Genomic DNA, 72,089 nt, shown 5'->3' with positions numbered 1-72,089 from the left:
ATTATATTCATATAGTTTCTCTCCAGTATGTTTTCTTTTACGTATTTGAAGATGACTTTGACAGGCAAAGGTTTTTTCACACTGATTACATTCATAGGGTTTCTCTCCAGTATGTGTCCTTTTATGCATTTGAAGATTATGGTGCTGTGCAAAGGCTTTACCACATTGAGTGCATTCATAGGGTTTCTCTCCAGTATGTGTTCTTTTATGTATTTGAAGAGTACTATTACATGCAAAGGCTTTTTCACACTGAGTAGATTCATACGGTTTCTCTCCAGTATGTGTTCTTTTATGTACTTGAAGAGTATTATTACATGCAAAGGCTTTTTCACACTGAGCACATTCATAGGGTTTCTCTCCAGCATGTCTTCCTAGTACCCAAATCAGGAGGCTCATAACCACCTGCTACTTCAGGTTCAGGGGATCTGATAGCCTCTTTTCTGAAGTGTCACCTGTACACAAATGAAAGACATTCTCTTGAACATACAAACATATACATAAAAAATGGGAATAATTTTACTTTCAAAAGTTCTTGTGACTTATAATGCAATTAGAGCAAAACAAGTTGCTTTAGGTGTATAATCCAAATCAGACATTATTTCTTTGAAAATCTGTCTTTGGTTTGGAAAAGTTTTACTTTTCTTACTCTGATGCAGACCTGCATCTAATCATCAGTCATGGGAAAGTGATCCTAATTCTGTGAGTAAGAAGGTAGATATTCATAGTTAGTATACCAAAAGTTATATTTTATTATGCTCATTACAATGTTCACACTCTACATTCCCAACTATGGTCCTAAGCCTATCTAGCCAAGACTGCTGCTCACCTGTGTAGTGTATCTTAGCTGAAGTTCAGGTCTAGTCTCTAACAGAAGTCTCTGATTCAAGGGTCAGGATCTTGGGAGAGATGCTCTAGATCCAGGGCTGATCAAAGTGATCTTTCTACATGTACAGAGCATAGCATTGCTCTTGGTCTCTGCTTATATACTGACCAGTGGACATCATGTGGTTCTAGGACTATGTCTGGTTATCTGGAGGGAGTTACATCATTGGCTTCTGGTTATCAGGTACAGACTTGGGTCTAGTGGGGTTCATGACTAAGCTGTTTTTACATGTCTAAAAGGCTTTTCTTATTCAGCATCTAATGAGATGACCATGTGTTTTTTTTTCTTTCAGTTTGTTTATATGGTGGATTACATTGACAGATTTTCTTTTTTTATTTTTATTATTAACAAATTTTCTATTCATTTTACATATCAATCACACATCCTCCTCTCCTCCCTCCTCCTGCCTCCCAGCCTTCCTCCCCAACCCATCCCCAATTCCCATCTCTTCCAAGGTAAGATCTTTCATGGGGAGTCAGTAGAATCTGGTACATTCAGTTGAGATAGCTCCAAGCCCCTCCTTCCTGCACCAAGGCTGCACAAAATGTCCCACCATAGGCACTGGGCTCCAAAAAGCCTGCTCATGTACCAGGGATGGATCCCAATCCCAAAGCTCCCTAAACAGTTCAAGCTAAACAACTTTCTCATGTATCCAAAGGGCCTAGTCCAGTCCTATGGGGGCTCCACAGCTATTGTTCCACAGTTCATGAGTTTCCACTAGTTTGGCTGGCTGTCTCTGTATGTTTTCCCATTATGATCTCAATGCCCCTTACTCATAGAATCCCTCCTCTCTCCCATCGATTGGACTACTGGAGCTTGGCCTGGCATCTGGCCATGGGTCTCTGCATCTGCTTCCATCAGTTACTGGATGAAGGCTCTATGATGACAGTTAGGGTATTCAGCCATCTGATCACCAGAGTAGGCCAGTTCAGGTGCCCTCTCGACTATTGCTAGTAGTCTAAGATGGGGTCATTCTTGTGGATTCCTAGGAACTTCCATAGCACCCTGTTTCTCCCTGTAATCATGATGTTTTCATTAATCATGGTATCTCTTTCCTTGCTCTCCCACTCTGTCCATGTTCCAGCTTGAACCTCCTATTTCCTTATGTTCTCATCCCCCATCCCTTGCCCTCTATTACTCCCCCTCACCCCCAGTTTGCTCAAGTGGATCTCATCTATTTCTCCTTTGCTGGGCTATCTATGCATCCCTCTTAGGGTCTTCCTTGTTAGCTAGCTTCTCTGGAGCTGTGGGTTGTAGTCTGGTTATCCTTTGCTTTATATCTAGTATCCACTTATGAGTGAGTACTTTCCATGTTTATCCTTTTGAGTCTGGGTTACCTCACTCAAGATGATATTTTCTAGTTCCATCCATTTGCCTGCAAATTTCATGATTCCATTGTTTTTCACTGCTGAGTAGTACTCCATTATATATATATATAATATATATATAGATATATATATACATATTATATATATATATATGCCACATTTTCTTTAACCATTCTTCAGTTGAGGGGCATCTAGGTTGTTTCCAGGTTCTGGCTATTATGAGTAATGCTGATATGAACATAGTTGAGCATGTGTCCTTGTGTTATGATTAAGAATTCCTTCGGTATATGCCCAAGAGTGATATAGCTGGGTCTTGAGGTAGATTGACTCCTAATTTTCTGAGAAACCATCATACTGATTTCCAAAGTGGCTGTACCAGTTTGCACTCCCACCAACAGTGGGGGAGTGTTCCCCTTGCTCTGCATCCTCTCCAACATAAGCTGTCATCAGTGTTTTTGATCATAGCCATTCTCATAGGTGTAAGATGGTATCTCAGAGTCATTTTGATTTGCATTTCCCTGATGACTAAGGATGTTGAGCAATTCCTTAAATGTCTTTCAGCCATTTGAGATTCTTCTGTTGAGAATTCTTTGTTTAGCTCTGTAGCCCATTTTTAAATTGGATTGTTCAGTATTTTGATGTCTAGTTTCTTGAATTCTTTATATATTTTGGAGGTCAGCCCTCTGTTAGATGTGGGGTTGGTGAAGATCTTTTCCCATTCTGTAGGCTATCATTTTGTCTTATTGACCATGTCCTTTGCCTTACAAAAGCTTCTCAGTTTCAGGAGGTCCCATTTATTAATTGCTGCTCTCAGTGTCTGTGCTACTGGTGTTATATTTAGGAAGTGGTCTCCTGTGCCAATTCATTCCAGACTACTTCCTACTTTCTCTTCTATCAAGTTCAGTGTAACTGGATTTATTTTGAGGTCTTTGATCCACTTGGACTTGAGTTTTGTGCATGGTGACAGATATGGATCTATTTGCAATCTTCTGCATGTTGACATCCAGTTATGCCAGCACCATTTGAAGATGCTTTCTTTTTTCTATTGTACAGTTTTAGCTTCTTTGTCAAAAATCAGGTGTTCATAGGTATGCGAATTAATGTCAGGATCTTCAGTTCGTTTCCATTGGTCCACATGTCAGTTTTTATGCCAGTATCAAGCTGTTTTTTATTACTATAGCTCTGAGGTTGCTTTATTGTACTTTTAGCTATCCTGGGTTTTTTGTTTTTTCATATGAAGTTGAATATTGTTCTTTCCAGGTCTGTGAAGAATTGTGTTGGGATTTTGATGGGGATTGCATTGAATCTGTAGATTGCTTTTGGTAAGATTGCAATTTTTATTATGTTATCTTACCTATCCATGAGCATGGGAGATCTTTCCATTTTCTGATATCTTCTTTGATTTCTTTCTTCAAAGACTTGAAGTTCTTATCATATAAGTCTTTAACTTGCTTAGTTAGAGTTATCCCAAGGCACTTTATATTATTTGTGGCTATTGTAAATGGCGATGTTTCCCTGATTTCTTTCTCAGCCCATTTATCATTTGTATATAGGAGGGCTACTGATTTTTTTTTAGTTAATCTTATATCCTGACACATTACTGAAGGAGTTTATCAGCCATAGAAGTTCCCTGGTAGAATTTTGGGGGTCACTTATGTATACTGCCATATCATCTGCAAATAATGAAAGTTTGACTTCTTTCTTTCCAATTTGTATCCCCTTGATCTCCTTGTGTTGTCTTATTGCTCTAGCTAGAACTTCAAGTATTATATTGAATAGATATGGGGAGAGTGGACAGCCTTGTCTTGTTCCTGATTTTAGTGGAATCACTTTGAGTTTCTCTCCATTTAATTTGATGTTGACTGTGGGCTTGCTGTAAATTGCCTTTATTATGTTTAGGTGTGTTCCTTGTATTCCTGATCTCTCTAGGACCTTTATTATGAAGGGGTGTTGGGTTTTGTCAAAGGCTTTTCAGCATCTAATGAGATGATCATGTGTTTTTTTTCTTTCAGTTTGTTTATATGGTGTATTACATTGACAGATTTTCATATGTTGATCCATCCCTGGGATGAAGCCTACTTGGTCATGGTGGATAATTTTTTTGATGTGTTCTTGGATTCGGTTTGCCAATATTTTATTGAGTATTTTTGCATCAATGTTCATGAGGGAGATTGGTCTGTAATTCTCTTTCTTTGTTGCATCTTTATGTGGTTTGTGTATCAGGGTAACTGTAGCCTCATAAAAAGAGTTTAGTAACATTCCTTCTGTTTCTATTGTGTGGAACAATTTGAAGAGTATTTGTAGCTAGAGTTTTATAGTCCTGCCTGGCTCACAGTCAAGACAAATCTCTCTCACTCGCCAGTCCCACAGCCACTCAGACTCAACCGAGTAAACATACAGATACTTATATTGCTTATAAACTGTATGGCCATGGCAGGCTTCTTGCTAACTGTTCTTATATCTTAAATTAACCCATTTCTATTAATCCATAAGTTGCCACATGGCTTGTGGCTTACTGGTACCTTTTACATGTTGCTTGTCATGGCGGCGACTGGCAGCATCTCTCTGACTCAGCCTTTCACTTCCCAGAATTCTCCTCTCTGCTTGTCCCGCCTATACTTCCTGCCTGGCTACTGGCCAATCAGTTTTATTTATTAACCAATCAGAGCAACACATTTAACATACAGAACATTCCATAGCAAGTATTGGTATTAGCTCTTCTTTGAAAATCTGTTAGAATTCTGCGCTGAAACCATCTGGTCCTGGACTTTTTTTGGTAGAGAGACTTTTAATGACTGTTTCTATTTCCTTAGGGGTTATTGATCTATTTAAATAGTTTATCTGGTCTTGATTTAACTTTGGCATGTGGTACCTATCCAGAAAATTGTCCATTTCTTTCAGATTTTCCAATTTTGTGGAGTACAGGTTCTTGAAGTATGACCTGATGATTCTCTGGATTTCCTCATTGTCTGTTGTTATGTCTCTGATTTTGTTAATTTGGACTCTCTCTGCCTTTTGGTTAATTTGGAAAAGGGCTTATCTATCTTGTTGATTTTCTCAAAGAACCAACTCTTTGTTTCATTGATTCTTTGTATTGTTCTCTTTGTTTCTATTTTATTGATTTCAGCCCTGAGTTATTTTTTCCTGTCATCTGCTCCTCCTGGGTGAATTTCCTTCTTTTGTTCTAGAGCTTTCAGGTGTGCTGTTATGCCACTAGTATGAGATTTCTCCAAATTCTTTATGGAGGCATTTAGTGTTATGAGCTTTCCTCTTAGCACTGCTTTCATAGTGTCCCATAAGTTTGGTTATGTTGTGCATTCATTTTCAATTAATTCTAGGAGTCTTTAATTTCCTTGACCTAGTGGTAATTCAGTTGAGAGTTGTTCAGTTTCTATGAGTTTGTAGGCTTTCTATAGTTTGTGTTGTTGTTGAACTGTAACTTTAACCCATAGTGATCTAATAAGATACAGGAGGTTATTCCATTTTATTTTTGTAGCTGTTGATATTTTCTTTCTGATGCAGTATGTGGTCAGTTTTAGAGAAGGTTCCATGAGGTGCTGAGAAAAAGGTATATTCTTTTGTGTTTGGGTGAAATGTTCTGTAGATGTCTATTCAGTCCATTTGAGTCATAATATCTGTTAGTTCCCTTGTTTCTCAGTTAAGTTTCTGTCTGACAGAGCTGTCCATTGGTGACAGTGGGATGTTGAAGTCTCCCACTATTAATGTGTGGAATTTGATGTGTGATTTAGGTTTTAGTAATTATTCTTTTACAAATGTGAGTGCCATTGTATTTGGGGCATAGTTATTCATAATTGAGACTTTATCTTGATGGATTTTTCCTTTGATGAATATGAAATGTCCTTCTCCACCTCTTTTGATTAATTTTAGTTTGAAGTCTATTTTGTTAGATATTAGGATAGCTACACTGGCTAGCTTCTTAGGTCCTTTTGATTGGAAAATCTTTTCCCAGCCCTTTACTCTGAGGTAATGTCTGTCTTTGAAGTTGAGGTGTGTTCCTTGTATGCAGCAGAAGGATGGATTCTGTTTTCCTATCCATTCTGTTTGCCTGTGTCTTTTTATTGGCAAATTGAGTCCATTGATATTAAGAGATATTAATGACCAGTGATTGTTAATTTCTGTTATTTTTTGGTTTTGGTGGTGGTAGTAGTAGAGTGTGTGTGTGTGTGTGTGTGTGTGTGTGTGTGTGTGTGTGTGTGTGTTTTCTTTCTTTGGGTTTTGCTGGTGTGAGATTATCTATTATGTTTTCGTGGATGCAGCTAATTTCCTTGGGTTGGAGTTTTCCTTCTAGTACTTTCTCTAGGGCTGAATTTGTGGGTAAGTATTATTTCAATCTGGTTTTATCATGAATTATCTTGTTATCTTCATCTATGGTGATTGAATGTTTTGCTGGGTATAGTAGAAGAAATCTCCTGGGTAAACTAGGAGTGTAGGTATGGGATGTAGAATGGGAACATGAGGGATCTTGTTGGGAGAGTTGGGCAGGTTGGGGGTGAGATGGAAGCGGGGAGTAATCAAAGAGATATGTTGATGGGGGGCATTTTGGGGTTAAGGAGTAACCTGATGCTAGGGAAACTCTGAGGAATCCACAGGGATGACCCCAGTTAAGATTCCTAGTAATAATGGAGAGGGTGCTTGAACTGGCCTTCTCTTCTCCTATAATCAGATTGGTGCCTACACTGATTGTCATCAGAGAGCATTCATCCAATCCAGTAACTGATGGAAGCAGATGTAGAGATCCACAGCCAAGCACTGGACTGGGTTCAGGAATACCATTGAAGAGAGAGAGGAGGAGACAGGGCCATTAACATCATGGCTGGAGAACCCACAGAGACAGCTGACCTGAGCTTATGGGAACTCACAACTCTGAACCAACAGCTAGGAAGCCTGCATGGGACCAACATAGGCCCCCTACATGTATGTGACAGTTTTGCAGCTTCCTGTTTATGGGGCTCCTAGCAGTGAGATCAGGACCTGGCTCTTGAGCTGGATTTTGGGACCTATTCCCCATGCTGGGTTACCTAGCCCAGCCTTGATGCAGGGGGAGGATCTTGATCCTTCCTCAACTTGATGTGCCATGCTTTGTTGACTCCAATGGGAAGCCTGCCCCTTTCTAAATGGATTCAGGAGAAATGGATGGAGGAATAGAGGGAAGGTTGGGGGAGGGAACAGGAGGAGAAGAGGGAAAAGAAACTCTGGTTGGTATGTAAAATAAGTGAAAAAGTTTAATAAAAAGAAAAAAAAACAAAATGCCCTCCGCCTCCCATGCTCATTACAGTCTATCCTTTGGTCCTCAAGGCATATACAGTGCTAATGGGGACCACATATAAGATTTATTAAGAATTTTACTACAATTTGCAAATTTGGGCCACAACAGGTAAACGAGAAAACATAAAATATATATTCTAATTACTAATAGACAAATGAATGTAGGAAAATAAATCTCAAGCACTAAAACATACAATTATTAAACAAAATGGTTGAAATAATATCAATCACAGGATATTGTGATCCCTTTGGCATATAAGTATTTTCCCAAATTTATGTTTTCTCCAGGTTTGGTATGTACCAAGTTGAAATACCTTCAGAAATAAAAGGAAATGCAATCACTTTCAAACAAAAATACTGTAAATGTATTCATAATAGTGTTGGAACTCTGAGCTAAGCCAATCATTGTGGAGCATCATCCTAACCTGATCAGTGTCAAGTAGGAGGATGTAGTTCATGACCATGAGAGAGGTATTTCTTCTTTTATTAATGAAAAGAGCAACTAAGACTCTAGTAAGCTTCATAAATAACTTCCAATGTTGTTTCTTAGCTTTTTTTGTATGTTAATATTATAAAAAAAAATGAGGGTTATAAAACATCAGGAAGTCTGTTGAGTCTCTATAGCCATTCATCTTTGGTATATGACCAATGTACATAGACCATCTCTTTTGGCAGAAATGGCAATGACATTGTGGGCCTGAGCCAAGAATCTGGAATACAATATTCCTGGCCTAAGGTGTCAGTCATGGAGACAAAACATTTCCTGAAGAAGTTTCTTCAATCACAGTTTGCACAGATGTGTCTGCAGGAATCAAGCGTAGTTGGTTTGTTCCTTCTTGTATGATAGAAGTCTCTGGAGCTTATTGTCATAATTTCCCCTAAAATGAAGCTTGTTAAACAAGCCCAAAAAAATCATAAGTAATTATATGACAAAAGAGCCAATGTGATGTATACAAAAAGCCAGGTGTTCCCTTTTATCAAGTGGCATAAGTTTCACATGGGGAGTCAAGTCTAGTCAAATCTAAATATCCTAGCAGTCACATCAAACAAAGAACATTTTTTTAAGCTTGCTAACTTTATGGGTATAGGCATAGTGTCTGCTATTATACAGATGATAAACATTGGATTCTGTCTGTCTGTCCTTCCAGAGTCTCAATATCCTCAGTGGTTAGTTTTTAACCTAACTAATTTGTAATGTCAAATTTAGGACTGTAGGCATTACAGTAAAGTATATATGTATAGCTATAGGCCAAGTTGTTACATGCTACTGTTTTCTATTTAAAGAGATGTTTCAACTTTAAATCATACCAAAACTTTCTCTAGGAAGAAGCCATCCTCCCCTCTTCTTAGGATAAAGCTTCTTTATTACATTTTAACAAAGAGAGTTAAAAATTTGGTACCGAATTTAATATACTAATATTTATATTTTAATAATTTGATTTACTAATAAGTATTTTTTGTCTAGTCAAAACAAATACTTTTCTTTGTTTTTGAAAATCAGTCTTTAAAACAACACAGACAGAATTACATTCATTAAATCTTTTCAGGTGAGTTAAAAAAAACACTGGAACTATTTTGTGATCAACAGAGTGAGATTAAAATATAAGTAGTCTGATTTTTTATTTTTTTGTTTTGGCTTTTGTTGACACAGGGTTTTATTGTGGTAGTCTTACCCAGTCTTGATCCTCCTGCCTCAGTTTCCTAGTTCTTTCCTTTATTAAAAATTGCAGTTGCATATTGGTGTGTAGGGGGCATGTGTGAAGGTCAGAAGTGCTCTCTCTCCTATCATGTGGTGCCTGGGGATCAAACTCAGGCCAGGCTTGGCAGCAAGCCACTCTACCCTCTGAGCTTTCTCACCAGCTGCTCAGTAATGCTTTTATTTTTTGATCTTTTTGAAATAGTGGCCCATGCTAGCCTTGAATTCCTGATCCTGCTGCCTACACTTTTAAAGTGCTGGAGCATATTCACAATCTACATTCTTAATGTCTTAATGTTTCAACTCTAGTACTTTTCCTTAACTTTAGAAAACACCTAGGCACACATATGGTCTAAGCATGTGTGCTTATAATTTTTCATATTTGAACAATTATAACAAGTCAGTCTTATAGCTTTTTGTCATGCCATTGTTTTTACATTTCTGGTTTATTTTGGAGAGAAATTACTACTGATTATTATTTTATTGAGTTTCTATTTTATAATAAAAACATTTGGATCATCCACTTTGAGTGTTTTAAGGCAGTTTTAAATTAATTTCTATTTAGCTAGATTTAAAAAATTAGGGCTTCTGTTTTATAAGTTACAGGAAAATAATGATTATTGTATTTGCTGAAAATATAACTCATGTGTGTGTGCAGTGTGATTTTTGGGTAGAGTATCAGTTGACTGATGTTAGAGTGAGGATGACACTGATTTGGTACCTTTGATACACTGTAACAAGTGGCGTGACACTAATTATCAATCATTCCAATGCCTGGTATTTCAGCTTTATATTTCTAGTCTCTTTTAATGGTTTCTGTTACATCTGATATTTGCAAAGTCCCTTGTCACTCTCATCTGATCACATAGCCACCCTTAAAATAAGTTTATAGCTTGTCCTGGTCTACTGGTGAAGTCATTCAAAATCTTTCATTTCCTATTATTGAAAGTATCAAACTAGAATCTTCCCTGTACATAAAACTTTCTTTCCTTGGATTATACTTCAGGTTGAACCCTTCCTAGTAATTAGAGTAGGATGATTTTTTCATCTATACTGACACCTCCTATAGTGATTCTGCAAGAGCGCCTGGGTGTTTTTTTCCCCCCTTTTGCTACATAGTTATTTCCCATACAGGAAACAGAGTGACCTAATTAAAGTGCTGCTCAGCTCATGCCACTCTGAGGTTTAAGAGTTTTTCAATGACTTGAAATTCTTAGGTCTGTTCTTACCATCCCAAGTGGAATTTTGTTGGTGGTGTTGTGTTATCTAGCCCAGACTGTCCACTGATTCATGGTAGTTTTCCTCCCAGCTTCTGAGTGCTGGGGTTATATGCCATGTACTCCTCTGAAAAGTTAAAAGTTAGTGCCAGATCTGAAGAGCTAGATTTACTGCTTCTTGTAGAGTTAGAAAGGAAAGTAGTTCAGCCAATGAGAGCTATATAACAGAGACTGCAGAGACTGAGGGCATTTGTTCACATCCGTTGTGACATTCACACATTTGGAGGGGCTTGATATGGGGAATCTAAAAAAAAAAAAACCTCAACAAATGTGGAGTAATAGTAACCACATTTGGCTGCTTATCAGGATTGCAAGAAGAGCTTAGTACAGCTTACTTGACAACATATGAATCAAAACAGTTAGGAGATGGAACCTAGAAAATGGAATTTTAAATATATGTGGTAATATTTTATTTATGCACTCCAGTAAAACTTATGTGGGAATCAAAGAATAGAGCCAGTCACCAAATTAGACATAGAGGTCAGGCATGGTGGCACACACCTTTAATCCTAGCATTCAGGAGGCAGAGATCCATCTGGATCTCTTTAGTTCAAGACCACACTGGAAACAGAGCCATACATATTGGCACAGGCCTTTAATCCCAGTGCTAGTTAACCATAGAGGTCTGGAGGTCTGTACAGACAGACAAGAAGTGATAGAGCTGGGTGGAGAAAGGAAGTAAGATGGGAGAGCACAGAACGGTATATAGGTGTAAGTATACAGGAAGTAGCTCTCTCTGGAGGCTGAGGTAAGGTGCGGTTGGCTGTGTCTTGTCCTATTTCTCTGATCTTTCAGTGTTCACCCTATTATCTGGCTCTGGGTTTTTTATTAATAAGGCTGTTTAGCAATTTACCTTACATATATAACTCATTTAATGTAGGTATTTGTAATGCACAGCTCTAGAGAGTTTCACAGAAGAAGCAACTCTCAACTTGACGTCATGTGGAATCTTCACACTAGAGGGATTATTTGCTAGTACATATATTCTGTAGTTTTTGAAGTTTAAGGACTTCCCTGTCACCTGCCTATATCAATGGATGGTATTATAATTTGTATCTATCTTAAATCACCAACTTTGTCCTTTAGCAAATGCATCTAGCTAATGTCTAGAACTAGAGAAGTTTCTAACTGGTGTTAGCAATTGTATAGACCAGTGGATATGCTGAATTTGAGTAATTGTAGCCATTGTTGCTTTAGATAAAATTATTATCTTTTTAAATGATAAGGAGATATACGTTATTTATTGAAATTATTTGTAGACATGTACAATAATGGTGTGGCTGAGGCTTTGGAAATAAGTTCTACTTTTCAATAGAATCCAAATGGGAACGGGGTGAGGTGGGTAGATAGCTTAGGTAGTAAAGCATTTGCCACGTAAGCATGAAGACCTGAGTATAGTGTCTTGCATTCACACACAAAGAGCTGAACATGACAATGTTCACCTCCCCATTTCTGGGAAGGAACAGGCCACACAATCCCTGTAAGTCACTGACCAGTTAGCCTAGCATATTCTATAAGCTCTAGGTCCCAGTGAGAGATCCTGACTCAAAAAATAGTATGGCACAGGGGAATTAGAGGGGGATAGTTGTGGATAGATATAAGCAAAATACTTTGAATACGTGTATGGACATCATCACCAACAATAAAAGCACCAAAAATCATGGATGGCTCCTGAGTAATAACCCTAGAAGTTGACCTCTGACTTTTTGGCTTACACACACACACACACACACACACACACACACACACACACACACACACACACACACACCAACAGGCGACCCATATTTTTTTCTGGAATATTTTCATTTATTTAAGATTTACATTGGATGTTTTTTGGTGTAGTGTCTTCACCCAAATGCAACTTCATCCTGAAAAATCCTCATCTGAGAAGGGAGGAGGGCAAAAGTGGCTCAGGGACTTAGGATAGGGATCCATCACTACTGGAATGCAAGACCCTTCTTTCCATCTCCTTGACACACACACAAACACAAATTCTAACTAGTCAGAGCTACAGAGAATTATTTGACTCTGTAGCCCTGAGAAAGGGCTACAAGCTCCTTTTTATAGTCAAAGGTTATATGCAAGGCAGACAGTACATTTTGAGATTTATAGTATCATAGTGTCTCAGTGTATTGGAAGTGCCATCTTGAGCTGAAGCTAAGAGATTTATGGTATCTCAAGAATATTTACTTGGGCCTGAATCAGAGGATTTATAACATTCGGAGAGTCTCCATGTTTTAAGACTCTCCAGGCACCTCTGAGGTTCAAGGGTCCAAGGGATTTATGACTTCTGATTAAAGGGTTGAAAAGTTTTTTGCACCCCAATAAGCCTTTCCAATCCAAATCTATCAGGGACTATGGAGGTCCAGCCCCTCAATAGTCCCCTCCCAGAGTCCAGGAAGAATCTACAACCAGCTGATAATTAATCTTTGAAGAAAAGAAATGAATCTATGCACACAAAACTCTTTAGTCCATACACTTTATTATTTTGTTAGTTTTCTCTCTCTACAAGCTTATACTCCACTCTCATTTTTAGTTCTTTTCTTGCCCAGTTTCTCTTTACATTTGTCTGTTGTCCCCTCTAAGTTCTATCTTAATTCCTTCTTCTAGTTCTGCCTCTTCTAAGTTCTCATCTGTCTAGTTCTTTACCATATCAGCTCCTCTCCCATCTCCTTCTTTCTCATCTTGTTCTTTCTCATTTTGTTCTTTCCCATCTGGCTCTTCATCTTCCATCTCGTTCCTCTAGTACTCTCTTCTAGCCCTTCAATCTAGTTCTTCCTCATCTCAGTTTGTTCCTCTCAAGTCCTTACCCATCTAGTTCCTCTACTCTCTTTTCTCTTCTCTGTCCTCTTATGCCCTGGAAGTCCCGGTATATATACACTTACAAGCAGTAATCCCTTGGCAGTGCAAAGCCAGGCTTCCAGGATCAAATGGAGGGGTGATAAGAATCATATAGAGGGGCAATAACTGTTAATTATCATTTGAAACCCCAAAGGGAAGTGACCAATGGGGAAATGAATTAACTAAAGGCTAAATTCGAGTAATATCTAAGAAGAGGGATCTTATTTAACTATAGTCTTAAACATGATTGGTAGAAAATGTTAAGAATCTATAAGTTGCTAGGTCAATGGGAGAAAATAAAACTGCCTTCTTTTTTCCTGTGGCTCTTATCTGTCCAAGCTATTTGCCATTTTTCTGCAGGGTTGGGGAAAGTGTGCTCAGTTACTAGGCAACCTGTATACAGCTAGATACCTCTGGTGATAGTTAAAGGGAGATCTGGAACTAGAGGTAAGATTTGGGAAAGGAGGAAGTTAAGCCTAATTGGCACAGCCACCAGGCCTTCTCAAACAGGTAGCCTGGATGCTTAAGTTTGTTCTTAGAGAATACAGAGGTATCTCTGATAAGGTACTTTCTTCCATCTGGGGATGGACCTGGCCAGATGCTGCCAATGATGATAATTACAGGGAGACTTGAACTGGGGTTCAGGCTGAGCATAGCTGTTAGCACAAAAGGTTGTCTAAATATTCCTAGAAGTGGTTAGGTAAGGAGTTAGAGGTTTATAAAGTTAGTAAGGTTGTAAGAAAGGAGGGTCTGAGCTAAATTGTGTAAAGCTATTATTTAACGTCCACCTGACCTAGGCAGTGTCTCTTTGTAGAATTTACCTTAAATCAGGAGATTTGCATGTGGACTATTATTACTGCTAGTCCTTGAAAGTGGCTAAGGGAGATATCTGCTTCTAGAGTAAGTCTTTCCTGAGGCTGTTCTCCAAATACCTTGAATGTGTATGTAGAGAGGGTTTGATCAGTCCACACTGTTAGCCCTTCTTAGGGAAAAATCAATTGGGAAAACTATGAAGGCACACATGATTTTCATAACAGAATACAGCTGATATATAATAAGCCAAATAACACCAAAAGCTCCTTGGAATTAGGCTTCCTCTGGAGGAATTCCTTGATCCCTTCAGGTAGTGACTTTGCCATAACCAGCTGATTTCTTATGATATATTCCTGTGACCTGCAGCACAAATCAGACCAAGTCAGATTGAATTAGAAAAAGCCCTGGTTTAATGAGTAAAGCATTCCCAGGTGATTCTCTAGTCCCCCCAGAGAGGAGACAGGGACAAGAGACTGGAAAACCATGTGTCTGTTTTCTGGGATGCAGCTTAAATACCCTGTGGGGGAAGAGCTGTGTTTGGCAGACTTTGAAGGGGTGGGTTTGGGGGAAGAGATTGGGGAGGGCAGTTGAGGTGTATCTTCCAACAGAACATTTCAGACTCTTTGGGTATAGGGATACCAGGGTTCCAGGGTTGAGGTGGAGCTTCCATCAGAACATTCCAGACTCTTTGAGTATATGGATGTCAGGGTGCCAAGGGTTAAGGTGGGGCTCCCACCCAAACATTCCAGACTCTTTGGGTATAGGGGTGCCAGTTTAAGTAAGGCTACTTTCTGCAGGGATGGGATGATGTGGGGAACGGGGAAGCTGAGAGTTGGTGGGCTCACTTTCAGCAAGAGTTGTGAGTGGAGGAACATCTTGTTAATTGTCATCCTGGATACCTCAGGCATCTGTTTCTTGAGGAAGCAGAGAAGACAACCTTCTAGGAAAAAATAGATTATTAACATCTGCTCTAATTATATTGACAAAGATGAATGCACAGGGCAGAAGAGCCCTGCATTGGAACATCTTGGAAAACCGGAGTGTGGAGGGTCCCAGCTGCTAGACAGACCATGTATCTTGAATAGATGCCCACTTGAGCCTGGAGAGATGGTACCAGCATGGATGTCCCAGGAGCTTGGCAGCTGAGGGGGTGGTGAGGATCACAGTATAAGGTCCTGTCCACTGGGGCTCAAGAGACTTAGAAGCTAGCTGTTTGAGGAGTATTCTGTACCCCAAAGAGAGTGGGGCAGGCTCAGGGGCAGTTGGGTCCATTGGTGCTGGGGCAGGGAGATAGCTTTCAGCATATGAACAGAGAAGGGACCTCAGAAGAGAGAAGTAGGGGAGATAGATACCCAGCCAGTGGGGGTGTTTGGGCAGGGAGGTGGTGATTGAGGAGGAAGAGCCTTCCATAAAGGAGCCCAAAAGGGCTTAGGGCTATAGGAGAGTGTGGGGTGGCCCAGAGGTGAGTAAGGGCCATGGGGAGAAGGGAAGGCCAAGATAACCTGAGTTCAGTGGAGAGCTTGGTGAGCTGTTTGATGAGTCCATTGGTCTTATCAACCTTTCCCAAGGATTGTGGGTGATAGGGAATGTGGAGTTTTCAGGAGATATTGAGAGCTTCTCATAGGAGCTCTGTGACATTGCCAGTCCTCGCCAGGTTGGTGTCCTCAAAGTTGGTGCAGAGGCTGACATATCTGGAGGGCTCCATGTGAATGGACTTGTGAAATACTTAGGAGAGTGTGGTGGCCAAGGTGAATGTGGCCCCAAAGTGGCTGAGAATATCATGACCAAGTGGAGGTGCAGAGCAAGCAGGTATGACCAGAAAAGAGTGTGAGAAAAATCACACTGCAAGAATGCAGGGAAGTATCAGGGTCTGAAGTTGGAAGAAAGGGGTTTTGTCCACCCCTGTGACAGAAATTGGCTAGAGAACTGTAGGACATGAGTAATATATCAAAACAGAATAGGTAGCTCCTGTGTCCAAAAGGCATCACCCCAGGCTCAGAGGGCAATGGGAGTCACCAAGTCTGGGCTACATCAGTCATCTGCCAGGCTTAGGAGTTTAAAGGCTGGAAGAGTCTCAGTTGCTGGTGTTGGTGGGGCTGGACCTCTGTGGCATGGCATAGAGGATGAGCCCACATGGGGGCATTCTAATTTCCAGTGCCCAGGCTATTGTCAGACAGGGCATGGCCTCCTGGGTGGCTGGGGGGTCAGGGCAATACCATGACCTGTGGCCCTGTTTGCAGCATTAGAAGCAGGTTTCTGGTGGAGTTGACTTGGGCTGAGCTCCGGTGGGGTGGAGCCTCCTGGCCAACTTCCCTTGTCTCCCTTGTGGGGGCCCTGGTGGTCTCAGGGCAGCTGCTAAGGCTTGCACTTGGAGCATAGACTTCTGTTGTAGCCTTGTCTGTTGGTTTGACTTGGCTATCATTAAAAACTTTAAAAGCCATTTTCACCAATTCCTGTATGGAAGTTTGGGGACCCTCCTCAGCCTTTTTAAATTCCTTTCTAATATCTGGCAATGACTGAGAAAGAAATGAGTGGCCAGAACTGCAGCTTTTGCTGGGGAGTATATTGAATCATGGCCTCCATGGTGGTATTGTGTTCCCCCAAATATTGTGCACCCTAATAAACTTATCTGGGGTCAGAAAATAGAAAAGCCACTAGATACAGAGGCTAGAAAATGGTGGCACTCACACCTTTAATCCTTGCATTCCAGAGGCAGAAATCCATCTGGATCTCTGTGAGTTCAAGGCCACATTGGAAACAGCCAGGCATGATGACACATGCCTTTAATCCCAGAAAGTGAGCCTTTAATCCCAGGAAGTGAGGGCAGAAAGCAGAAAGGTATATAAGGCGTGAAAACCAGGAACTAGGCTGGTTAAGCTTTAGGCTTTTGAGAAGCAGTTCAGCTGAGAGCCATTCTGAATGAGGACTCAGAGGCTTTCAGGCTGAGGAAAAAGGATCAGCTGAGGAATTGGCAAGGTGAGGAAGCTGTGGTTTGTTCTACTTCTCTGATCTTCTGGCATTCACTCCAATACCTGGCTTCAGGTTTGATTTTATTAATAAGACCATTTAAGATTCATGCTACAGGCCTCTTGTAACCAGTTCAGAAAAATAGCCAGTTTTCATCAGCTAGCTGTGTAATCTCTCAGAGCTTATCAAAATTAACAACTTTGTCCAAGACCATTTCCATACCTTAGAGGAGTCAATAAACCATAAGGTCTCTTCTCTGGGGACTCAAACAATTCCATAGGCCCCAGCTACCTCTCAGAGAGGGCAGAGGAGGACAGGAATCTGGTGAGACCAAGTATGAGAAGAAACTGGGGAAAATTTGGGGGCATTAGGCTAGTGTGGAAAAGGGACCTGGATGTAGGTTGAGGCATTGAGGGATCAGTGGGGGAAGGGGAGAACAGTAAGGCGGGTAAGGAGGAGGAATTTCGTCTTTGATTTGTGGCCCTGTAGGAGGGGGTTGGGTAGGTAGATTTCGGGGAAGTGGGAGAGGGGCCAGTGTCCCTGGCAGCATGATCAGTGTGGAATTTTCAGGATCCCAGTTCCCAGATAGGTGGGAATCTGGAGGTACCATGACCCTAGTCAACAAGACCGGTGCTATGGGACATTGGCCTCTGTAGGGAGGTCTGGAACGCAGAACCCAAAAATCATGGGCATAGGGCAGTTCTGTCCAATTATTTCCAAGCCAACAAAAATTTTTTAAGATCGTGGAGGATGGAAAATTCTAAAGTTTTCTTGGGAGTCCACCTTGACTGGTTTTCAACAGGTTACTGTGGTCAGGCCTTAGTGCTCAGAGAAATCAAGGTATTAGGACAGATGGTATCAGCCCCAATTTGAATAGATTTTGTAAAAGATACCTCAGGGGCATTTGAGGATCAGGCTTTGAATGGCAAGTGCCCATTTCTCAAGTCTATGCTGAGGATCTGAAGTCTAGCACAATTTGTCCACAGTGGTAGGTCTTGGGTCAAAAAGCAGGGTGGGGTATGGAGGGGAAATTCCCTTCAACAGAACATTTTCTGGAGAAGTGGTCCAATGGAACAAAGACAGCCCTTTGCTCTGGAATGGGTAGGGGGCCTGGTGGGTCTACATCTTTGGCAGGACACCACAAAAAAAATGAAGAGGCCCTAGGCCTCTTAGGCAATGACTTGGAAAGGGCAACTTACCCAGTTAAAAGTGGATCTTAGTCTGGTGGAGAGCAGGTGTTGGGGAGAGGGGTGAGTGGGGATAAAAAAAATCAACCCCCCTCCTTGGTGGGACCTCCAGATGAAAAGTTTTTGTATCCCAATAAGCCTCTCTGCCAATGCAGCAATCTAAATCAGACCAAATCAGACCAAATTAGAAAAAGCCCCAGTTTAATGGGTAAAGCATTCCCAGGTGATTCTTCAGCAACTCAGAGAGGAGACGGGGATGAGAGGCCAGAAAACCATGTGTCTATTTTCTAGGATGCAGCTTAAATACCCTGTGGGAGTGGTCTTGAGCATCTCTGGGGGAGGAGCTGTCTTTGGTGGGCTTCAAGGGGGTGGGTTTGGGTAAAGAGATTGGGGATGGGAGTTGAGGTGTATCTTCCACCAGAACATTTCAGATTCTTTGGGTATAGGGATGCCAGGGTTCCAGGGGCTGAGGTGGAGCTTCCATCAGAACGAGGGTGTTAGTTCAAAATGTTTACATAGTCATGGATTAGTTTAAATTGCTTTGCCCCTTCCCAGGAGAATGCAGGGCAAAAGGGCTATGAGTCCTAATGTACTCAGAAGTACAGGCTATAATTACACAATTTTTTATATTGTATTCTTGGGCTCTTCATAATGAGCTGTGTAAACTAGCCACTATGTATCCAGAAGGAAGAGGGGAAGTACCTAAGGAGTCCTGGTAGACCGACCAAAGTGTCAGCTATTTGGAGGCCAAGTATAAGTGCTACTGAAATGCAAAGAAAGGTCTGGGCCTGGGGTGAAAGCCAGGGCTGGAAACCATTGAGGTGTGTCTCTTGAGTATGTTCTCACCCTAAGAGAGGTGTTCTTGTCACTCAGGCCTCACTAGCCAATCAGGGCTTCCAGGCAGACCACTAGTCAGAAGGGGTGAAAGGTTCTCCAATGTACCATGCTGTAGGCTAGGATCAATAGCTGTGCCAGAGTGAGTGGTTTGGTGTGCTGTCCTGTGAGAGCTGCTTCTGGGAGCTGTGTGAGGAGTTGGGGTGAGCTCAGAATCTCCAACATGGTGAGTGAGGTGCTGTCTGTCCCCAGACAGGGAAGAACAGTGAGCTGAGCATTGGGAGCCATGTGGTGGGTCTTCCCCAGAGCGGGGTGGGAACCTACAGCCAGATATGGCATCCTGTGAAGCCCTTGCAACTAGCTGGCCCAGATGTCAGCCTCTGAATAACATTGCTCTGAGGGCTGCACCTCCACAGAACATTAGAAGCAGGGTGAATAAAAATGGACGCAGTAAAGAAACCAAAATAGCTGCTCCATGATGAAAAGTAAACGTTTATTACAAACTGGCAAGGCTACTTCCTGGGAAAGCTAGAAGAAGCAAGCAGAGAAAGATTTCCAGGGTTGAATGGGACCAGGAGAAAGGGGACTTATGAGTTGGGGACTAATGACTTTTGAGCAGGAAGCCTAGAGGCTAGCACTGACCTTGACAAGTTAATAGGCACACAGTCATGTTAATGTAAGAGCCACATGTCCCTCCTGCCAGAGATGGGAGAATTATTTTTCTTTTCTTTTTTTTTTTAATAAGTAGGAACTTTTTTATAAGCCCCTAAGGCTTTTGTCTTGATACTTGACCTTGGAAAAGAGTATTTATTGGGGAACCAGACACATAGAACTGTGTAGAAACATTCTTGTTGTTGATGTCACCACGCTTTTGGTGTCATGGAAGGCAGGTTGTCCTAGTTTGTCTATTATCTTCTAGAAGTTCTGCACTTTACATTTAACATTTAGTTGTAAAATCCACTTGGAGTTAATTTTGTGGAGGTTGAAAACAGCATCTCATGTGTTGGGTAGCACTCCACTACTAAGCTGTGTTGTAGAAGAGTAGAATTGATGATATAAATGATTTACCAATGCTTGGAAAATAGTGAGTCACACAAAATAGAATTTAGCTAAAGAAGAGTTGTCTCTAAAATATCCCAAAGATAAGTAGTATGCTAACCATGTTAGCATTTAGGCATTTACATCAACCTGCCCTTGGGGACTTAGCAGGACATGTCATCAGCAGAAGACAAGATGTGACACTTTGACTACTGATGCCACTGGGTAAAGCACTCTCCCTATGCACATGTGCTATTATAGGGCCCAGTGTAGCCTTGGCCACCCTGCCACCATGACAGAGACCAGCCAGCAAGTAGGCCTGAGTTCTGGTTTACTGTAAGACAACACCCAGTTCCAGGAAAAATCACAAACTGACACCACCCAGGAATGGGCCAGTCAGTAGCCAGGGGCATAATTCCTAACATTCCAACCCTTATAGGTAAGATCCTCAGGTGCCCTTAGCCTAGCACATACCTACCCCCTTTCCCAAAGACATCCCTAGACAAATGTCAGCCAATTAGAGGTCCTAAATCTTGGAATCCTCTCACCCAAACCTCTCCTGTGATTAAAAAAACTTTAACCTAACCAGGCTCGGGGATCTCTGATCTTACCACTACTTTGGAGTGACAGAGGGTCCAAGCTTGAATAAAGACTCTTTGCTTTTGCATATGGATTCGAACTCTTTGGTGGTCTCTGGGGGAGTCTAAGACTTGGGCATAACACTATATCCCCTTATAAAAAGCAAGCCCTTCTTGCCCCACTCTCTTCCTTCTACTCTCACTCAGAGGCTACCTCTGAAGCCCCCCCCCCCATAAATCTCCCATTGTGAAACCCTCACTCTATTCTCTAAGACAAAGATATCTTAATATAGATAGACCCAGGCCAGTTTCAAGCTCCAAGAAATGATGGTGTCAGCCCCAGGAACTTAAAAGTACAGCCATCTGATAGCAACTGATTAACAAAAGAGTGCCCCAAATGCCAGACAAAAGCCAGGCCATTTGGTGGTGACTGATTAACCATGGGATGTCCCAACGCCAGAGAGATGGGCTGTAAAAGTTCTAACAGAACAAAGGGAAGATTTAGCCAATTAGAATTGTACCCATACTAACTCCCCCACAAACTGGAGGGACTCGTGGCTTTTGCCTTTAAAAGACCAGTTTCACAAAGAAAGAGCAACTCCTCCCTGCCTTGCTGTGCTGTGGCCAGTGAGTGCTTGAGATGAGTTCCCTGTCACGTGACTTGTAAAAGAAATAAACCTTGCTTTTACATTCTGGACACCATTGGTCTTTGGTGGTCTCTCTGGGGGTGTTTTTGGCATAACACCATGTGAGCTCTGTTGCATGGTGTGACTGTGGTGCCCCTTGGCTCTAACCCACCAAGGTTACCTCTGCCATTAAACCATAACAAACCAGGCCTGTTAGAGATTAGGGTATAACTGTTCACCAAGATTAACCAGACATTTGGCTCCAACCATAACAAAAGAGAAAATCCTAACTTACAACCAGCCACTAGTCCCATACCCATATGGAAGAACAAGACCCTAACATGATGCTCAATGGGGCATTACAGATGTAAGACTAACACTAAGGCCTGGTGTGACATAAACATCCATTCTTGATACAAACATAGTTCTGCCAGATGGGCAAGATGACAATGGGTGGCAACTATCTGAAAAGGAAAAAGTGATGTTTTGTGGGCTGGCCTTATCAAGCAAGGCTTTCCTTGAGCCTCTCATGTATGGAAAAGGAATATATCTCCATCTCAATCCTAGAAACATGCTTGGCAGAGCCAGTAACAACCTGGGGCCTAGGTCTTGGGAGCTTTACCTAAAGTCCTGAGGTATAGAGCAAAAACAGTTCCTTCTTTAAAACTAGGAATATGTTTGGGAGAGCTGGTAATGGTCTAGAGTCAGGACCTTTGGGGTTGCTTCAGATCCTGAGAACACAACTCTTGTCACCACCTGGGAATATGATTATCAGGCCCACATCTACTGTGGGCTTGATCAGTAAGGTTCTTCAGATACCCTTTGTTCCCCTTATGCTACACTGTTTAGTCCTGAATTTTTCCCATTGTATGTTAGTTTCTGTTGACTTCATAGAAGTTCCTCATTCCTTTCATTTCCACCCTGGTAGTATACAAGATGCTATTTTTCTTAAGAAGCTTACTTGATGTAAGACAGCTTATGCAAGACCTCCTGACCTCAGCTGTTATCTTTTCTATCCTCTAGTTTCCATGACACGTTCCCCCAGAATCCTGTCACTGAAGAAAGACCTACTGTTTTGTCACTGAAGTACTGAAATAATTCTTGGAATATCTTTTCTATGTAAATCTCCCATCTGACCAAATGACTAGAGTTGCAGTCTCATGTTCCTATTTAAATTGTTTAAAGTGTAACCTGGTGCCTGAATTTAAAAGAGACTTATGAATGACAGCATATGTGGAATGTGAAATCTGTTCTAGGTTGGTTCTTTGTTGAGCAGTAGCCAGAGCTGAATGCACACTATTTTTAATAAGATTTTACTTCATTAATCTTAAGTGTGGAGTATTTTCTCCTTGGGAATGCATATTAATTCTAGAACAGCTTTACCTGTAGCCTTTATAAAAAATGTTTCTGAGACAAGCTCTGCTGTATTGACTTATGTGGCCTTGATCTCAGTTTTTATGACCTTGGTGTCTTGCTGGTTAAACCTCTTAAATTTTTGAATTAAAAGGTTGTACCAATACAGGTAGTTTTAAAACTACTTATTTGAATTATGTCCACTGCAGTAACAGGAAAAGAACTAGTATGTGGAGCATGGTTTCTGCCTTCAGATCAGAATAGGAGTAATCATTTATTGTATACACTACAGGGAGAAACAGGGTAGGCAATAACTAGATCACAGACTGATGTTTGAGGCAGTCAGCTTCAATGTCACCATTATGAAGAAGGACCTGAGAGGGGAGACTGAGTGACTTTCTGTAAAATTTACCAACATGTACTAATTCATGCCATATGAATGAAGGCAGTCTAGATTGGTGGGTGTACAGTTTGGGGAAGGTAGTTTAAACCAATAAATATTGGCTTTCCAATTAGAGAGCTCTCCTATACAGGTATGTGCAATCCTGGTTAAGTCCGTTAAGTCAGCTCAGATTTGAGATATAAGCTGCTCACTGGTACCTGTGTGTCAAGTTACAGATCTCAGCAGCTAATATTGTAAATAGAGGCAAGGTCAATCAGTATCTTATAATGGCATTTTCTCTAGTAAGGATGAGCCTATTCTATTTCAAAGTTATTATAGCTAAGTATTTTTTCAAAAATATTTATTTGTGTAAAAAGTCAATTATTAGGCCAGGTGTGGTGGTGGAAGCCTTTAATCCCAACACTCATAAGGCAGAGGCAGGTGAACTCTGTGAGTTCTAGGCCAGCCTGGTCTACAGAGTGATTTCTGGAATGGCCAGTGCTGTTACACAGAGAAACTCTGTCTCAAAAAACCAAATAAATAAATAAATAATGAAAAATAAGTAAGTCAATTATTGGTATCATTTCTTAAATTTTTTAAATTTTTCTTTATTAAGAAATTTTCTACTCACTCCACATACTATCCACAGATTCCCCCCTCCTCCCTCCTCCCACCCCAGCCCTCTTTCCCAAGACACCCCGCATCCCCACATCCCCAAAATCAAGGTCTCCCATGGGGAGAGCCCAGCACACTGAGCTTAGGCAGATCCAAGCCCCTTCCCACTGTACCAAGGCTGTGTGTGCAAAGTGTCACACCACTGGCACCGGATTCCCAGAAGCCTGCCCATGTACCAGGGACAGATCCCAATGCCCCTGCCTGGGTGTCCCCCAAACAGTTCGAGCCAAACAACTGTCTTCCATATCCAGAGGGCCTAGTCCAGTCCCATGGGGGCTCCACAGCCACCAGGCCATAGATCATGGGCTTCCACTAGTGTGGCCAGTCATCTCTGCACGTCCTCCTATCATGATCACGACGTCCCTCACCTGCAGAATTTCTCTTCTCTCTCATCAATTGGATTCCTGGAGCTCAGCCTGGTGCCTGGCTGTGGATCTCTGCATCTGCCTCCATTAGTCTCTGGACAAAGGCTCTCTAATAACAGTTAGGTTATTTGCTAGGCCAGTCACCAGAGTAGACCAGTCCAGGCACCCTCTGGACCACTGCCTGCAGTCCAAGGTGGGATCATCCTTACAGATTCCTGAGAGCCTCCGAAGCACCCTGACTCTTCCTATTCCCATGATGTCCTCATCTATCATGGTATCTTCCTCCCTGCCCTCCCACTCTGTCCCTGTTCCAGCTTGACCCTCCCATTTCCCTATGTTCTCATCCCCCACTCCTCACCCTCTGCCACTCCCCCACACCCAGTCTGCTCATGTAGATCTCATCCACGTCTCCTTTGCAGGGTCATCCATGTGTCCCTCCTAGGGTCTTTCCCTGTTAGCTAACCTCTCTAGAGTTGTGGGTTGCAGTCTGGCCATCCCTTCCTTCACATCTAGTATCCACTTATGAGTGAGTACATGCTATGTTTGTCCTTCTGAGTCTGGGTTACCTCACTCAAGATGATATTTTCTAGTTCCATCCATTTGCCTGCAAATTTCATGATATCATTGTTTTTTTACTGCTGAGTAGTACTCCATTGTGTATATGTGCCACATTTTCTTTATCTATTCTTCAGTTGAGGGGCATCTAGGTTGTTTCCAGGTTCTGGCTATTATGAATAATGCTGATATGAACATAGTTGAGCATATGTCCTCGTGGTAAGATTGAGCATTCCTTGGGTATATGCCCAAGAGTGGTATAACTGGGTCTTGAAGTAGATTGATTCCCAATTTTCTGAGAAACTGCCATACTAATTTCCAGAGTGGCTGTACAAGTTTGCATTCCCACCAACAATGGAGGAGTGTTGCTCCACATCCTCTCCAACATATGCTGTCTGCAGTGTTTTTGATCATAGCCATTCTGACAGGTGTAATATGGTATCTCAGAGTTGTTTTGATTTGCATTTCCCTGATGACTAAGGATGTTGAGCAATTCCTTAAATGTCTTTCAGCCATTTGAGATTCTTCTGTTGAGAATTCTCTGTTAAACTCTGTAGCCCATTTTTTAATTGGATTGTTCAGTATTTTTAAGTCTATATAATAGACTTAAAATATATAAATTTTTTATATATTTTGGAGGTCAGCCCTTTGTCAGATGTGGGGTCGGTGAAGAGCTTTTCCCATTCTGTAGGCTGTCATTTTGTCTTATTGACCATGTCCTTTGCCTTACAAAAGCTTCTCAGTTTCAGGAGGTCTCATTTATTAATTGCTGCTCTCAGTGTCTGTGCTACTGGTGTTATATTTAGGAAGCAATCTCCTGTGCCAGTTCTTTCATGACTACTTCCTACTTTCTCTTCTATCAAGTTCAGTGTAACTGGATTTATTTTGAGGTCTTTGATCCACTTGGACTTGAGTTTTGTGCATGGTGACAGATATGGATCTATTTGCAATCTTCTGCATGTTGACATCCAGTTATGCCAGCACCATTTGTTGAAGATGCTATCTTTTTTCCGTGGTACAGTTTTGGCTTCTTTGTTGAAAATCATATGTTCATAGGTATGTGGATTAATGTCAGAGTCTTCAATTCGATTCCATTGGTCCACATGTCAGTTTTTATGCCAGTACCAAGCTGTTTTTATTACTATAGCTCTATAGTAGAGATTGAGGTCAGGGATCATGATGCCTCCAGAGGTTGCTTTATTATACAGGATTCTTTTAGCTATCCTAGGTTTTTTGTTTTTCCATATGAAGTTAAGTATTGTTCTTTCCAAGTCTGTGAAGAATTGTGTTGGGATGTTGGTGGAGATTGCATTGAATCTGTAGATTGCTTTTGATAAGATTGCCATTTTTACTATGTTGATTCTATCTATCCATGAGCATGGGAGATCTTTCCATTTTCTGATATCTTCTTTGATTTCTTTCTTCAGAGACTTAAAGTTCTTATCACATAAGTCTTTCACTTGCTTAGAGTTACCCCAAGGTATTTTATATTATTTATGGCTATTGCAAATGGTGATGTTTCTCTGATTTCTTTCTCAGCCCATTTATCATTTGTATATAGGAGGGCTACTGATTTTTTTGAGTTAATTCTGTATCCTGCCACCTCACTGAAGGAGTTTATCAGCTATAGAAGTTCCCTGGTAGAATTTTGGGGGTCACTTATGTATACTGTCATATCATCTACAAATAATGAATGTTTGACTTCTTCCTTTCCAATTTGTATCCCCTTGATCTCCTTTTGTTGTCTTATTGCTCTAGCTAGAACTTCAAGTACTACGTTGAATAAGTATGGGGAGAGTGGACAGCCTTGTCTTGTTCCTGATTTTAGTGGAATCACTTTGAATTTTGTAGCTAGAGTTTTCCCCAGTCCTGCTTTGCCCATAGTCAGAACAAATCTCTCTCACCCGCCAGTTCTACAGCTGTTCAAACCCAACCAAGTAAACACACAGAGACTTATATTACTTATAAACTGTATGGCCATGGCAGGCTTCTTGCTAACTCTTCTTATATCTTAAATCAACCCATTTCTATTAATCTATAAGTTGCCAGTGGCTCATGGCTTACCGGTACCTTAACATCTTCTCATGGCGATGGCTGGCAGCATCTCTCTGCCCCAGCCTTCCAGCTCCCAGAATTCTCCTCTCTCCTTGTCCCACCTATACTTCCTGCCTGGCTACTGGCCAATCAGCATTTTATTTATTAACCAATCAGAGCAACACATTTAACATACAGAACATCCCACAGTAGTGTTTCTCTCCATATAATTTGAGGTTGACTGTGGGCTTGCTGTAAATTGCCTTTATTATGTTTAGGTGTGTTCCCTGTATTCCTGATCTCTCTAGAACCTTGATCATGAAGGGGTGTTGGATTTTGTCAAAGGCTTTTTCAGCATCTAATGAGATGATCATGTGTTTTTTCTTTCAGTTTGTTTATATGGTGTATTACATTGACAGATTTTCGTATGTTGAACCATCCTTGCATCCCTGGGATGAAACCTACTTGGTCATGGTGGATAATTTTTTTGATGTATTCCTGGATTCAGGTAGCCAGTATTTTATTGAGTATTTTTGCATCAATGTTCACGAGGGAGATTGGTCTGTAATTCTCTTTCTTTGTTGCATCTTTGTATGGTTTCTGTATCAGTGTAATTGTAGCCTCATAAAAAGAGTTTGATAATGTTCCTTCTGTTTCTATCGTGTGGAACAATTTGAAGAGTATTGGTATTAGCTCTTCTTTGAAAATCTGCTAGAATTCTGCACTGAAACCATCTGGTCCTGGGCTTCTTTTGGTTGGGAGACTTTTAATGACCGCCTCTATTTCCTTAGGGGTTATTGCTCTATTTAAATAGTTTATCTGGTCTTGATTTAACTTTGGTATGGGGTACCTATCCAGAAAATTGTCCATTTCTTTCAGATTTTCCAATTTTGTGGAGTACAGATTCTTGAAGTATGACCTGATGATTCTCTGGATTTCCTCATTGTCTGTTATGTCTCCCTTTTCATTTCTGATTTTGTTAATTTGGATGCTCTCTTTCTCTGCTTTTTGGTTAATTTGGATAAGGGCTTATCTATCTTATTGATTTTCTCAAAGAACCAACTCTTTGTTTCATTGATTCTTTGTATTGTTCTCTTTGTTTCTATTTTATTGATTTCAGCCCTCAATTTGATAATTTCCTGGCATCTGTTTCTCCTGGGTGAGTTTGTTCTTCTTGTTCTAGAGCTTTCAGTTGTGCTGTTAAGTCACTAGTGTGAGATTTCTCCAACTTCTTTATGTGGGCATTTAGAGCTATGAATTTTCCTCTTAGCACTGCTTTCATGGTGTCCCATAAGTTTGGGTATGTTGTACATTCATTTTCACTGAATTCTAGGAAATCTTTAATTTCTTTCTTTATTTCTTCCTTGACCCATTGGTGATTCAATTGGGCATTATTCAGTTTCCATGAGATTGTAGGCTTTCTGTAATTTTTATTGTTGTTGAAATTTAAGCCATGGTGGTCAGATAAGATACAGAAGGTTATTTCAATTTTTTTGTATCTGTTGAGATTTGCTTTGTGACCAAGCATGCGGTTGATTTTGGAGAAGGTTCCATGGGGTGCTGAAAAGAATGTATATTCTTTTGTGTTAGGGTGGAATATTCTATAGGTATCTATTAAGTACATTTGAGTCATAATGTCTGTTAGTTCCCTTATTTTTCTGTTAAGTTTCTGTCTGGCACACCTGTCCATTGGTGAGAGTTGGGTGTTGAAGTCTCCCACTACTAATGTATGGGATTTGATGTGTGATTTAAGCTTTAGTAATGTTTCTTTTTATGAATGTAGGTGCCCTTGTATTTGGGGCATAAATATTCAGAATTGAGACTTCACCTTGTCAGATTTTCACTGTGATAAATATGTAGTGTCCTTCCCGATCTCTTTCAATTGATTTTAGTTTGAAGTCTATTTATTAGATATTAGGATAGCTACACCAGCTTGCTTCTTAAATCCATTTGTTTGGAAAGTTTTTTCCCAGCCTTTCATTCTGAGGTAGTGTCTGTCTTTGAAGTTGAGGTGTGTTTCTTCTATGCAGAAAATAGATGGATCTTGTTTGCATATCCATTCTGTTAATCTGTGTCTTTTTATAGGTGAATTGAGACCATTGATATTAATGGATATTAATAACCAGTTATTGTTAATTTTGGTGGTAGTGTTGTATGTTTCCCTTCTTTGGTATTTGTTGGTGTGGAACTATCTATTGCCTGTGTTTTCATGGGTGTACCTAACTTCCTTAGGTTGGATTTATCCTTCAAGTGCTTTCTGTAGGGCTGGATTTGTGGAGAGATATTGTTTAAATCTGGTTTATCATGGAATATTTTGTTTACTCCATCTACGTTGATTGAGAGTTTTGCTGGGTATAATAGTCTGGGTTGGCATCCATGGTCTCTTAGTATCTGCACAATGTCTGTCCAGGACCTTCTGACTTTCAGAGTCTCCATTGAGAAGTCAGGTGTTATTCTTATGGGTCTGCCTTTATATGTTACTTGGCCTTTTTCCTTTGCACCTCTTAATATTTTTCTTTATTCTGTATGTTTAGTAGTTTGATTATTATGTGGTCAGGGGACTTTGTTTTGGATCCAGTCTATTTGGTGTTCTGTAACCTTCTTGTATCTTCATGGGCATTTCCTTCTTTAGGTTGAGAAAGTTTTCTTCTATGATTTTGTTGAATATATTTTCTGTGCCTTTGAGTTGGTATTCTTCTCCTTCTTCTATCCCTATTATTCTTAGATTTGGTCTTTTCATGGTGTCACAAATTTCCTGGACATTTTGGGTCATGACTTTGTTGGCTTTATTGTTTTCTTTGACTGATGAATCTATTTCCTCTACTGTATTTTCAATGCCAGAGATCTGCTCTTCCATCTCTTGCATTCTGTTGGTTATGCTTATATCTGTAGTTCCTGTTCATTTACTCAGATTTTCCACTTCCAGCATTGCTTCAGTTTGTGTCTTCTTTATTGTCTCCATTTCAGTTTTCAAATCTTGAACTGTTTCCTTCACTTGCTTAATTGCTTTCTCTTGGCTTTCAAGGAATTTTTTATTTCTTCTAATTTTTTTTGACATTTCCTTGAATTCTGTAAGGGAATTTTTTCATTTCCTCTTTAAAGATCTCTATCATCTCCTTAAGGTCAATTTTAAGGTCCATTTCTTCTGTTTCTTCTGTGTTGGAATGTTCAGGTCTTTCTGATGTAGATTCTGATGGAGCCATATTGGTTTTTATGTTGTTGACTGTATTTTTGCACTGGTGTCTACCCATCTCTTTCTCCACTTGGTGCAAGTGGTGTCTTTTCTGAAGGAGGCTCTCTTGGTCGGATTGCTACACTTGATCCAGTGGGAGTTCTTGGACTAGTTGGTGCTGATGGACTCTTTGTCTCAGGGAGCAGCTCTTAGTCCAATTGGTGCTTGCTCATGAGCTCTCTCTGAGGGAGTAGCTGCAATCTTGGCACATGGGTGGGCTTGTGGGTTACAGGGTCTGGTGGGGGATGGTTATATTCTGACCTGTCTGTAGTAGGTCTGCCTGCCAACTGGCCTGAAACTGGGACTGAAATGGGTGGTGGGGTAGGGGCACAGTGTAGGTAGAGTTTTCCTGGTCCAGTCAGGACAAATCTCTCTCACCTGCCAGTCCTGCAGCCTCTCAGACCCAACCAAGTAAACACACAGAGAATTATATTTCTTATAAACTGTATGGCCATGGCAGGCTTCTTGCTAACTGTTCTTATACCTTAAATCAACCCATTTCTATTAATCTATAAGTTGCCACATGGCTCATGGCTTACCAGTATCTTAACATTTGCTTCTCATCGTGGCAGCTGGCAGTATCTCCTGACTCAGCCTTCCTATTCCCAGGATTCTCTTCTCTCCTTGTCTCACCTATGCTTCCTACCTGGCTACCGGCCAATCAGTACTTTATTTATTAACCAATCAGAGCAACACATTTAACATATAGAACATCCCACAGCAGTACAGGGTTGTGCTCCTGGGCCCAAAGCCTACAGGCTGGGGTGTTCAGGTATGAGGATAAAGACTCACCTCTTAGTGCAATCAGGTGCTGGCAGGCTCTGTCTCAGGGAATAGTTGCAGTCTCAAAGGGTGGGTGGGATTTGGGGTAGGTGGGGCTTGGGTTACAGGGTCTGAAGGGGGATGGTGGTAGTCTGGTGCAGGGGGTCTGTCTGCCAACTGTCCTGAAGCTGGGACTGCAATGGGTGGTGGTGTAGGGGCACAGGGTTGTGCCCCTGGGTCCCACCTAGATAAATAGTCACCTCAGTTCAATCGGGTGCTGGCAGGCTCTGTCATTTTCAGTGTTTTTGATCTTATCCATTCTGCAGGTGTATCTGCAGATGGTATCTCAGGGTCATTTTGATTTGCATTTTCCTGATGACTTAGGATGTTGAGCAATTCCTTAAATATCTTTCAGCCATTTGAGATTCTTCTGCTGAGAATTCTTTCTGTAGCCCATTATTTACTTGGATTGTTTGGTATTTTGATGTCTAGTTTCTTGAGTTCTTTATATATTTTAGAGATCAGCCCTCTGTCTGATGTGGGGTTGGTGAAGAGCTTTTCACATTCTGTAGACTGCTGTTTTGTCTTATTTACCATGCCCTTTGCCTTACAGATATGTCTTAGTTTCAGGTCCCATTTATTAATTATTGCTTTCAATGTCTGTACTACTGGTGTTATATTTAGAAAGTGGTTTCCTGTGCCAATGTGTTCCAGACTACTTCCCACTTTCTCTTCTGTCAGGTGCAGTGTAACTGGATTTATGTTGAGGTCTTTGATCCACTTGGACACGAGTTTTGTGCATGGTGGTAGATATGGATCTATTTGCACTCTTCTACATGTTGACATCCAGTTATACCAGCACCATTTGTTGAAGATGCTTTCTGTTTTCCATTGTACAGTTTTGGCTTCTTTGTGAAAAATCAGTTGTTCATAGGTGTATGGATTAATATCAGGGTCTTCAATTCCATTCCATTTGTCTACATGTCAGTTTTTATGCCAATACCAAGCTGATTTTATTAATAATGCTCTATGGTAAACCTTGAAGTCAGGGATGGTGATGCCTCCAGAAGTTGCTTTATTGTATAGGATTGTTTTAGCTATCCTGGGTTTTTTGCTTTTCTATATGAAGTTGAATATTGATCTTCAAGATCTATGAAGAATTTCTTTGGGATTTTGTGGTGATATTGTGTTCCCCAATATATTGTGCACCCTAATAAACTTATCTGGGTCAGAGAACAGGACAGCCACTAGACAGACATAAAGGCCAGAAAATGGTGGCACACACACCTTTAATCCTATCACTTAGGAAGCAGAGATCCATCTGGATCTCTGTGAGTTTAAGGCCACACTGGAAACCACCAGGCATGGTGACACATACCTTTAATCTCAGGATGTGATGGTAGGAAGCAGAAAGGTATATAAGGTGTGAGGACCAGGAACTAGGCTTATTAAGATTTTAGGCTTTTAGCAGCAGTTCAACTGAGACCCATTTGGGTGATGACTCAGAGGCTTCTAGTTTGAGAAAACAAGATCAACTGAGAAGTTGGCAAGGTGAGGTTGAGTATGCCTTGGTCTATTTCTCTGATCTTTCAGCATTCACCCCAATACCTGGCTCCATGTTTGCTTTTATTAATAAGACCTTTTAAGATTTGTGCTACAGGATTTTGGTGGAGATTGCATTGAATCTGTAGATTGCTTTTGATAAGATTGTCATTTTTACTGTTGATCCTACCTATCCAAGAACATGGGAGATCTTTCCATTTTCTGGTAGCTTCTTCAATTTCTTTCTTAAAAGACTTAAAGTTCTTGTCATACAAGTCTTTCATTTGTTTGGTTAGAGTTACCCCAAGATATTTTATGTTATTTGTGGCTATTGTAAAGGGTGATGTTTATCTAATTTCTTCCTTGGCCCATTTATCATTTGTATATAGAAAGGCTACTGATTTTTTTGAGTTAATCTTGTATCCTGCCACATTACTGAAGATGTTTATCAGCTGTAGAAGTTCCCTAGTAGAATTTTTGGGGTCATGTGGTGGTATTTTACTTGTACTGAAATGTGATTTTAATTGTATGTTAATAAATAAAGTTGTCTGGGGGTCAGAGCTATTAGAGCCATAGCAAGTGCGTGGCAATGGTGGCACATGCCTTTAAGGACCTGGAAGGCAGGGTACATTCAGGCAGTGACGAGGCAGTCACATGTTTGGGTTTACAACCAATGAGAAGGCAGAACAGGAAGATTTTAAAGACGTACACACAGGAAGTAGGTCCTTTTCGGAGAGCTCTCTTGGCTGAAGAGGATCCCTGAATCAGGAAGGGTGAGGCTCTTAGCTCTGACCTCTTGGCTTTCTTCTCTGAATTGGCTCTGTGTTTCTTATTTAATAAGACTGTTGGTTACATCTACATTTGGTGCCCAACGTGACAAGAATCCATTAAAAACCACTTAACTTGGCTTGGCGGCAGGTCCGGTTTCCCGCCAGGGTGGCCTGCAGGTCTGGTCTCCCGCCAGGGCAGCCGGCTCCCTAGCCCGGGCCCAGGTCGGCTTGGCCTCAGGCCGGACTAACTTTGAGCTACTTGCTTAAAGCCGGTGCTACAGACAATTCAGGCCTGCCCTGCCGAACAGGGCCCCTGCCTGTAAAGCCAACGAACGTGGTTGGAGCTTAAGGTAGCCAGAGCCAAGGCTTGACTAGGCTCAAGCGGGAACACGTGGCTGGACTCAAGCTCTTAGGCAGAACTTGCGGCTACAGTTCTTGGTGTTCTCTCTCTCTCTCTCTCTCTCTCTCTCTCTCTCTCTGGATTCACACCTCGGACACTAGGTGGCTGTTTTGAAATTCCCTCGGATTTGTACTATTCTACGAGGACTTGGTAAGTCACTTAACATATCGAATATTTTAAAGGAAACTATTTAAAAGAGAAACTTTTTTCCACATTTTAAAAAAAATGGGTTTTCTGTGTTCATTGGAAGAAAATTGGGCTTTGTTTGCAATTTTAGACAGTCTGACAATGGAACAGCTATATGAGAAGATTAATGTTGACCGAATTATGCATTTTATTACTATGCTTATTCTCATTTTACTATTTAAAAAGATAGTCAATTTAAGTGCCAGGATGACAGCTTTAGAAAAACTTGAAAAACCAGTAAAAACTCAGACAGAAGAAACTAACAGTGAAGTTGCTTCAAGATTGGATCATAGGGTTACAGAAAGAAAGCCTGTTTTCACACAGTCACCCTTAGTTTGTCCAGTAACCGTACAACAGTTGCCAGGTCAAATGACTACACAAAATATTTGGGCTCCAATTGAAATGTTAGATTTACGAAGGTTTAAGGAGGCAATAGTATCTTATGGCATGCATTCCCCATATGTAAAGCAAATGTTAAACTCTTGGTCAACATATAATAGGATTGTACCACAGGACTGGCAGGAGCTGGCACAAGCTGTTCTTGAACCCAGTCAAAGGCTTCAGTGGCTAACTTGGTTCAAGGATGAAGCTAAAAACATAGAAAAACAGTGGAGGGATAAAGGAATACAAGTCTGCCAGGATCAGCTTATTGGAGAAGGTCAATATGCTTCAGCACAAGCACAATGTTTATATGATGTCCAAACCCTAATTTTATGTCGAACAGCAGCCTTGAATGCATGGGACAGAGTTGAGGAACCAGGAAAAAAAACTGAGTCATTTACAAAGGTTGTACAAGGCCCAAAAGAATCTTTCACAGATTTTTTACAAAGACTGGCTTCAGCAGTAAAGAGAATGGTCCCAGATTCAGAAGCTAGTAAGATAATAATTGAATCTTTGGCCTTTGAGAATGCAAATGCAGCATGCAAAACAATAATCAGGCCATTAAAGGCAAGATCTGAACCTTTGGAAGATTGGATTAGAGACACGGTTAATGTTGAAGCTCATGAGCATGATGATACGTGGGTAGGAGAAGCAATTTCAAAAGGTTTGAGGAATGTTAGATGTTTTGGATGTGGAAAGCAAGGACATTTGAAAAGGGACTGTAAACAGGTCATTCCTAGAAACAATGTTTCTTCAAGGAACAATGGCAACAGAATGCCCCTTCCTTCTGGAGTATGCAGAAGGTGTGGTAAGGGAAAACACTGGACCAACGAGTGTAGATCAACAAGGGACAGACAGGGTAATCCTTTGCCTCAGTCTTCGGGAAACTCCCAGAGGGGCCTCATGCAGGCCCCAATAGCAAATCCAGTTCAAACCTTTCCTGCAGTCATAGAGGAAACCCCTACTCAGAGCAATTAAGTAACCAAATGCCTATTGGAATAAATCATGCTGGTCAGGATGATGAAACAGAGAGAATAGAATATTCAGGAGAAAACATAAAGAAAATTTTTTGGCAAACTTCTATTAATGAACAAAGACCAAAATTATCGATAAAAATAAATGGTGTTTTGTTGTCTGGTCTGGTAGACACAGGTGCGGACATTACCATAATTGCACCAGAATTTTGGCATCCAACTTGGCCTCTTCAGGAGGTAAACATTCAACTGTTAGGAATTGGGACATTATCTCAGGTGAAACAGAGTGCAAGATGGCTCGAATGTATAGGTCCAGAAGGACAGAGAGGAAAATTAAAACCATATGTGGCTAACATAGCTATGAACCTGTGGGGTGGAGACTTGTTACAACAAAGGAATACTCAGATTAACATCCCTCCAATCTCAGAAACAAATCATAAACCAGCACATGTTTCTGAGAGAAATATTAGAAGGCATTATTCTGAGTGGTCACCAGCCATCCATATTATACAAGAACAGGGCACAACAACTGATGATCTTCCAAAAACACCAACAGCTCTACCTTTAAAATGGTTAACAGACACGCCTGTATGGGTCCAGCAATGGCCTTTAACAACAGAGAAACTCCAGGCTTTAGAAGAGCTGGTAGAAGAACAGTTAAATGCTCAGCATATTGAAGAATCAACCAGCCCTTGGAATTCTCCTGTATTTGTTATTAAGAAGAAATCTGGTAAATGGAGAATGGTAACAGACCTTAGAGCAATTAACAAAGTAATTCAGCCAATGGGCTCTCTACAATCTGGAATTCCTTTGCCTACTCTGTTACCAAAAGGATGGCCTCTCATAGTTATTGATTTAAAAGATTGTTTCTTTTCAATACCCTTACAAGAAAAAGACAGAGAAAGATTTGCTTTCACAGTGCCTACTTACAATAATACTCAACTGGTTAAAAGATTTCAATGGAGGGTCCTCCCACAGGGAATGTTGAATAGCCCAACTCTGTGCCAATATTTTATACAACAGCCATTGGAAGTGATACGTAAAAAATTTCCTAAATCTATAATTTATCATTATATGGATGATATTTTGCTAGCTGACTCAAATGCAGATACTTTAGAAAGAATGTTTGACGAAGTAAAGAAAATTTTGCCTTGCTGGGGATTACAAATTGCTCCTGAAAAGATACAAAGAGGAGATTCTATTAATTATTTAGGATATAAAATAAAGCTACAAAAAATTAGACCCCAAAAGGTGCAAATTAGGAGAGATAGACTACAGACTCTTAATGACTTTCAAAGATTATTTGGAGATATTTCTCATCTAAGAACTATTGTTGGGGTAAAAAATGATGAACTGCATAATTTGTTCAAAACCTTAGAAGGTGACAAGGACTTAAATAGTCCAAGAGAATTATCACCTGAAGCTGAGAAAGAATTGGCTTTGGTAGAAAAGAAAGTATTCCATATTGAGACTGCAGAATTTATCCCTGATGCTTCAGAATTAGCTTCACTATTTATTCAATTACAAGATACAATCGGGAAAAGGAGTCATCCTTTATATATAACTCACATCCGATCCCATACTGGTCTGCCAGGCCCTCTAGCACAAGGCAATGATGAGATTGATAAATTACTGATAGGAAATGTGCTGGAGGCCTCAGAATTTCATAAAAAACATCATGTCAATAGTAAAGGTTTAAAAAAGGATTTTTCCATAACCTGGCAACAAGCCAAAGAAATAGTAAAGAAATGTCCTACTTGTTCCTTCTACAATCAAACACCATTACCAGCAGGATGTAACCCAAAGGGTTCTCAAAGGAATCAAATCTGGCAGATGGACGTTTTTCACATTGCAGAATTTGGAAAATTGAAATATGTACACCATACCATCGATACTTATTCAGGATTTCAATGGGCAACTGCTTTGAGTTCTGAAAAAGCTGATTCTGTAATCACTCATTTGCTAGAAGTTATGGCCATCATGGGTATACCTGCACAAATCAAAACTGACAATGCTCCGTCATATGTCTCTGTTAAAATGAAACAGTTTTTTGCTTATTACAATATAAAGCATATTACAGGCATACCACATAATCCTACAGGTCAAGCAGTTATAGAAAGATCAAACAGAACTCCAAAGGATATGCTAAATAAACATAAAGGGGTAACAAAAACCCCCAGAAATAGACTGCATAATGCTCTATTAACATTGAATTTTCTTAATGCCAATGAGAAAGGAACAACAGCTGCAGAGAGACATTGGATAATAGAAAAACCTACAGAATTAAATCAGCCTATATACTTTAAGGATGTGCTGACCTCAGAATGGAAACCAGGGTATGTATTACGTTGGGGACGAGGTTTTGCTTTTGTTTCTACAGGAGGAGATAAGCTGTGGGTACCATCAAAATTGATAAAGGTTTGATTTTAGCAAGAGAAACCTCTTAATTAGAGGAGGTGATAGTTCATCAACCAGCATGAACATCCAATTTAAACTAACTTATACCAGTAACACATGCCTTTTCATTTAATCAGAAAATAACTTGCCAAAAAGGAACATCCCCAAAATTAGTCTTGGGGAAAGGGTTTTGTTTTTGTCTTTTAGGAGAATGAAGGTTAAAGAATCTGAAGAACACTGGACAAATGAGACAACTGAAGAAAAGGGACAAATCATCTATCCCAGGAAACAGAGTGAAATGGCCTATGGGTATATCATCTAAAATTTTTTTATAAGTCTTCTTAAATGTTTGTTTCTGCTCTTCTCTAAAGAAATTTAACACTATTGGTCTTCTAATAGTCCCAGTTCAATTAAAATTTAAAGCTGACTTTAGAGTTGGAGAATGGCTCTCTCCTTCTTCAAACTCAAGCATGTTGTTAAAAGGAAAATGCAAACTCCCTGTATCATGCCAGAATAAAAGAGCCATCTTCTGCTATGGGACAGGAGAAAAGCCAAATTAATTAAGGGACTATTCTATTACTAATCTCAACTCTTTGATTTTATTCTGATTCTTTAAACTTTTCTTAAAGTATAAATTTTATATCAATATTTACAAGATTAATATATATAGATATATACATTTTAAACTTTGTTAAGATATGAATGGTCATATAGAGTACTAATTAATTCTAGAAAAAAGGCTTCAATTAGCTGCATATATATGTCTTTGTGTTCGAGTCTCTTATCAGTTTCCTGCAGGAAATCACGGCCAGGCCTAACATCAACTGAAGTCTCCAGGAAGAAGATGGGGCCCCACAACAACAACAATCCCACGTGGACAATAATAATATCACTAAGCTGACAAACATCATCTACAGATCAGCTTTGAACTACAAGGTGCTCAGAGCAATTTTGAGATGACTAGCTGAGATGAGCCAGTCTCAAAGACTACTTGAATAAGGACTTGAGATAAACCCTGAACTTTGGCATTATACACAGACTGGATAATGAAGGATATAGTTACCTTTCCTAGAATTTGACAATTAACCTAAAAATTTTCTTTCAGGATAAAGATAACTTCGCCCATACCCAGCAGGAAGTAATTTTAAGAATACGACGCCCACATTCCCAAAGAGGTGGTGTGGGCCAGGTGGTTTTTTGGTCTTTTTAATGGGTTTTGGGTCTGGGATAATTTTCATTGTTTAGGGGGTTGGTTACAAGTTGTTGTCAAGGGTTAGGAAAAAGGCTAAGCAAAGGAGATTAGATTTAAGGTTCTTGTTTTAAAAAAAAAGAGAAAGAAAGAAAAGAAAAGAAAAGAAGAAAAAGACAATTACTAGTTTTAAATACTTTACATTGGATTGGATTGTTTTATATTGTATACAAATTATATATATTGAAATTGATATTGTTAGACAATCTATATGTATATTTCTAATTGTACTTATACCATTCATTTAACAATGCAATTTTCTGATCCTTGAATGTTATTATTACCAACTATTAGGATATAAAGAAATGAAAGTTAGTAGTTAGACATTACAATAGAACTTGTAGTCATATTAGATATGTTTTAAAAATTGAGCAGTTATATTTTAGACAGGTCATCTTCAAACCCTTCAGAGATCTACAGAATATGGCATTTAAAATGTTTTAATAACTTAGAAAATTTTTCTTTTTTGTTATGACTATGAGAGAGGTTGGCTCCTGGCAGTACCAATCTACTTCAGAGAAAATATGGGCATTGAAGAAACTGCATATGGAGTTAACTTTCATTGTGGCAAAAGTTAGCCACTGGACAACAAGGTATCCTCGAATCAACAGGACAAAATGGACAGACAGGACATGAAACAAAGGACTACTGATTCTTGCCAAAACAAGTGTGGTTATGGTTTTATCAAAAGGCATCTTCGGAGGCCAGGACAATATGGCACCATCCTGGAAATGGCCTTCACAATCCAGAAAAGGTAGAGTGCCCTTTTCTTTGAAGGCAGCTGAACAGGCAGTGGGCCGATGGCTTCTGATGTGCAATGGAACAGCAGCTGAAACAGTTATTCTTGAAGAATAACTAAGCTCATGCCTCTCAATAGTAGACTGGCACTTAATACAGGGATGTGGAGAAGAACAGGATGCTGAGATGAAGCCATATATACACAGCCAAGAAGAATGGACAGCTGAATTCAAAAACCATCAACAATTTCCAGAATTTAAAATCCTGAATCATGACATGACACTAGTGGAATTCAGGTGTTTCTGGTACATGGACTGCTCTCACCCAATGTGAGGTTGAACTGTTGACCTTGTGTACATCCTACTTCACAAATGAGTCTGTCAGATATGCTAAGCCTATAGGCTGAAGATGATGCCCCAGCACTGCGGAGAAACCTCAGGTGACTGTCCAGGCAGCTGGATGTTTCTGTCAACTCACAAATTTTTTGGAAGTTGCTTGCATGCACTTTCTGTTTTTATTTTTGTTAGCTAATATTATTTCCTTCTTGAGTCTCTGAGGGAGTTGAAGATTAGTTAGTTATAGTTGAAGGTTAGTTAGTTATAGTTGAAGATTAATTAGGATAGAAAGTGAATTAGATACATTTTGGACTTACCAAAATAGGATAGATAATGAAATTATTTTCTCTGAATTTGTCAAATACAAATGGACTAGACATTGTTTAGGTATTTATTACTTGTATATATTGTATATAGTTATTGTACTTTTGTATATAGTTTTTCTTTTGTTAGTTATAACCTTTTTCTTTTTTTCTTTTTATTAAAATAGAAAAGGGGAAATATGGTGGTATTTTATTTGTACTGAAATGTGATTTTAATTGTATGTTAATAAATAAAGTTGCCCGGGGGTTAGAGCTATTAGAGCTATAGCAAGAGTGTGGTGGTGGTGGTGCACACCTTTAATCCCAGCACTTGGTAGACAGAGCTAGGTAGATCTCTGTGTGTAAAAGGATACAGCCAGCATTGGAGACACATGCCTTTCATCTCAATCCCAACCATAGAAGACCTGGAAGTCTCTACAGACAGGCAGTGATGAGGCAGTCATGTGTTTGGGTTTACAACCAATGAGAAGGCAGAACAGAAAGACTATATAAAGACAAACACACAGGAAGTAGTATCTGGAATGACCTACAGTCCAGAAATGGAGGTCACACTTTTGATCCAGATATTGAGGCTAGAAGACACACTCTTTAGAACCAGATCTTGAGGTGGGATGACACACACCTTTAAATCTGGATCTTGATGCTTGGGAAGGCACACCTCTAATCACACCTTTTACTGGCAGCATTTATAAGGACAGTGGAAGAAGGAAACATTCATTCATTCTTCTCATGCTTGACCTCACTTTGTCAGCACATCCATCCCTTCACTGGCATTGGAGCCTACATCTTTGGGATTCCAGCATATACAGAAAACCAGCTGAGACAAGAAGCCTTGTGGGACTGAGTAACTACTGAATCTTGGACTTTCCATTCACAGCTAGGGATTTTTGGACTGTACCCTGTAAGCCAAATATATAAGAACTAGTAGTAATATTTGTCCACTCATTTTACTGACAATTTTATACATATGTATTGTTTTCATCATTTCCTCCTCACGTTTTCCCCATCCAATACAGATGTAAAAAATTGTTGAATGGATTGCTATTTATTCCAATTGTATTGAAGATACTGTTACTTATAACTTGACAATGCTCATTTTCCTATCTATAAAATGTTGAAATTTTTTTTAAGAAAGAAAGACCTGGCAGTCCAGATCAGATTGTCTAGCCATTGAGGAATATTTAGTACCAACATTTGAGTACCACTTATTCATCCTTTACTGGTCTCTTGCCATGCTAGTTATCCTCATAGCTCATAGGTGTTGAAGGTATATTACTATTATTTGTTATTACCATAAAACAGTATTCACGATGCCATGACAAGGAAACAACTAGCAGTCCTACCCACCTGTGATACCTATGAACTATGACAATAACCAGCATTGCAAAATATTAACCCTGAGATTCATGCTCCTATGTATACATCTACATCACTGATTTGTATCTTTAGCTAAGCATTTAATAAGATTTATCTGTCATAAGAGATCAAACAAACAATACTGTTTTTGGACAAACATAGCACAGTTTATAGACACTGGCATAGGATTTTATCCTCCAGAATGTTTGGTGGATATTAAATTAAATCATTGTTTCTAAATCATCTTTTCAAAAATTAATCATTTCAACAAACTAGGTATTTTATGTGTTCAATGGACCAGGGATAGGGAAGGTAAGAAATATAACAGGCAACATTCTGGGATCAAGAACTTCAGTAAGAATTTATCTGTCATATGTATATATTTATACATGCATATATGATGTATATATGTATATATCTGTATGTGTGTATACATATTTAAGTATATATATATACACACACACACACATATAACTAAATTAAAGAATGATTTAAAAACTCCTATGTTATAATAACATAGACTGTCTTAATGCTGCTAAAATGTTATTTACAGCTTTTTAAAATCAGGGAACTCATGTCATCTGCCATTTATTTGATGATTATTTAAAACTTCCTCTTACCTGTAGGACCTTCTTCCTTTCAGTATGCCAGCCACACTTGTTATCACTGGCAATACTCACTTTACCAAACTCCTCAACCTTATGCATGGTTGCTCATGGAACCTGATATATCTCCACCAAATACCTCCCAAAAATTCTCAATGACAATTTGGACGATATAAATCTGTAAGATCATAAGGCAAAAAACACTTGACACAGTTTACAAACATACTTGACATCATTCACTTGCTATATCTATAAAGAAAATATGAAATGCAAATTGTGAGAAAAGAAAAGTGACTATAAAAGGGTCAAGAGTATTATAAACATGTTTTTATATAAAATAGGAAAAGTTTAAATAATCTCATTACAATGAATAATGTTTTAATTTTACCTTTAATGTGTGTTTGTGTGTGTGAGTGTGTGTAGCTGGAGTTTTCCTGCCTGGCCCACAGTAAGGATAAATCTCTCTCACCTGCCAGTCCCACAGCTGCTCAAACCCGACCAAGTAAACACAGAGACTTATACTGGTTACAAACTGTATGGCCGTGGCAGGCTTCTTGCTAACTGTTCTTACAGCTTAAATTAATCCATTTCCATTAATCTATACCTTGCCACATGGCTCGTGGCTTACCGGCATCTTCACATGCTGTTTCTCATCATGGCAGCTGGCAGTGTGTCTCTGACTCAGCCTTCCACTTCCCAGCTTTATTCTCCTCCTTGTCCCACCTACACTTCCTGCCTAGCCAATGGCCAATCAGTGTTTTATTTATTGACTAATCAGCAACACATTTGCCATACAGAACATCCCACAGCACTTCCCCCCCTTTTTTTTCCAAAAAGGAAGGTTTTAACCTTAACAAAGTAAAATTACATATAATTTGGGAATTTGGGCGTACCTTCTCTTACTACTTCCTGCTGGGGGGGGCACTGTATCTTATGGGGACACAAAGAAAATTTTAGGATCATGGAGTAGTCCGTGAGGCTGTATTGTCTGAGCCAGTTGCCTTGAAACCATTCTGGATGTTGGATCATCTGGGCCATGGTGTCATTGGAGACCTTTCAGGGGGTCTTGTCTGGTCAAACCCGATGTTTCTTAATTTAGAACAAATCCATAGCCTCTGGCTTTCTGTGGAAACAAAAGCAGAGTCTCCTTTCCAAAGCAACACATCCTTAGATCCAAATTTTGCAGTCAAGGTATCTTTAAAATATACATTTTGGCATAACTCAACAGCTTTTACAATCAAATGTTTTTCTGCAGTTAAAAATCCTAAAGTCAACACAATCCAGATTCTCTGTGTAATATTCATCTTTACGTAGCTTATTTTTTATATTAATTTTACTGTCTCTTTAAAGACTTTATTTTTAAAAATATGTATTTGTTTCTATAACTCTATACATCACTTTTTGTCTCTTTCAAGCCTACGTATATTTTACACATATTATAAACTATTACATCTGAATCTGTCTTATTGTGAATATGTTGCTTTAAACTGCAGCAGCTGTGGCTGCTGGCTCACCCACCTCAGCTTCCCAACATGGAGGTGGTTTACCGCCAGCTCTGGGAGCTATTGTGGGTCTATGCTTTTATCCAAGCAGCATGTAGCCCAGAAACCTCTTTTTTTTGTTGTCTTGTGCTAGCAAAGTCTAAATTCACCATGCAGCTTAATGTGCCGCTTGCAGAGGTCTCATTCCCACCATACTGCAGGTCGAGCGTGCACGCTAGGAACCCACCAGTAGCTCAAACCGGCAGCTGCCGCTCATTTGAGAGAGACAATTAGGAACTGTTTTTCACTCCGTTTTAGAATCTTTTTTCTCAGTTTTTAGTTGGAAACTCTTGCCCCCACGTTGGATGCCAAGTGTGTTTGTGTGTATGAGTGTGTTTGTGTGTGTGTGTGTGTGTGTGTGTGTGTGTGTGTGTGTGTGTGTGTGTATGTGTGTAGCCCTGTGCCCATTCATGTGTCTGTGACCACTGGCACTGGGGAAGGTTATCAGATGCCCTGGAGCATAGGTTTCAGGAAGTTGTGGACCACCAGACTTTGTTGATAGGGACCTAACTCATGTCCTCTTCAAGAGTTCTTTTAAACCTAAGACATATATCTAGCTTTTGGCAAATTTTTATTGTTAAACTCATTAAATTTGTTTTATCCTGCTCTCTCTCTCTCTCTCTCTCTCTCTCTCTCTCTCTCTCTCTCTCTCTCTCTCTCACACACACACACACACACACACACACACACACACACACACACTCACAGAAACACTAGAATCTCCAGGTGTGTATGTGTGAGTATTTCCATACAGGCTTAAATGATGATGGGGAGACTTCCTGGATTTGTGCAAAGTCCTACTGATGCATATTCCAGGTTGAATAAAAAGAATAAATAATGCTAAAACCAGTGAAGCACCAGCTTTAGTTTCTTTTTGCTTAGTGAATGCAAACTCACTCTTCTTACCAGAAGTCTCTGTATGAAATGGATAATCTATATTCTTTTTATCTTACTTAAATATGATTTTAAATGCATATATATCACAGTTTCAAGGAACTATTAGAAAGTAAAGTGACAATCTAAACCTGAGACACTGCTAAAAGGAACTTTGAGTGAATTGAACTATAGAGTGTGTCTTGATTATTTTTTGCACTTTCCTCTTATGGAGATAAAAAGAACTTTCATTGTAGTAGTTTGAATGGCATACCTGCTGTGGGATGTTCTGTATGGCAAATGTGTTGCTGATTAGTCAATAAATAAAACACTGATTGGCCATTGGCTAGGCAGGAAGTGTAGGTGGGACAAGGAGGAGAATAAAGCTGGGAAGTGGAAGGCTGAGTCTGAAAGACACTTCCAGCCGCCATGATGAGAAACAGCATGTGAAGATGCTGGTAAGCCACGAGCCATGTGGCAAGGTATAGATTAATGGAAATGGATTAATTTAAGCTGTAAGAACAGTTAGCAAGAAGCCTGCCACGGCCATACAGTTTGTAACCAATATAAGTCTCTGTGTTTATTTGTTTGGGTTTGAGCGGCTGTGGGACTGGCAGGTGAGAGAGATTTGTCCTGACTGTGGGCCAGGCAGGAAAACTTTAGCAACAAATGGCGTCCAACGTGGTGGCAAGAGTTTCCAACTAAAACATGAGAAAAGATTCTAAAACGAAGCTAAAAACAGCTTCCTAATTGTCTCTCTCAAATGAGCGGCAGCTGCTGGTTTGAGCTACTGGTGGGTTCCTACTGTGCATGCTCGACCTGCATTATGGCAGGAATGAGGCCTCTGCAAGTGGCACATTAAGCTGCATGGTAGATTTAGCCTTTTCTAGTACAAAACAAAAAAAGAGGTTTCTGGGCTACATGCTGCTTGGATAAAAGCATAGACCCACGATAGCTCCCAGAGCTGGCGGTAAACCACCACCATGTTGGGAAGCTGAGGTGGGTGAGCCAGCAGCTACAGCTGCTGCAGTTTAAGGCAATAGATTCACAATAAGACAGATTCAGATGTAATAGTTTACAATGTGTGTAAAAGATACGTAGGCTTGAAAGAGACAAAAAAGGTGATATATAGAGTTATAGAAACAAATACATAGTTTTAAAAAATAAAGTCTTTAAAGAGACAGTAAAGGTAGTATAAAAAATAAGCCACGTAAAAATGGATATTACACAGAGAATCTGGATTGTGTTGTCTTTGGGATTTTTAACTGCAGAAAAACATTTGATCATAAAAGATGTTGAGTTAAACCAATATGTATATTTTAAAGATACCTTGACTTCAAAATTTGGATATAAGGATATGTTGCTTTGGAAAGGAGACTCTGCTTTTGTTCCCACAGAAAGCCAAAGGCTATGGATTTGTTCCAGATTAAGATACATCAGGTTTGACCAGCCAAGACCCCCTGAAAGGTCTCCAATGACACCATGGCCCAGATGATCCAACATCCAGAATGGTTTCAAGGCAACTGGCTCAGACAATACAGCCTCACGGACTACTCCATGATCCTAAAATTTTCTTTGTGTCCCCATAAGACACAGCGCCCCCCTCCAGCAGGAAGTATTAAGAGAAGCTACGCCCAAATTCCCAAATTATATGTAATTTTACTATGTTAAGGTTAAAACCTTCCTTTTTGAAAAAAAAAGGGGGGGGGAAGTGCTGTGGGATGTTCTGTATGGCAAATGTGGTGCTGATTAGTCAATAAATAAAACACTGATTGGCCATTGGCTAGGCAAGAAGTGTAGGCAGGACAAGGAGGAGAATAAAGCTGGGAAGTGGAAGGCTGAGTCAGAGACACACTGCCAGCTGCCACAATGAGAAACAGCATGTGAAGATGCCGGTAAGCCACGAGCCATGTGGCAAGGTATAGATTAATGGAAATGGATTAATTTAAGCTGTAAGAACAGTTAGCAAGAAGCCTGCCACGGCCATACAGTTTGTAACCAATATAAGCCTCTGTGTTTATTTGTTCGGGTTTGAGCAGCTGTGGGACTGGCAGGTGAGAGAGATTTGTCCTGACTGTGGGCCAGGCAGAAAAACTCTAGCTACACATACCATTCATATCCCAGGCATTTCAATATTTGATACCTTGTTCTTGACACCATTTGGGCAATTTAAGTGGTTTGGCTTTCCTGGGTGAAGTATGTCTTAGTTTGGAATTTAGGGTTTCAACTCCATGAGCCATTTCCAGTGCACTCTCTCTGCTTCACATTTGCTGTCCAAAATAAGAGCCCTCAGCTCTCAGCTTTCTGTTTTAGTTACCCTGCCTGTAGCCATGCTCCTCTGCTGTAACTGTGAAGGACTCTAATAAATCTGGATCTCGAAGTCCCAAATAAACACTTCCTTCTATAAGTTGCTTTGATCATGATGTTTTACTAAAGCTATAGAAATGTAACTAAGACTGAAGACTTTGGTTCCAGGAATCTTAAATCACAGCAATATCTAAGAAGAGGGAATCTTAATTGAGAAAATGCCTCCATAAGATTGATCTGTAGTATAAGGAAGTCTGTGAGATGTTGTCTTGAATAATAAGTGAGTTTTTAGAGGCCAGATCACTAAGATGGTATCATCCCTGAGCTATTGCTCCTGTGTTATATAAGAAATCAGGCTGAGAAACGTATGAGGTACAAGCCAGTAAGCAGTACTCTTCCATGGCTTCTGCTTCAGTGTTTTCCCTCCAGGTTCTTGCCCTGCTTCATGATGCCCCCTGACAATTCACAGTAACTGATTGCTTACTGGAAGTTTAACACAAAGTGAATCTCTACCTCTATGAATTGCTTTTCCTCAGTGCTTTTTCACAGCAATATTCCAAACTAAGACACTTGCTAAGTTGAAAAGAGTGCTTTTTTTTCTGAGATGGTCAGGGTTCTCAGAGGAACAGAACTTGGTGGTGGTGATGAGAATCTTGCAACCTGACTAGCAGCCAGAGTGCTTCTTTATTTGTATAGAATTTAGAAAGCAGGGATAGATTCATGTTCCAAAACATAGATCATACTATTTTTGGTTTTGGACATGTGTTTCCTTTTGTTTATCTTTTAGTCATCATTAATAAACTATGACAGAATAGTTATCATTTTTATATCACATCCCCCTTTCTTCTTTAGAAAGAAATAGACTATGACCAATAACAATTTATAACCAAACCCCCTTAATGAAAACATTATAAACAATATTTTGTGTCCTTATAGAATTTATTGATATGTCTAATCCTGGCATTGTGTTGTTCTTTGGTCATATGACAGCACAATGACTCTGTATGTGCTAACTTTTCTAAGAAATGGAGGTCCTGACATCTCATTCTTTTATCATCTTTTCATTCCTTGCTCATCAATATAAGTCTCTGTGTAGAGCAGAGGTTGTGGTGATATTGTGTTCCCCAATATATTGTATACCCTAATAAATTTATCTGGGGGTCAGAGAACAGAACAGCCACTAGAGGCCAGAAAATGGTTTCACACACATCTTTAATCCTATCACTTAGGAGGCAGAGATCCATCTGGATCTCTGTGAGTTCAAAGCCATACTGAAAACACCCAGGCATAGTGACACATGCCTTTAAACCCAGGAAGTGATGGCAGGAAGCAGAAAGGTGTATAAGGTGTAAGGACCTTGAACTAGAGCCTCCGTTAAGCTTTTAGGCTTTTATCAGCAGTTCAGCTGAGATCTGAATGGATGAGGACATAGAAGCTTTCAATGTGAGGAAACAAGATTGGCTGAGGAGGTGAGGTGACTGTGGCTTGTTCTGTTTCTCTTATCTTCCAGCACTCACCCCAATAACTGGCTCCAGGTTTGTTTTTTATTAATAAGACCTTTTAAGATTCATGTTACATCTCATGCCCAATGTTTGTGGTACAAATTCATGAAAAAGCCTCTTGCCTGTGGCCTTGCAGACCCTGGATCAGGCCTGAGCTGCACGCAGCCAACTGATGTGGTGCAAGCTGGTAGGATTTGCTGAAGGAGCTGGTAGGATTTGCTGAAAGAGGTAGAGGCAGGAGGATACTGAGTTTGAGACCAGCCTAGGAGGCTTGCTGAGGAGATGCTGTGGCCAGGGCCAGACCTGGCCATAAATGGTGGCAGCGGGACCATGGATGCGGCAGCTGCTTCTCCATTTTGCTGGCTGCTTCTCATCGTGTTGGTGACTGCAGTGATGCTGCTACCTGGGATGAAGGGTTTACTGCTGCTTGTTCAGAGAACAATTGCCAGGACCATTGTGTTACAAGAAAGCATCAGCAAAGGTCAGTTTGGAGAAGTTTGGCAAGGCAAGTGGTAGGGAGAAATTGCTGTGAAGATATTCTCTTCTAGGGAAGAATGTTAGTGGTTTTGAGACAGACATTTATCAGACTGTGATTGCTCCAAACCACAGAGGATACACGCATAAAATAAATAAATAAATAAATAAGAAAGATAGATAGATGATAGATAGATAGATAGATAGATGATAGATAGATAGATAGATAGATAGATAGATAGATAGATAGATAGATAGATAGATTTCTGCATGGAACCATGACCACACCTAACATCAACTTTGAAATTTTCGAAAAGATGATGGGATCCCACAATGACAATTCCACATAGACTATGATAAAGCCATTAAGCTAATTAACACAACACAAAGGTCAGCTTTGAACTACAAACTGCTCAGAACAATTTCAAGATGGCTAGCTGAGATTATCCAGATTCACAGACTACTCGAGGAAGGACTTGAGACAAGCCCTGTGCTCTCCCATTATGCAGATACTGGACAAATGATACAACTAACTCTTTCAGGACTTGACAATTAACCCAAAAATTTTCCTTTAAGGATTCCCAAAAGATGTCTTCCTCCCCAGAAAGCAGGAAGTAATTTTAAAGACATGACGCCCACATTCCCAAGAGGTGGGGTGGGTGTTTTTTGGTTGTTTAATGAATTATAGATATTGTCATTGTTTATAATGGTTGGTTACAAGTTTTAATTGTTAATAGTAAAACAAAAGCTAAACAAAAGAGATTAGATTCAAGGTTCTTTTTTTTTTTAAAAAAAAGAGGATATAGAAAAGGGTAGATCATTGACTCTACCCTGAAAAAAGGGAAGATCTAGAAATGATAGAATGAAAGGTAGATTTTTGGATCTACTCAGAAAAGAAGAAAAAGAGAATATGGACATGATAAGATAAAAAGGGAGATTATTAAGTCTACTTTTAAAAAGGAACTACTTGTTTTAAATAGGTAAGTAATGAAAAATTTTATTTGAATATGTCAAATGATAATGGACTGGGCATTGTTAATGTATATAATGGAGTTTTTTGTCTGAATCTGTCAAATGTTAATGGACTAGACATTGTTAATGTAATTCTTGACTGTATATAGTGTATATACTTATTGGATATAGTTTTTCTTATATTAGTTATAATTTTTTTTTTTAGTCAAAAAAGGGGAAATGTGGTGATATTGTGTTCCCCAATATATTGTGCACCCTAATAAACTTATCTGGGGTCAGAGAACAGAACAGCCACTAGATGTCAGAAAATGGTTTCTGTGGTGGTATTGTGTTCCCCAAAATATTGTGTACCTTAATAAACTTATCTGGGGTCAGAGAACAGAAAAGCCACAAGATACTTAGGCTAGAAAATGTTAGCACAAGCCTTTAATCCTAGCATTCCAGAGACAGAAATCCCTCTGGATCTCTGTGAGTTCAAGGCCACATTGGAAACAGCCAGGCATGGTGACTCACGCCTTTAATCCCAGAAAGCAGCCTTTAATCCCAGGGAGTGGTGGTAGAAAGCAGAAAGGTTTATAAGGCGTGAGGACCAGAAACTAAAGGCATTTGCCTGGTTAAGCATTTGGCTGGTTAAGCATTCAGGCTTCTAGCAGCATTTCAGCTGAGAGCCATTGGGATGAGGACACAGAAGCTTCCAGTCTGAGGAAACAGGACCAGCTGAGGAATTTGCAAGGTGAGATAGCTGTGGTTTGTTCTGTCTCTCTGACCTTCCAGTGTTCACCCCAATACCTGCCTCAGGTTTGATTTCATTAATAAGACTCTCTAAGATTCATGCTACAGGCCTCACACATACCTTTAATCCTATCACTTAGGAGGCAGAGATCCATCTGGATCTCTGTGAGTTCAAAGCCATACTAGAAACACCCAGGCATAGTGACACATCCCTTTAATCCCAGGAAGTGATGGCAGGAAGCAGAAAGGTATATTATGTATGAGGACCAGAAACTAGAGCCTTTGTTAAGCTTTTAGGCTTTTATCAGCAGTTCAGCTGAGATCTGAATGGATGAGGACATAGAAGCTTTCAGTTTGAGGAAACAAGATTGGCTGAAGAGTTGATGAGGTGAGGTGACTGTGGCTTGTTCTGTTTCTCTGATCTTTCAGCACTCACCCCAATACCGGGCTCCAGGTTTGTTTTTATTAATAAGACCTTTTAAGATTCATGTTCCAAGAGGTAACTTCAGCTAATCAACTGTGTTGATGTATATGTCATGTAATTGCCTGAGTGTATAGTGGGAAGAAGCTTCAAACTGATCTGTGGCCAACTCCTCTAGCCCACTGAATCCTGTTTATCTTTTCAAGTTTACTTTGTTTAGAATATCTTGTTCCTGAGTAAATACAGTATATACAGAGATAGATGTTTCAAAAATATTTCATAACCTCGTATAGAGACCTCTGTCTCCTTTATGTGTGTCACAACCTCAAAAGTGTAAGGAAGACTTTCAAGTAGATAAGGATATCTCCCTAAAAGTGGGAGGGTTAATATGTTCAGGACTTTCCTGGGGAAGCATAAATGATTCATAAGAAATTTTTCATCAATTCAATATCCCAAAATTGTACAAATATTAAAAGTCCCCCAAGTATGCAACAGGTGGAGATGAAATCTAAAGGTGGTGCAGCAACCATCATGTGGCTCAGCTTTGCTGGATCTTTGTCAAGCAGCTGTGCTGGCTTTATGACTTTTGCCATTCCTATCAGATATAGCTGTGCCATGACAACCCCCCCCCAAAAAAAACCCAAGTGGGTTGTGGTCAGGCTAAGGAGTTAGAGTAGGCTTGGAGTACTAGGTAGCCCACATGATTCTTGTCATTTCCAGAAAAGTCTGTGGGAGTGGTGACCACCATGTTGGTGAGGAATGCCTATCCAGCAGGTACCTACTCACACAAGGTGAATTGTAGTTGGTCCTCAGATGCAGAAATGTTGGCCTCTGCAGTGCCCAATGGCTACAAGGGCATTGCCACTCAGCTCATTGCCAACATGGACATTGACTTGTATTCCAAGAATGAGGGAGGAGGGCTGGACTGAGGTGTCACTTGCTGTAGTATAGTCAGACAATAGCCTGAGCTCTGAGGCTTCTGTGGTATCTGAGGAACGTGTAGGGGGAGGATGTTGAAATGGAGTCCAGGGGAAGCCCTTCCCACAAACCTGGTGGGTTCTGTCTGTCAGAAGGAGGCAGAGTGTAGCTAGAGTTTTCCTGCCTGGCCCACAGTCAGGACTAATCTCTGTCACCTGCCAGTCCCACAGCTGCTCAGACCCAACCAAGTAAACACAGAGACTTACATTGCTTACAAACTGTATAGCCATGGCAGGCTTCTTGCTAACTGTTCTTATAGCTTAAATTAATCCAGTTCCATAAATCTATACCTTGCCATGTGGCTCATGGCTTACCGGTGTCTTCACATGCTGCTTGTCATGGTGGCAGCTGGCAGTGATTCCCCCTACCTTCCTGTTCTCTCAATTCTCCTCTCTGTTAGTCCCGCCTATACTTCCTGCCTGGCCACTGGCCAATCAGTGTTTTATTTATTGACCAATCAGAGCATTTGACATACAGACCATCCCACAGCAGCAGAGGGATCCCAAATCCACCTGTCCTGATCTTCTGATCATAGGTAATCCTTGGTGTGGGACACAAGTTCATGTTTCCCAAAGGGACATCAGACCCTGAATATCCAGATAACAGAGCTCAGTCTAGAAGCAGGATAAATGAATAGAATCTGGTACAGAAGTGGCTGGGAAAGCACCAGGTGACAGAGGTACCAGGGTAGGGGCATAGCCCACACTAGGGCAAGGATGTACATCCAAATGTGTGTACAAAGACTATCTGTGTTCCTTCAGGGGGCCTGGAATGATTGTAACTGCAAGAAACTCATTCAGGCACCCCCAGATTCAGCAGTGACTCACCTCATGGATAATGGTCCATTCCTATGATGCCATTTCTTAGAAGGGACTTCACTGAGCATCTATGTACATGTATCATGACCCCTCTATCCACTACTCAGTCTAAGGATCCATGTTTCTGTTTCCTACAGGACTCTTTTGAACCTAATGACATGAAATATGACATCTACTGAGACCCTACTCAGGACACTTCCTGGTAGAGATGACAGAAGTGGCTATGCACATGCTGAGCAGGAACCCCCAAAGCTTCTGTCTCTTTGTAGAAGGTGAGTGGCTGTACCTGGCAGAAAGAAAGGGGAGACATGAGTCTAGGGCAGACTCAAGCATCTAGAATGCTGGAAAAGAGAAGGGTGGAATTTAGAAGTCACCAGCCAGATGTAGAGGAAGTAAGATGAGAATGCCATACTGAGAATAGGTACCAAGCCATGTGGCTAAACATAGATAAGAATTATGGGTTAATTTAAGTGTAATAGCTAGTTAGTAATAAGCCTGAGCTACTGGCTAATCATTTATAATTAATATACGCCTCTGTGTGGTAATTGGGAAACACCTTATGTGTATTTGGGCGTTGCTGGTAGGACAGAAACTTCCGACTACATATGGCACCCAAACATTTGGCAAGAATTTCCACATAAAACCTGAGGAAGCTTCAAAAAGGTTCTGAATGCAAAGAAGTGGAGCCACACTGGGCTTCCTAGTTTCACAGTCTCATGCCAGCAGCAATGTAGATACACATCTGACAGCTGCCTGTGAAATAGAGCCAGCCACTGGACACCATGAGCTAAGCTATGTGGCAGATTCCCACAGTCTCACACAAGGCATGGTACAGAGAACATGGCAGGTTTAGGATTTTGCTCATGCAGACAAACAAGTTAAGAGATACACAGTAAAAGATTCAGACAAAAAGGCCTCTAAACAGGTAACAGTATGTTTTTAAAAAATGTGTGCAGGCTTGGGAGAGAGAAGAAAAAGGGTAGATTAAAAATATTAGCACAGTCCTTAAAAAAATAATAAAGTAATAAAAAATATAAGCCTCATAAAAATGGGAAATACACAGAGAGTATGGATTTTATATTTTACTGTGTTTCATTTGGATTGTTTTTACTGTTAATGAGCTAATTGCTGAGAGACATTTGATAATAAAAGATGCTAAATTAGATATATTAATTGGGAAAGTGATTTTTGCCTTTATTTTCACAAAAAAGAAAGGCTATGGATTTATTCTGGGTTTAAAAAAATCAGGTTTGATCAAGGAAGACCCACTGAAAATCCTGATTACAGACATGGGAAAATAAACCTAAAGTAACTACAAGACAAATGACATATATTTTACCTGCCCAAACAGAAAACACAAGTTATCTTTGGCTGGCTTGTATACACTACACAGTTTATATATTAATATTATATATGTTGCCTTTAAAAGTTTATATGTTTGCAGAACAAGGGGACCAGACACCAATAAAAATGGATGGCCAAGATGACCCAACATTTTGATATAACTTGTGTTACAGTTTCCTCTGTGTTTGCATCCAAAACAGCTTCAAAGCTGCTGGCTGAGATGGACCAGTCATACAAAATACTCCAGTCAGGACTTGACCATAACTATAAATTTTCTCAGGGTCTCCGAAAGATTACCAGCACCCCCAGTCAACAGGAAGTACTGTAGAGAACTATGCCTAAATTCCCAAAATATTGTTTATGAATGTTTGTTTTCAGTTAAAGGGGTTTGGTTATAAATTGTTATTGGTCATAGTCAATTTCTTTCTAAAGAAGAAAGGGGGATGTGATATAAAAATGATGGAAAAAAGGATAGAGTATAGAATCTACTTTAGTCCAAAAAACAAATGTTAATCTCAAAATATTTTACATTGGTATAGATTTTAGTTTATTGATACAAATTTAAAGTCAATTTTGTTAAACTATATGTATATTTTTGCACTGTTATTTAAGGTATTGTTATTATGCAGGTCATTAAAAAATATAAAGCAAAATTCTCATTTTTAAAAGCTATTATTATAAACTATATAGGATAACCAAGAAACATAGTTTAGTAGTTAGTCATTTGTGATTATCAAATTTGTAGATATGTTAGGTGTGCTTTCAAGATCATGTAGAGATATATTTTAAATAGATGGTCTTCAGATATTTTCAAGACTTATAGAATATGGCATTTAAAATATTTTGTTAAACTAAAGTTTGTCATGACAACAAGACACTTCTGTTCCTGGCAGTACCAATTCATTTCAGTTATTAAATGGTATTGTCTGAAAAATGTGGGTTTATTTAATTTGGGGCCCTGGTATATAGGCTATCTATTAAAACATAAGTAGAAGGGTTTTAAGATAACACATTGCTATGTACATCTATAGGTACATTACAGCAAATTCTACTTGTTATGAAATCTTCCCATCCCATTCTCTTATAGTTTATATAATGAATACATTATATTTTGTGTCTACATATTATGAATAGTTCCACTTCATGAAAATTTGATTACATCACAAAACAATACAATATTCAATTATTTTCTTTGATTTGTTGTCTAATACATAACTAAACCATTATCTTTCTACAATTTCTATTTAGACAATTTTCCATACCCTCTCAGTGTTAAGTATCTCCCATTTAAAGGTGACCTTTTTGTCATAGTGTATTACAATAGATTCACTGAAGATGGTTAAAAACAGTATTTGGGTTTTATTTTTCTCTCTCTTTTGCCTTTGGCAGTACTAAGGGTTGAACACATTTTTTTTTGTGAGCATTTAGTCAAGCACTCTCCATATTAACTATACCTCTGGAACCTCATTTCCTGCTCTTTATTAATAATATAAGACATGCTTACCCATGGTTTCCATGCTCCAAAGCATGATTTTCACAGCAATTTCTCACGGTATGAGGAAAATTGAACAAATGACACTGTTCTGTAATTCACAGCACTAATTGCACTGTCCTGGTCCACTGAGTCTTGGAACACTGGAAGTAACACTGTCAAGAGTTTGTGCTTCCAGCAGCTGTTATCACAGCATATTTCTGCCTCATCTTGGAAACCACACAAGGGAGCAAATATTGTAGATGAGTACAAATGACCCTCTCCCCCAAAACAGATGAGATTAAAAGAGTCAAAATTACTGTATCATGAGCAGTTTCTTTTACATTATTTCTGTATGAATATTACTGGATTTTTATTTTTGTGGATGAGGGTTGAATCAAGGAGTCCCACATACTGAGCATAAGTTTTGTCCCTAAGTCACAATCCTAGTCTATTTGTTTTGAGGGTTCAAATGCTTTATCTTGGTCATGGGATATACGAAGAAGTTCTCACCAGGTTCTTACACACTTTAAATGAAGTGGGGAAAAAAGAAAATTATTTCTACCCTTCTGGAGAGCAAACTGAAGGCATTTAGTGAAAACTTGAGTAAATAAATAGTATATATATATATATTATATATATATACATAAAGGTACTTTTGTGTCACACAGCAGTGCTCTGTGAGCTTCCTGTTTTGTCCCCAGGGCTGTTGCTTTTCATCTCTCTCACTGTAGATACAGCACAGGGAGAACAGCTATGAATTAATGTGACTTTCCAATCATTCTTGTCATGGGAGGTGCTGGAAGCTGATCCTGAACTTTCTTTCACTACATAGAACAGAAGGAGCAGAACTAAAGCTCAGGAGCCTCTTAGAAACTTCTACAGAAGTGTGTGTGTGTTGAGGGAGAGAACACAGATATTTGCTGCTCTCACAAATGGGAAATCTTTGCAGAGATCTTTGTCCCTGGCCTGTTTCTGTCCTCTGTGTTTTGGCATGCTGCAAAGGAGAGTCACCATACGCCCATCTTCCTTGTATAGGGCGTTGTCCTAAACTGAACAATCTCAACTGATCAAGTAAAGAAAATTCTTGAAATATTAACAGAATAAATATTCTCTTTTAAAATTCTTCCTAGCACGAAAGTGTTAATCCAATTAATCTTTATCAACAAAAACCAGAAATCAAGACATTGGAATAAAAACCTGAAAGATCAGAGAGGCAGGGAAGCAGCCACATTTGCTTCCTACCTCTTCCATTCCTCTGGTCCAAAAGGGCTGAGATCCTGTCTCAGCCCTGCCTTACCACTTCCTGTCCTTCTCTCTACAGTCCTCCAAACCTCTATGGTTAACTGGTAGCTAACTCCACCCTCTGACTCCAAGCAAGCTTTATTTGTCAAAACACAAATGAAATATCACACAATTCCCCCTTTTTGTCTAGATAAAAAGCAAAGGTTTTAACTAACATAGAAAAACTATATACAATAAGTATAATAACTATATAAACATATATATATATATGCAATAGTTACACTGACAATGTCTAGTCCATAGCATTTGACAAAATCAGAAAAAATACTCCATTATCTATCCTATATTGGTGAGTCTAAAGTGTTATACTTAATTCATTTTCTATCCTAACTTGCATTACCAACCCAAAGTTATCTTTTTATGTCTCTCAAACTTATACACTTTACACCTCTTTTGTGAGTTTCTTTTCTGAATTTTCTAACAAGGAAAACTATGGCTATAATTATCTAGTCTTCAACTCCATCAAAGACCTTAGAAGGATACATAACCTGAGTAAACATGAAGTGCAGAGCAAACAACTTCCAAAACTAAGAAATGACAGAAGCAGCTCACTAAAGGTTCCTCTGTAACATTGGGGCACCCATCTTCAGCTTGCAGGCCTAGAATAAATTAAAGACTTTTCTGTGAAGCAGGATTTTTGAAGAACTGTCCCACTTTGTCTTGGCAAAGTTTGGCAGTAACTTTCTTTTGTGGTCTGCTTGTCCAATTTTGACAGCATACTGTCAGGAGTCAAGGCAAGGGCACTTTCCTACCTGGTGGCTAACTTTTGCCACAAAGAAAGTAAACTCCACATGGAGTTTCTTCAATGCCCATCATCTTCTCTGAAGTAGATTAGTGATGCCAGGAGCAGACATGTCTCATTGTCATAAAAAAAATCTTGTGTTGTTAAAACATCTTAAATGCCATATTCTGTAGGTCTCTGAAGTGTTTGAAGTCCACCTGTCTATCTAAAATATATCTATTTGACCTTGAAAACATACCTAAAATGACTACAAGTTTGATTGTAATAAGTGACTAACTACTAACCTACATTTTATTATCCTAAATAGTTTGTAATAATAATTTTCAAGGACTAGAAATTTACTTTACATTGTTAAATGAGCTGTATAGGTACAATACCTTGAACCAGAATAGAAACACAAGTATAGTACATTCTAACAAAAATAACCTTAAATTTCTATCAATATACAAAAATATCTTAAACAAGAGTAGAAACAGATATATAGTATAACAAAAATAAGGTCAAATTTGTATCAATATACAAGAATCCATATCAATGTAAAATATTTAAAACTAGTAGTTGCTTTTTTGGCTTAAAAGTAGATTCAAAAATCTACTCTTTTATCCTATTTTTATATTCCCCTTTTTCTTTTAAGAATGAGATCCCTCAATCTAATCTCCTTTGTTCAGCTTTTTTCCTGACCAATAATAATACCAGCTTATAACCAAACCCCTTAAATGATGGCAAACATCCATACCCACTGATTGACCAAAATCTTCTCACTCCCCCTTGGGAATGTGGGCATCATGTTCTTAAAATTACTTGCTACTGTCTGGGGGTGATGGTATCTTTAGGGGGTCCTGAAAAAAATTAAGGTAATTGTCAATTCCTAGGAGAATTTGCTGTATCATTTGTAGTCCAGTCTCTGTAATGAAAAGATGCAGGGCTTATCTCAAGTCCTGGCTAGAGTAGTCTGTGAGGCTGGACCATCTCAGCTAGCCACCTTGAGATTGTCCTGAGCAGTTTTTAGTTCCAAGTTGATCTTTGGATAGCATTTGTCAGCTTAGTAGCATTCTCATATTCCTGGTAGAATCATCATTTTGGGGCCCCATTCTTTTGGAGGCATTAAAGGTCACTGTTAGACATGGTCATGGTTCACTGAAGAAAACTTAAACAGTCTAAATGTCATATGGCATATGCAGCAGATCTCAAAGAGGTTAAAGAACCATAATTTGTTGTGTACATCCAGAGTGCAAAAACTTAATTCCTAGTTACCTGATAGAGACTGAAACTTGAAATCATGTACAGGAAGCTAGATGAGCTCCTTTTTCTACAATTGGTACTCTATATGACCATTAATATCATGACAAAAAGTTTATTACATATATATTAACTTTATAAATATTGAGATATTTATACTTTAAGAAAAGTTTTAAAGAGTCAATATAGAACCAAAGAATTATGAGATTAATGTCTATTGGTGAAATTATTAAGGCCACTCCATGTAGTTAAAAGGGAGGTTTATTTAGTGGTGTAACTTACAAATGAAGGGATAGGTAGGTCACAGGGTCTGAGAAAGATGTAGCACAGTCCAGCGGTGTTCTCTGGAGAACTATGCTCAGTCTGCCTCCAGCGTCCAGGGTCCAGGAACCAAGAGAGAAGGTGCATCTGGATCTAAGGTCTTCAGGGTCCTCTCTTGGCCCCGCCTTGTAGGTGTGACAGTTACGGATGCCTCAATGGGGGGTTGGAACTTCCAGATCAAGGTTGGAATGGCTACCCACTACATCTCCCCCTTTTGTCTAAATAAGAAGGTTCTAACCTAATATAAGACTGTATACAAGGAAAGGTTATCAAATATAGTCCAGGGGTAAAAGAGGGTTAATGACCTAGATAAGATGGAACTACAACCAATGTGAACAATATCAAGCAAGAAACACATACTGAAATCTAGAGCGTAGGTAAATTGCATGTTACAAAGAGCATTCCAAAAGGTTTCCTATCCTAAAGAACCTGAATCTAATACTTAATATGTTCTAAGATTATATATATATATATATATATATATATATATATATATATATATATACACTAAGTTGTAACTATAACTGCTAGTCTTCAATCCCATCAAAGATCTGAGAAGGAATATAATGGTACCTAAGAAATGGAAGATGAATGCAAGCAACTTTCGTGAATCTTGCAAGAGTAGACAGAGACAGCTGGCAGGCTGGACAGTCACCTAATGTTTCTCAGCATTGTTAGTGCATTCAAATTGGCTATAGGCCTAGAGTATCTGACAGACCATTTTCAAAAGCAGGAATTCTGAAAGACCATCTTATCCTGTCTTGGAAGATTTCAGAAGTCACTTTTCCTTGTGTCCCGCTTGTCCAGAAGGACAGCACTTGTATTGTCAGCAGTTGAGGCAAGGGCATTTCTTTGCCCAATAGGCCATTTTGTGCCAAGAAGACAAACTTCCAACTAGAAATGTCTAAGAAGCCCAACATTCTCTCAGGATCACATTGGTGCTGCCAGGAGCAATTGTGTCTCACATCAACAGAATTCTAAGTTATTTAAATACCATATTCTCTAGGTCTATGAAGTGTTTGAAAATTACCTGTCCTATTTATGTGTAAATCTGGATAACCTAACTAACATAACTATAGAGATGACAAGCACAGGTGACTATAAATCTATAAGTCTTATCTACAGAAATAACCTAAGGACTAAGGCTTCATGTAAACAAGGTAAACAGTCTATAAGCAAATATATGGTAAAGGACGATGACTTCAAAATTGTGACAATACACAAGATATTTATAACAGAGGTAGGAATGTATAGTACAATACGCAACATGACAATAATCTTAAATATATATCAATATACAGAATATCCTAAACAGAAGTAGAACATACATACAGTATGATAGACATAAATTTACATTTGTATCAATATACAAACATTTCAGATAAGAGTAGAAATATATGTACATTATAACAAATATAGTTCTGTATTTGTATCAATATACAAATTATCTTAATCAGGAATATAAAAATAGTTTACATTTGTATCAGCATATGTAAGGATCCATAACAGTGCAAATTACAGTGCAAATTATCTAAGGCTGCTATTTTACTAAATTTGTTTACTAGTATATATAATAATCTACCATAATATCTTATACCTATCCATTTAATTTCTTTTTTTCCCTTTTTTGAGACACATTTTTTTTAAGGAGAATACTGAGTTTAATATTTTCTTCCACCTCCAGCCCTATAACCAATATCCATAACCCTGAGAAATATGAAACCTTAGGGAGAAGGGGCATCATTTTCTTAGAATTGCTTCCTGCTGTTTTGGGGGTGATGATATCTCTGTTGGGTATTGTGAGAAAGCTCAGATAGTTGAATCTCAGTTAGACTAACTGTAGATTCTGCATCAAGTCTTAGAGTAATGGGTAAAATTGTCTGAAATTCTAGTAAGAAGTGTAGTATGATGATTACCATGACATCATTCTGGATTGGGTAGAGTTGTTCTTGGGGCCCCATCTTCCTTCTGGAGACTTCAGAGATTGCTATTGGAAAAACTTATTTTTTATCAAAATGGAAAGTTTGGATTTATTGCTTTTTTTCTTTTCTTTTCTTTCTTTTTTTTTTTTTTTTTGGTTTTTAGAGACAGGGTTCCTCTGTGTAGCTTTGTGCCTTTCCTGGAACTCACTTCGTAGCCCAGGCTGGCCTCGAACTCACAGAGATCCACCTGCCTCTGCCTCCCGAGTGCTGGGATTATAGGCATGTGCCACCACTGCCCGGCAAAAGACTGGATTTAAAGAGGACATAACAAGGAAGAAAGGATTCTGAGAAATCAAGAGTAAGCATGGAGATAATTAGAATCTTGAAGACAATGATCCTTTTTTATTGGTTTCCTTCTGTCCCACACCAGAGGGCTCTTCTGATATGGGACTGAAGAATCACTCAACCTTATCTTTTAGCAATGTGCTTGGGTTTAGAGAAGGAGTGAGCCAATTCCATCTCTAAAGCCAGCTTGGTTTATAATTGAATTAGAACCACAACTTTTCTAGATTGATAGAGATATAGATGTTAGACAGTGAGATTTTACCCTGTGTAGATTGGTACCAATAGATTCTTTCTTTCTGCTGTAAACATCTGGATATCCAAGGCCTTATTATTTCTGGAAGATGGGTATTTCCATTATCCTGGAAAGACAAAAACAGAAACCTACCCCAACCTTTGATTGTTAAATTTTTCTTACAACTTGTGGAGATGTCATATTGGTGGATGATCTTTTACTTCTCCCCATCAAGGGGTTTCTCCTGTTCAAATCGAATTTTTATTAATTTTATTGGTATCTGTAGCTTTTCTTCTCCTGAAGAAACAAAAGCAAAACCCCTTCCCCAACGTAGAACATATCCAGGTTTCCATTCTGAGGTCAGCACATCCTTGAAATAAACCGGTTGGTTTTGCTCAGGAGTTTTGTCTGTCGTCCAATGTCTCTCCACAGCTGTTGTTCCTTTCTCATCAGCATTGAGAAAATTCAAGGTTAATAAAGCACTATGCAATCTATCTCTAGGAGTCATTGTTACCTGTTGCTGTTTATTTAGCATATCCTTTAAAGTTCGATTGGATCTTTCTATGACTGTTTGGCCTGTGGGATTGTGTGGTATACCTGTAACATGCTTTATATTGTAATAAGCAAAGAACTGTCTCATTTTATTGGAGACATATGCTGGGGCATTGTCTTTCTTAATTTGTACAGGTATTCCCATGATGGCCGTAATTTCTAATAGGTGTGTAATCACAGAATCAACCTTTTCAGAACTCATAGGAGTTGCCCATTGAAATCCTGAATAGGTGTCAATGGTATGATGTACATACTTTAATCTTCCAAATTCTGCAAAATGAAACACATTCATCTGCCAAGTTTCATTTCTTTGTATACCTTTTGGATTGCTCCCTGCAGGTAATGGAGTTTGGTTATAGACAGAACAAGCAGGACATTTTTTCGCAATATCCTTAGCTTGTTGCCAAGTGATGGAGAAATCCTTCTTCAAACCTTTGCTATTTACATGGTGTTTCTTATGATATTCTGAGGCTTCTAGCACATTACCTATTAGTAACTGACCCATCTCATCATTACCTTGTGCTAGAGGTCCTGGCAGATCTGTATGGGATCTGATATGTATATATATATATATATATATATATATATATATATATATATATATATATATAAAATGTTCCCTTTTTCTGATAATTTCCTGCAATTGTATGAATAATGAAGTTAATTCTGTATTATCAGGAGTAAATTCAGCAGTTTTGATATGTAAAATAACTCTCTCTGCATATTGAGAGTCAGTGACTATATTGAGGGGTTCTGTGAAGTCCATCAGTACCATAAGAATGGCATACAGTTCTGCCTTTTGTACAGAGATGTATAGACTTTGTACCACTTTACTTAAGCCTCCTGATTTATATCCTGTTTTCCCTGATTTATTTGCATCAGTATAGAATATGAGGACTCCAGAAATTGGCTTTTGTCGTACAATGTGAGGAAGGACCCATTCGGTCTTCTTTAGGAATTCTATTCTCTTGCTTTTGGGATAGTGGTTGTTAATCTCTCCCAAAAAGTTACTGCAGGCTCTCTGCCAGTATTCATTATCTTTCCATAGTGATGAAATTTCCTCATTAGTTAAAGGTACTACAATTTCTGCTGGGTCCGTTCCTGTCAACTGGTGAAGTCTTAATGTACCTTTTTGAATCAAATCAGAGATCTTGTCTATATAAGTCTTTAATTTCTTATTTTGTTTATGTGGTAGGAATATCCATTCCAATATAATATCTTCCCTCTGCATCAAAATACCTGTGGGGGAATGTCTGGAGGGGAATATGACAAGAATGCATTTAAGTTCCGGATCTACATGATCCACATGTGCTTCTTGAATTGTCTTTTCTACTAGAGCCAATTCCTTCTTAGCTTCGGCTGATAATTCTCTTGGACTATTTAATTCTTTGTCCCCTTCTAGAGTATTAACCAAATTTTGTAGTCCATCTTTGGGTATTCCCATGATACCCAGTAAGTTGGAAATGCTTCCTAACAACTTTTGAAAATCATTAAGAGTCTTCAATCGATCTCTCCTTAGTTGTACCTTTTGGGGTCTAATTTTTTTGTAGCTCTATCTTATATCCTAAGTAATTAATAGAATCTCCTCTTTGTATTTTTTTTTGTTTGTTTTTTTGAGACAGGGTTTCTCTGTGTACCTTTGTGCCTTTCCTGGAACTCACTTGGTAGCCCAGGCTGGCCTTGAACTCACAGAGATCCACCTCGCTCTGCCTCCCGAGTGCTGGGATTAAAGGTGTGCGCCATCACCACCTGGCCTCCTCTTTGTATTTTTTCAGGAGCAATTTGCAGTCCCCAGTGAGGCAAAACTTTTTTTTACTTCTTCAAACATGCTTTCTAATGTGTCTAACTTTGGATCAGCTAATAGGATATCATCCATATAGTGATAAATTATGGATTGTGGAAACTTTACACAAATTATCTCCACTGGTTTTTGCACAAAGTATTGGCACAAGATAGGGCTGTTTAATATTCCCTGTGGGAGAGACTTCCATTGATATCTCTTGACTGCCTGAGAATTGTTATAATTAGGTACTGTGAAGGCAAATTTTTCTCTATCATTTTCTTGTAAGGGTATGGTAAAGAAACAGTGTTTTAAGTCAATAACTATTATAGGCCATTCTTTGCATAGCAGAGAGGGCAAGGGCATCCCAATCTGTAGGGAGCCCATCAGCTGAATTACTTTATTAATAGCTCTCACATCTGTCAACATTCTCTAATTGCCAGACTTATTTTAAATAACAAATACAGGAGAATTCCAAGGGCTGGTAGATTCTTCAATGTGTTGAGCATTTAACTGCTCTTGAACCAGCTGTTCTAAAGCTTGTAGCTTCTCTTTTGTCAAAGGCCATTGTCCAACCCAGACAGGTTTATTAGTTAGCCATTTTAATGGTAATGCAGTTGGTACTTCTGAGAGTTCAACAGCAGTTGTGCTCTGTTTGTGTACAGCCTGAATGGTTGGTGACTGTTTTTTATAGCATGTTATGATATTATTCCTGGAAACATGCATTGGTCTGTATTCTTTTTCTGAGAGTGTAGGAATTTTAATCTGGGTATTCCACTGTTGTAACAGATCTCGGCCCCAAAGATTTACTGCTACATTTGCTACATATGGCTTCAGCCTTCTTCTCTGTCAATCTGGCTCTATGCATTCAACCCATCTCAAACTCTGCTTTATCTGAGACAGGGTGCCAATCACTAAAAGTTGTACATCTACCTCTTGAAGAGGCCAGTTCGGATGCTATGGTTTTGGTGTAATTATAGTCACATCCGCACCTGTGTCTGCCAGGCTCTCCAGAACCAGGCCATTAATTCGAACTCTAAGCTTTGGTCTTTGTTCATTTATGGAAGTCTGCCAAAATATTTGTTTTATTGTGTTCTTTGTAAACTGTGATCCATCAATTAGAGCTGTTTTATCATCCATTGCAGTATCGGTTTTTACATTAGGCATTGGTTTATTTAGTTGTCCTGGAAAGGAATTTCTTCCACAGTGGCTGGGAATGTTCATACTACGTTTAATTTGGGGGCCTGCAAGAGGCCCCCTGAGGTGTTTCCTGCCAGTAAAGGGTTGCCTCGTATATCTATTTTTGATCTTCACTCACTGGTCCATTGTTGGCCTTTGACACACATTCTACATAATCCAGGAGGTGGTTGGGGTCTCCTGTTTAGGCTATTCCTAAAAGGAGTATTACTTCTAGGAGTACCCCATGTACAGTTTTTACTTATATGACCTGGTGTACCACATTTAAAACATTTGGTACCACAGGGCCTTCTTTCACCTCTGGGATTTGTCTCTCCTATCTAAGCCTCATTACTGTAGTTAAGAGACTCAACACCATTAGTATACTGAATCCATTCTTGCAAAGGAGCTGATCTGATCTTTAATGATGTAAGTATTCTTCTGCATTTTGCATTAGCATTGTCGAACGCCAAGGACTCAGTTAATACTTTTCTTAATTCTTTATCTGACACAGCTTTTGTTATAGCTGTGTTAAGCCTTTGTATAAAATCAGTGAAGGGTTCGTGCGGTCCCTGAAATATTATTGTGTATACCTCAGTTGGTTTTCCAGGTTCTGGAATTTTTTCCCAAACATTTAGAGCTGCTGTATGGCATAGGGATATTGTATGCTCATCATAAGTGGCTTGTACATTCCTGTCATCAAAACATCCCTCACCAAGTATTTGATCTTGGGAGATCACAAAACCTCTGAGTTTACCTTGTTGTTCTAAATTTTTTGCCTCTTCTCTCAACCAGCTTTTCCACTGTAACTGCTGGCTATATTCTAGAACAGCTGAAATTAACTGATGCCAGTCATCTGGAATGATTCTATGTGAGGTAGACCACGAATTTAACATCTGTCTTATGTATGTGGAGTGTATCCCATAGGTAACTACTGCTTCCTTTATATTTTTTAAGTCCCTTGTTGAAATTGGTTGTAATGTATATATATTATATGACTCGGGGTGTGTGTCATCTGCTGGCTTCTCATGGATGATAACAGGATAAGCCATTGTGTGAGAGCCATTTGGAGATGTTACAACCTCTATGGTCTTGCCTTTCTGCTTATTAGGTCCCTTGTCACGTTTACTGAGAGTTTCTTCCATGGCTTGCAAACGAGCACCTAGGGTCTGTTCTAGGGAGTGAACCTCCTCTCTTGCAAGGGACTCCAGATTTCTCATGGAATCATAGAAGTTTTTATGTTCCTCAGAAACACATGATTCCATGGACCTTATCTTATTAATTAATGATAATCTTTCTTCCTTATATAGTGTCTGGAGAGTTAGTGTTCTATCCATTAAATATTCACATTTATTATCAATAAGATCAATTTTTGGTACAAGCCTGTTTTGTAAATCCTAATTAGCAGATTCCAGAGACAGAATCTTTTATGTAAGCCTTCACTGCCATTTTTAAAGCCTGTAAATCCTGGTTAGCAGATTCCAGAAAGAGAATCTTTTCCTGTAAACTTTCATTGCTATCTTTTAAAGCCTGTATCAGTCCCAATAATGACTCATCTTTGTTCTTATTATTAAACCAGTGTTTGAACACTGTATGAATTATTACAATGAATGCCAAAATGGTACAGGCCAGATATGCCTGAGGAAGGTCATATATTTCCAGGAAAATGTCATTCATCATACAAGCAAAAAGGTTTTTAAATTCTTGTGAGGTAATGTTGTCAGCCATATTACAAGAATTATTCAAAATTTGTTAGTCAATTTTAAGGTGTAAAATTATCAAGTACTTTTACTTGAAATAAGATGCTGCTTTGCCTATCTTACCTTTCTGTGGTTTTTTTTGGGGGGGGTATAGTAGCACTTTTCAGCCAGCAGTAGGTTGCTGTGGGATGATCTATATGTCAAATGTGTTGCTGATTGGTCAATGAATAAATCACTGATTGGCAGTGGCCAGGCAGGAAGTATAGGCAGGACTAACAGAGAGGAGAATTGAGAGAACAGGAAGCTGGGTGAGGGAGACACTGCCAGCCGCCATCAGGACAAGGAAGATGTAAAGTACCGGTAAGCCACAAGCCACATGGCAAGGTATAGATTTATAGAAATGGATTAATTTAAGCTGTAAGAACAGTTAGCAAGAAGCCTGCCACGGCCATACAGTTTGTAACCAATATAAGTCTCTGTGTTTACTTGGTCGGGTCTGAGTGGCTGTGGGACTGGCAGGTGAGAGAGATTTGTCCTGACTGTGGGCCAGGCAAGAAAACTCAAGCTACAAATGGCGTCCAACGTGGTGGCAAGAGTTTCCACTTAAAACCTGAGAAAAGATTCTAAAACGGAGCTAAAAACAGCTCCTAATTGTCTCTCTCAAATGAGCGGCAGCTGCCGGTTTGAGCTACTGGCGGGTTCCTGGCGTGTGCGCTTGACCTGCAGTATGGCGGGAATGAGACCTCTGCAAGTGGCACATTAAGCTGTTTGGTGGATTTAGCCTTTGCTAGTACAAAACAAAAAAAAAAAAAAAAGAGGTTTCTGGGCTACACGCTGCTTGGATAAAAGCATAGACCCACGATGGCTCCCAGAGCTGGCAGGAAAACTACAATACCGCTGCCATGTTGGGAAGCTGAGGTGGGTGGAGCCAGCAGCCACAGCTGCTGCAGTTTAAGGCAATAGATTCACAATAAGACAGATTCAGATGTAATAGTTTAAGATGTGTGTAAAATATACGTAGGCTTGAAAGAGATTAAAAAGGTGATATATACAGTTACAGAAACAAATACATAGTTTTAAAAAATAAAGTCTTTAAAGAGACAGTAAAATTAATATAAAAAATAAGCCCCGTAAAGATGGATATCACACAGAGAATCTGGATTGTGTTGTCTTTGGGATTCTTAACTACAGAGAGATATTTGATTGTAAAGGAAGCTGAGTTAAACCAATATGCATATTTTAAAGGTACCTTGACTTCAAAATTTGGATATAAGGATATGTTACTTTGGAAAGGAGACTCTGCTTTTGTTTCCACAGAAAGCCAGAGGCTATGGATTTGTTCCAGATTAAGACACATCAGGTTTGACCAGCCAAGACCACCTGAAAGGTCTCTGATGACACCATGGCCCAGATGATCCAACATCCAGAACCGTTTCAAGGCAACTGGCTCAGATGATACAGCCTCACGGACTACTCCATAACCCTAAAATATTTTTTGTTTCCCCAGAAGATACAGCGCCCCCCTCCAGCAGGAAGTAGTAAGAGAAGCTACGCCCAAATTCCCAAATATACCAAGCTGACTTTGGAAATGTGTAAAGGTTAAAACCTTCCTTTTTAAGAAAAGAAAAGGGGAAGTGCTGTGGGATGATCTATATGTCAAATGTGTTGCTGATTGGTCAATGAATAAATCACTGATTGGCAGTGGCCAGGCAGGAAGTATAGGCGGGACTAACAGAGAGGAGAATTGAGAGAACAGGAAGCTGGGTGAGGGAGACACTGCCAGCCGCCATCAGGACAAGGAAGATGTAAAGTACCGGTAAGCCACAAGCCACATGGCAAGGTATAGATTTATAGAAATGGATTAATTTTTTTTTAATTTATTTTGCAATACAATTCAGTTCTACATATCAGCCACGGATTCCCTTGTTCCCCCCCTCCCGTCCCCCTCACCTACCCCCAACCCCCCCCCCATTCCCATCTCCTCCAGGGCAAAGCCTTCCCCACAGACTGAGGTCAACCTGGTAGACTCAGTCCAGGAGGGTCTAGTCCCCTCCTCCCAGGCCGAGCCAAACAATCCTGCATAGGCCCCCGGTTTCAAACAGCCAACTCATGCAATGAGCACAAGATCTGGTCCCACTGCCTGGATGCCTCCCAAACAGATCAAGCCAATCAGCTGTCTCACCCATTCAGAGGGCCTGATCCAGTGGGGACCCCTCAGCCATTGGTTCATAGTTCATGTGTTTTGAAATGGATTAATTTAAGCTGTAAGAACAGTTAGCAAGAAGCCTGCCACGGCCATACAGTTTGTAACCAATATAAGTCTCTGTGTTTACTTGGTCGGGTCTGAGTGGCTGTGGGACTGGCAGGTGAGAGAGATTTGTCCTGACTGTGGGCCAGGCAAGAAAACTCAAGCTATAGTAGGTGTTGGTACAGCTCCAAAGCAGGGCCTGCTGGCGACCTTGGCTGGCGGCAGCTGAAGGCAGGAGCCAAGATGGCGGGGAGCCGGCACTCAGGAAGGAGGGGAATGCCTCACTCACAGCAGTTTTTCGCTGGCCTGGGGGCTGAGCTACGGAACTGAGACCAGATTAGCTGCTCCCTTTTTTGGGAATGGAACTGTGTAGGCGTTCCCTAGTTATATGGAACTTTGCAGGCGGGTTTAGGTAGCCAGGGAGGAGGCTGAGGGTGTGAGGGTGGGAGCCACCCAGGCCTTTGGAATTTGCCCCAGTGAGTGCCAGATATTGGCAAAATTATTAAGGCCACTCCATGTAGTTAAAAGGGAGGTTTATTTAGTGGTGTAACTTACAAGTGAAGGGATAGGTAGTTCGCAGGGTCTGGGAAAGACATAGCACAGTCCAGCAGTGTTCTCTGGAGAACTCTGCTCTGTCTGCCTCCAGCGTCCAGGGTCCAGGAACCAAGAGAGAAGGTGCATCTGGATCTCAGGTCTTCAGGGTCCTCTCTTGGCCCTGCATTGTAGGTGTGACAGTTACGGACGCCTCAATGGGGGGTTGGAACTTCCAGATCAAGGTTGGAATGGCTACCCACTACAAATGTCCATAGAATAGTCCATAATTTTGGCTTTTCTATTGTCCCATATCAGGTTGCTCTTCTGACATGATACAGAGATTTTGAATTTTATTTTAACAAGCATGCTTGAGTTTAGAAAAGGAGAGAGGTAGCTCCAACTCCAAAGCTAGCTTTAATTTTTAATTGAACTGGGACTACAAAAAGATCATTTGTATTATATGTCTGTAGAGAACAGCAGAAACAAACATTTGGGAAGATTTATGAAATTTTATCCTGTTGAAAATGTATTATACCAATAGGCCAATTTACTCTTTTTCTTGGGACATTTTCTCTGGATTATTTGTACTTTTTTCTTCAGATGTGGTCTTCAGATTCCTTAGCTGGATGCCTTCATTCTTCTGGAAAGACAAAAACAAAACCCTGTCCCAACCCTCACTTTGGGGAATTTCCCTTTCAGCAAGTTATATCTGATTGAATGAAAAGCATTTGTTAGCCTTATAAGTTAGTTTAGATTGAATGGTCACACTGGTTGATGAACTATCACCTCTTCTAATTAAGAGGTCTCTCTTGTTCAAATCTAATCTTTATCAATTTTGATGGTATCCATAGCTTTCTTCTCCTGTGGAAACAAAAGCAAAACTTCTTCCCCAGTGTAATACATATCCTGTTTTCCATTCTGTGGTCAACACATCTCTAAAGTATACAGGCTGATTTAATTCAGTATTTTTTCCCTATTATCCAATGGCTCTCTGCAGCTGTCATTCCCTTCTCATTAGCATTTGGAAAATTTAAAGTTAATAAAGAATTATGCAATCCATCTCTGGGGATCTTTATTATCCCGTTCTGTTTATTAATCATATCTTTTAGAGTTCAATTAGATCTTTCTATAACTGCTTGCCCTGTAGGATTATGTGGTATACCTGTCACATGCTTTATGTTGTAATATGCAAAAAAAACTGTTTCATTTTACTAGAGATATATGCTGGAGCATTGTCAGTTTTAATTTGCACAGGTATCCCCTTTATGGCTATAACTTCTAATAAATGTGTGATTACAGAATCAGCCTTTTCAAAACTTAAAGCAGTTGTCCATTAAAATCCTGAATATGTATCTATGGTATGGTGCATATACTTTAATTTTCCAAGCTCTGCAAAATGAAACACATCCATTTGCCAAATTTCATTTCTTTGAGTATCCTTTAGGTTACTTTCTGCAGGTAGTGTTTGGTTATACACAGAAAAAGCAGGACATTTCCTTATAATTTTCTTGGCTTGTTGCCAAGTGATGGAAAAAATCTTTTCTCAAACCCTTGCCATAGACATGGTGTTTTTAATGAACTTCTGAGACTTTTAGCACATTCCCTACCAATAATTGATCTGGTAGACTTGTTATATATAAGGGATGATTTCTATTTCTGATTATTTCTTGTAACTGAATAAATAACAAACTCAATTCTGTATCACCTGGAATAAATTCAGCAGTTACAATATATAAAATGAATGCCATCTCAGAGAACCTGCTCTAAGGCTGCACACAGGGTTTGCAAAAATCCACAGTGTTGGCAGAAACTATACTTTTCTATCTGAGGGGTATAGGAAAAGACACATTCATACTCTCATGTTGGCTTCTCTCATTGCTTTGTGTCTCAAATCTCTTTTTCACTTATATATATCCCAACAAAAACTTTTTCAGGAAATCCCAGAATAACAGAAGGACCACATTCCAAGTAAGTGAAAGACTATAGAAACCATGACTTATATAAACATTTTGAGCTAACTCCTTGCAACTAGAAGGCAGTTGGTGGGTGCTGAATCTCCAGGCAATGAGACTATAAATCCTCTGAGATAAGCCTTATGTCTTTTAGCCCAGCTCAAGTCTGCACTCTCCAAGATACTATGGCATAATAACACCTAAATATTAAAATGTTCTTTTTGTCCTGTGTGTAATTTTTAGTTATCCAAATACACATGCATTCTCATTAGGGGCTACAGATTCAAGTTATTTCCTATAGCCTTGGCTAATCAGAATATATTTTTACAAATTGTGGTCAGGAATGGGTGCAAGGACTGAATCATTTGCCAGCTATCAATAATTGGGCTTTTTTGTTTGTATGACCTAGCCAGATAACTCAGTATGTCCTTGTAACCTAGACTGCTATTTCTGGGAATGTATTATCTAAAAATTCATTAGCAAGGCATCTATTTTTTATTTTAAAATTACTTTGAAGCCTTAAATCAGCTGTCCAAAGCTGGGAAGATACAACTGTTTTCTTATGTCAGCCTGAGCTGTGAAATAAAATAGCTCTCAGGGACTTATAATTTCTTACTTTTGTATAGTAATTCTTTGT

This window comes from Peromyscus californicus, unplaced genomic scaffold (genome assembly GCF_007827085.1).
Source record: "Peromyscus californicus insignis strain IS unplaced genomic scaffold, ASM782708v3 Scaffold_14__1_contigs__length_90479793_seg_2, whole genome shotgun sequence".
Taxonomy (NCBI): domain Eukaryota; kingdom Metazoa; phylum Chordata; class Mammalia; order Rodentia; family Cricetidae; genus Peromyscus; species Peromyscus californicus.
Note: the sequence above shows the minus strand (reverse complement) of the source record.